The 72,089-nt window shown below is 40.6% G+C and overlaps 1 long non-coding RNA gene across 2 annotated transcripts; it reads right to left on the minus strand.

Moving 5' to 3' along the window:
- Positions 1-5,099: 5,099 nt before the first annotated feature.
- Positions 5,100-46,296, minus strand: LOC120406765. Of its 2 annotated transcripts, none has more exons than XR_005599567.1 (3): positions 46,067-46,296; positions 45,041-45,143; positions 5,100-5,822 (listed from the first exon to the last, which is right to left on the minus strand). It is a non-coding gene; the product is annotated as an uncharacterized LOC120406765 (long non-coding RNA). The 2 variants fall into 2 exon arrangements; XR_005599566.1 differs by having other exon boundaries at positions 45,752-46,296.
- Positions 46,297-72,089: the final 25,793 nt, after the last annotated feature.

The following is a 72,089-nucleotide window of genomic DNA, read 5'->3' on the forward strand; positions in this document are numbered from 1 at the left end:
ATAAATCAATTTGAATATAAATATTGTACTTACATTTCAGTGTATAGTATATAGAGCAGTATAAACAAGTCATTGTCTGTATGAAATTTTAGTTGTACTGACTTCGCTAGTGCTTTTTTTGTAGCCTGTTGTAAAAGTAGGCAAATATCTAGAAGAGTTTATGTACCCCTTGGAAGACCTCTGCGTAACCCCCAGGGTTATGCATATCTCTGGTTGAGAACTGGTTTAGAGGATCAATTTCTCAGTTTGCAATTGTCTCCATACCATAATGTTATCTGTATTCCCATAATTTCACACCTTTTTTTTCAAAGTCCCACAAACCTGGTGCGACCCTTTTTTCTCTCTGCCATCTCTGACAGCAGCATGGAGCCTGCACAGCTATTCACTATTTTCATGAGTGTTGCAAACATAGGGTGCATGATCTTGCAGCATTTGTAGAGATGCAAAAAGAACCGTAGGAGTGAGGAACATGATGATTTTTTGGAGGACAGGTTATTGTGGAACATAGCAAGAACAAATTCAAGGTTGTTCCTGGTGTTCACAGAGCAGCTGCAGATGGTGGAGCACTGCTGGTGGGATCACATCATAATGCAGGTTTGGGATGACAAGCACTGCCTGCAGAACTTTTGGATACGCAAGGCCACATTCCTGCATCTGTGCATTGAGATGACCCGAGCCCGCCAGCACAGGGATACTAAAATAAGAGCTGCACTGACAGTGGAGAAGTAAATGGAAATCACACTGTGGACATTTGCATTGCCAGATTGCTACCAGTCAGTCAGGAATCATTTTGGATTCAGGCAATGCACTTTGGGGGCCATTATGATGCAAGTGTGCAGGGGAATTAAACATCTCCTGCTATGAAGAACTGAGATTCTAGGTGATGTGCAGGATATAGTGTAGATAGATTTGCAGTAGTGGGGTTCCTGAACTGTGGTTGAGCAACAAACTGCATGCACATACCCTTTACAGCACCAGATCAACTTGCCACTGACTACAACAACAGAAAGGGCTACTTTTCTATGCTTATGCAAGCATTGGTGGATCACCGGGGATGCTTCACCAACATCAATGTGGTTTGGTCAGAAAAAGTGCATGATGCTCACATCTTCAAAAACACAGTACTCTTCAGAAAGATACACACAGGGGCTTTCTTTCTTGAATGGCTGATTACCACTGGGAATGTTAAAATGGTAATAGTGATCCTGGGGGACCTAGCCTACCCTGGTTTCCCTGGCTCACAAAACCATACACTGGCCACCTCAACAGCACCAAGGAAAGATTAATCTACCATCTCAGCAGGTGCATAATGACATATAATATGCTTTTGGTCATTTGAAGGGATGCTGGTGTTGTTTACTCACAAGATTGGACTTTAGTGAGAAAAGTATCCCAGTGTTTATAGCTGCCTGCTGTTTCCTGCATAATATATGTGAAGCAAATAGGAAAGGTTTCCTCGGTGGCAGAGGTGGAAAGGATGGGTCTGCTGAATTTGAACAGCCAGATAAAAGGGTGATTAGAATAACTCAACACAGAGCTTTATGGCTGGAGGAGGCTTTAAAAGACCATTTTAGCAGTAAGCCAAAGTAGTGTTATCACAGGGTCCACTCCCTGTGCCTCATTGAGGCCAAATCTGGGGATTTGTTCTTTCTATTTCTGATAACCCCCTCGCTGCACACCCTGACACTGTTCTCTCACCCTTTGTGATTCAGGGTGCCCTGCCTTCATGGCTCAGCACCCAAACCAGGTCACTGTTTGTTTTCCCCTTCCGGGTTATCAAAATTTCTTCCCCCAGGATGGCAGTCTTCCTATCACTGCCCAAACCAGCGCCACTCCCCAGTGTCAGGGAGGGGAACCCATGCCCACCCTCTACTCCAGGTTCCAGCTCAGGAACCAGCTAATTATCGGCCAAGGTCTGCATCCTCTTAAACCTTGCTACTTTTCCCTGAGTCTTTTCCAGGGGTGCCACTTAGGAGGTACAGGGGGGTTCCTGCCCTCTCCCACCCCAAGTTTTATACAGGAGAGATGTTTGTGGTGCATGTCCTAGCCCCAGGTGGAGGTCTTAACTGCAGTACAGCTTGATTGTGGAATGTGAGCTCTGCAGAGGAGGGGTGCTGCTCCCAGATATTGCCCCAGGGGCAGAGAGTCAGTATTCTGTTTATAAACAGATGCAAGGTGATTAAGATTAAAGGGCTGGTAATTAAATTAAGGGTCTGAAAGTCATTGGATGATCCTGTAAAAAGGGAAACTCTTTGGGCGAGAGGGGGCGGGTTTTGAAGAGAGAATGCAGGGGACTCAGAAGAAAGACAGCCAAGCCCTCTGTACCAAAGTTACATTCAGAAAAGAGGGCGATGTGAGGAGGATAGGTGAAAAGAAGGGACCAAAACCAAAGGAAGGGATAGCAGTGGTATAGAGAGGTTCCCACTCTACCCGTGGTACTTTGTGGCCCCATCACTGTAGTATCTAAGCACTTCACAATGTCTAACCTATTTCTCCTCACAGGCCCTCTGTGATGTAGAGCAGTGCTGTTATCCCCATTGTGCAGATGTGGGACTGAGGCACAAAGAGACTCAGGGCCAGATTTTTTAGGATATTTAGGCACCTAGTACCATTTTCAAAAGTGCTTAGGAGCTTTGTAAACCCCACACGATGCCTAGCTGCATCTGGGGTCCCTAAGGCACTTGGCCTGAAGTCATACCTGGGAAGTAGAATCCAGGTCTCTGAGGGCTAGCTCCCTATCCACTGGACCAGCCTAGCCCTCTGCTGCATGCTGAAGGGGGAAAAAAAAGAGACCTCTGATAAATGGGAGCAAAACCAAGAAGGCCAGTTCTCTGAGACTCCAGCAAATGGTCCTAGGTGAGTGGGGAGGATGTCATGGTTGACTGCATGAAAAGCAGCCCGGAGGTCAGGAAGGATGAAGAAAGACAGATAACAAGATGAGAGGAGATCACTTAACCCCAAAAGGTGGCAGGTTCTTCCCCATGCTGGGTTGTAGAGCAATGGCTGCTGTGCAATTTTACATTTTATCTGAAAACCATTTTGTTTAGTCATTTATTTGTTCTGAGTTTGAGAAAAGGAAGGAATGAGAAAGTCTCACATGAGAATCGGATGTGTTTATGCCTCAAAATCTTAGGGTTTCAGCTGTATTCAGGCTAATTCCATAACAAAGAACAGAAATTGCATCCATAGAGTCCATAAAATTGATTTGTATTATTCACTGGGCACAGCACTGTTCGGAATATGCCAGAAAATGCAGTCCCTGAGCATAACGTGTGGAGCACTGGATAAGATGGCTCGGATATTTAAGTATGAAGTTCATAGTTATTGAACACGTGTTAATATCTACGAGTGGAAGTACCGACAGCAATAGAAATTTTACCTAATTAAGGACTAGAAGATTTGACCTTCCAACTTTTTTTTTTTTAAAGAGGAAAAGCTTCTCAGATCTCCTGTTCCTGTTTATTTTCCTTTCCTGCCTGCAATGCCCCTGATATACCTCAGAAGACTCAATCCGTTTTTCAACTTTAAAATGTGGAATTTTCTTGGTGTTTGGTTTTAAATATGCTCCTGGGAGAACTGCAACTCAATCACTGTAGTGTTGTGTTTAAGAGCCTCCTGTAAAGTAACTAGCTTTTAAACAGAGGTGAATATAGTGTTGCAAACTCTCATGATTTTGTCATGAATCTCATGACAACTATTGTTTTCTTTAAAGCCACAGCTCCTGGGTATGTGGATATGTGATGATTTCAATGTTCATTCTTAAAGAAAATAAGTTTCTAGCCCTTGTGGCTGAGGAGAACATTTCAAAATGTGACCCCAGAGGCTCAAAAAGCTGAAGGAAAATAAAAAGAACACCAAATCTATTATTTTTACATAATCTCATGATTTTAAGCCAAACAAATGATTTTTGGTGAGCTTGACTCATGATTTTTTGAACATTTGGGTTTGGCAATATTGTGAAAGTGATTTGAAAGTGTCAGTTTCACTCCTGTTTCCAGTCTATTACTACTTGTACTATGGTAACACCCCTAGAGCCCCTGTCAGCTGCAGTATAAACTCAGGGAGCCTTGCACTAGTAGGATGTTTCCAAAAGTTAAATGATCTATTCCAAGCTTGGGGAACTGCAAAAAGTAAGTAGCATAAATAATAGAAAATAATGTAGATTTTTAAACAATTGTTTCAATTGTTGTATTCAAGAGTTTGTAAGAAAGTAAGAATACACATTAAAATTTTAAACCTAATGGATGTCTCTTAAGTGACTTGACACAAGATGTCAGAACACTGTCAGTATTAGAGTTGAGAAGGTCTAATATTTATTATTTTTCTTTCTTTATATAGGAATTAGATACAGTGCTCCTGTCAGCTAATTTCTAAGCTATCATCTGCAAAAACAAAACAAACAAACTCTAGAGTTTTCAGGTACCTAAGTAAGTAGCCCCTGGAATCATGGTTAAAGTCCCCCTGCCAAAATCTGAAATGGGTCCCTTGGCCTTTTCTTTCACATTCTCCACCTAGTTTCCCTCATTTCCCTCTCTACTGCCCAGAGAGCGGCCACAGGCTCCCTCACTGCAGCCCATTTTTACTGCCAGCCTTGCTTTATTCTAGCACCACCTGTTCCTTCCCAGCTGGGTTCCATCATTATTCAGGGGTTATTTAGGCCAGCTAATCCCCTCAGCTGTGGCCTATGTAGTTAACTGGCTTCTCCTCAGCCTCATTAACCCCTTCTATGATGGTTTGCGGCGAACACCCCATCACAAGTGTGTGTTGTTGCAGTGTGCTCTACCTGACCTTACTCTTTTGTGGCCTGGTAGGAATTGTGTGGTGATTGCTGTACATGTAGGAATATAACATTGTCAATGAACCTATTAATTTTGTTTATGAATGATCCTATAGGCTGTGTGACACTGTGAGTAACAGGTAATTGGTTGCTTTCAGAACTGCTGAGCACTCAAGCAGCATATGTTGTGAACTAATAAAGATGAATTATGTTCCAAATAGAATTTTATTGTATAACAAAAAAAAAGGGGGCGGGGGGGAAGCCCTGTGCAATTTTAAAACAAATGTATTAAAGACTTCATAAAATTAATTTATAACGAGAACAGAACTTGTGAAGGGGAAAGAACCTGCATGTCTATTTCAGATACACATACACCAACTGTGGCTTCCATATGTCCGTGTATATGAAGCTGTAATATTCTTTAATGTCCCCCCGGGTGGAGTGGTAGAGGTAGTACAGCAACCCTTGATGTCAAATAAGAACATTTTAGGGGGCACAGGGAGGTCCCAATATTGAGCTCTCAATGAGCTGCGGCAGATAGGTGAGGAGGAGGGTATGTCCTGGTGCATCACCTTCTCCCTTTCTTGCTGGGACTCAAGGGCCTTTCTACTCTCCACTCTTTCCTTCTCTAGGCTGTCTGCAATGTTCATCCTGTCTGCATGTTCATCTTCCAGGCCCTTTGCTCAGGCTCCTTAGAAGTGTCTAGGGTGGCAGCTTCTTGTGAAAGCAGCAGGTCTGCAGTTTGGCCCCAGATCGATTTTTGGCCTTCCTGGCCTTCTGGTATGCTCCTTGGCTTTCACACAGCATTGCTGCTGGTTCCTGTCATAGCTCTTTCTCCTGCATCCCCTGAGCAATCTGCTTATAGATGCCAATGTTGCTATGGCTGGTTTGGTGCTGTGCCTGCACAGGCTTCTCTCCCAACAGACCCAGGGGATCCAATATCTTTTGTGTACCTCAGGCAGGAATGCGTCTGGAGCATGTAGCTGGCATGGTCAGCTGGGCAGTTGCACTCAACAATGAAGAACTGCTAGGTGTGATTTCCAAGCTGCAAAATTAGGAAAAGGCATTTAAAAAATTCACAGAGCTTTAAAGGAAAAGGAAGGCTTCCAGTCTACATGACACCTGGGGAGTGAAGTTCACAATGGTGGCAGGGCAATCAGTATGGGACATTTTGGGACATCTGCTGGAGGACATCATAAGAACATCATAAGTAATGCAGTATTTACGCTTGCACTGTGTTGACCTAAGTACATTGACTGTGGCCACTCAGGTTGGTGGTTTTACTATGTTGGCATAAGGGGCCGCTTATATAAGCGGGAGACAAATTTAAGTGTAGACACATGCACAGTTATGTTGATGTAAGCTGCCTTGAATTGACCTAACTTTGTAGTGTAGATTAGGACTTGGTTTTGATCAGAGACAGAGATGGAAGCATAAAGCAATGGAGACCATTCAGTGCCAACATTCATGTGTGAGTGTGTGTGTAGGTCCAATATTTGCAGGTATCAATTCACCTAGAAAGTTTATTCTGCTCAAATCTTCTGGTAAATACACTGAAAGATCATGAGACACTTAGATATTATATTAGTGAAGGCCATATAAGTACCATAAATAGATAGATATTTCAAGTGCTTCCTTTGAAAGGGATTTAAGCTAAAGCATTTCTTGACCAAAGTGCTCACATATAAATTGCAGTTTGTCCAAATGGCTCACTCATCAAGATTCAAACATTTTTAAAAACCCATTGTGTAACTAATATGCAACTCCACGTAACTTGAAAGGCCTTGTGGCCTCTGCAGAAAAATGAGAATTGTGTAATATAAACCCTTCCCCAGAATCTCCTCTCTCCTTACTTTGTTGTCTACAGTCAACCCCGAGACCAGTGCCAGCTGTGCTGTTTTCTTAACACAAGCTGCAGTTGCAGCTGTTTCTAGCTGATACAAGACAATATCACTTCTTTCCAGAAACTCTGTCCATTGTTCTTATCTAGGAAGATACTTATCAGGGAAGATGATACTAGCTCTTTCAGGTCCAGTATTCTGAATCCTTAAATATTTGAGTTCTCACACTGGATAAGGTAATAATTGGAGATATACAAATCTCCTAGAAGTGGAAGGGACCTTGAAAGGTCATTGAGTCCAGCCCCCTGCCTTCACTAGCAGGACCAATTTTTGCCCCAGATCCCTATGTGGCCCCCTCAAGGTATTGAGCTCACAACCCTGGGTTTAGCAGGCCAATGCTCAAACCACTGAGCTATCCCTTCCTCCCCTTGTCTGTCAATGAGCTAGTTTATGGAGAAGGGGAATGTCTACAGGCTCTAACCTTTAAGTATCTTGTTTCTCTGTGGAAAAGATTCCCTTCTCCAGAAATTCAATATGAATAGGTAGTCACAGGCTTGCTGACATCAAGTGTTTGGGGTCCATCTAGAATCTGTTACTGCGGGGGGAGAAGAGGATGATTTTCAATGAAAAGTAAACTAATTGCTCCATTTGGAATTAGACAGGTGGCAACCATAATGGGCATGACAATGTGTAATAATCTAAACCTGGAAGAAAATTAAATTCTTCAGCCATCAGCTGTGAAGGGCATCTGTATTACCTGCCTATATGCATGACTGGAATGTAAAAGTGTCCATTGCAGAAAGTTATGGTGGCATATTTTCTTGAAGGAATTCTTTGGAGAAGTTTGGATTCCAAATCAAAAGAGGATTTTGAATATATAATCTGTATATCCCACTCATTTGAACACTCACTGAGAAATAGTTAGATTAGACGGTCATTAGATTTTGTAGCCCACCAATGCAGATTGTAAAAACCAACAGAATAAGCAGTTATTCAATATCACCGATTTCCCCTATTCACCTAAATTAGCCACTTCACCAGTCAGAGCCCACAGATCTCTAGCCTTAATCTGACCTCTTTTGGGACAAATATTTTAATTTCCCTATACAGTTTATAAGAATATCCATGTGCATTAATATATTATATATAGTTTTGGCCTTAAACTCTGTGAATCTATGAAGAATATGTTGAACACTCCTCGATTAGATATCAAGAGTTGGTTATTGCCTTTGGTGATGCTGCTGGCATTATGGTGCTTTACTTTTTAAAATTATTCTAAGGGCACACAGAGCACTAAAAAGGTGTTATTTCCATTATGTTACAAATTTTTAGATGTGATTAACAGTATATGATTTTCAATATGACTGACTCTTTAAATTGTCTGAAGCTAATACATTTGTTTCCCCATATGTTTCCGAACTTACCCTAGGGAAATACTCATTGCTTTTTACATTTTATTCTGTATTTCCTCTGTGTACTTCCTCTTTGCTTGGTCACTTTCTGTGACATCAGCCACTGGGCTAATATAGCCATGTACAAAGTTTTCCCTACAACTTATGCGAGAAGTGCTTTTTGGTCATCCTTAGGCAGCAGTTGATAATACACAAAATAACTCCCGTACTTCCTCCATGATATGTACAACATGCACTTAATCAGCTACCCTGAGACCACGGTATCCAATTCAACTGAAAATTCGAGTATCCTGCATGGAACAGTGAGCAATAAATGCCTACTTTCTCTCATTTGTTTGAATATTGCAACTTTCATTGTTCAGAGAGATGTTTCTTTAGAATTAATTTTATCTAAATTTCTAATTCTGCCTGTAATCTCAATATACAAAATATTGCTATGGACAGGAAACAATGATCTCCTAATTTGTCAGACTAGGAAGCTATTGCATGGGATCCAGGTGACTTAAGCTTTAGATTGTTCCATGTTCTCCCCTGATCAGTTCTTTCTACTGGAGTCTTCCATGGGCCTCTGCCTTCCTTGAGCTCCTTCCTTCTATTCTCCTGACAGCCAGCCCCTAACTGCTGGGTTTTCCCCCTCAGTTGCCAAGTTGTAGTTCAGTCCAAAAATGTCTGCCTCCTCTTGGGCATAGTCTTTACACACCTTCCTGAATCTGGCCTTACCAGCTTCCTCCTGACCCATGCATCACAGCTTTAGTTTTAGACTTCTTAGCCTCTCTCAGACTTTCCAATTCCTCATGCTACCTCAAGCTTATCTGCTCTCCCCCCAGACAGCACTCACCTGCTGGGCTTTCCTCCTTTTAAGTCTGATACCTGAATAGGTGAGATTGGATGGGGCTAACAAAAAAAGTGAAAGGCCTGAGGTCTCTTGGCCCTTACACGGGGAGGCTGCCCTGTTACACATATGCTTTTCATTTTGGTTTTTGCATTCACATGAACGAAGTTTGGTTCACATGAATGTTCACCGATGTCAAATTTTAGCACACCTCTACGCCAACATAACATGACCTGATATAACACGAATTTGGATATAACACGGTAAAGCAGTGCTCCAGGGGGCCGGGCTGTGTGCTCCAGCGGATCAAAGCAAGTTCAGTATAACGTGGTTTCACCTATAACACGGTAAGATTTTTTGGCTCCTGAGGACAGCGTTATATCAGGGTAGAGGTATATATTACCCAAAATTTGTTTGTTCCAGGAGAACATGTGTGACAGGAGAAAGATAAAGTCATTTCCAGAGGTTAAGCCATTAAGATGGGGAAGAGAAATAATGCCTTGTAACTTAAATGACAACTCTCAAAATGAAAATATTGATATGTGAATAGTGCATACTTGAAACAATATTTCCTACAAAGAGTTAAACAAACAGTTGTAGTCTTGTTCTCACAAATTCTTTATCTGACCGTTTGAAATCATCAGTAAATTAATAAAAATCATGATCTAGTCACAGTCAAAGAATAGAGGTAAATTTACCAACTAAATTGATTGCAATGAGTCTTCAACAAGCTTTACTGAAGTCGCTATAGTATCTATGCTCCTTTTCTATTTCTATCTTGCTTTTTCAATATGAACATTACTATATTCAGGTTTGCACTGATAAATGTATGTGTATAAAATGCACAACTTGAGCTACATGGACATGCTAACATTACTCTGCACCAGACAGTGGCCCATCCTGTGACTGAGGTGGGGAAATAGCAGTCAGAATGTGTGTGTGCAGAATGAAAGGCACCCCTTTATTCTCCTGCATTGGCTATTCATACTATGGGTAGCTATATGAGGAGGTGTGGGGTAGCCACTACTTTCTTCACCCCCCCCTCCCCCGTACATATTGGTGGGAGGGCAGCGAATAGAAAGAGCCTTTGCTTCACCCTCCAATGCACTCTGATGCCAGGTAATGTATGCTGTGCTCTGGATGGGATGTACAGGCATAGGAAAAAACAGGATGCAAATATCTCTGCTCCTGGGGATTGGAACAATATGATGCCTCTTGCTCAAGCCTCATGGTAAAGCCACAATGAAGCCCTCTGAGAAACTGAGCTTTTTTATTATTATTATGGCCTGAATTTTGAGTGTTTTAATTCAAAATCTTAAGATAATATTTAATATCTGATAGGGTAAATCTATAGGTCAAGATATTTAAAAGGGGCTAGTGATGTTGGGTGCCCTGATTTTTGGATGCCCAATTTGAGATAGATTGTAGGGAGCCTAAATGACAGAGGACAGGTGCTTACCACTTTCTGAAAATCAGACCTGGCTAATTTTACTCAGTTTTGGCCTCCCGAAATTTAGGAACTTAGCTCCAGATTTTAAAATGCTTAAAAATGCATAGAGAGACCTATTTGGACTTTAAAAAGTGTCTAGGCATCTAATTTACATGGTGCATAGGCTTCTAGTGTGATTTTCAGAAGTACCTATCTGCATCCATAGGAGCCTAAATACATTTAAAAATCTGGCCCTCAGAATCACTAGTGGCTTTTGAAAATGTTGCCCATAGTTAACAGCTAACCATCTCTATCTATGCACATCCAGAATAATGTCATTTATTCTTCCATTTTATAGTGAAGTTCTTGAGAAAGAGTTATAGGAATTATGCATCCAACTCAAAGAACTTGCATTAAAAAAAATTGGTTTGGTCCTTTTTTTTTTTTTAACACGTAGTAATCTCTGCAGCATTAGACACCTGCCTGTACTCTTTTAGTATGAATAATGTGATTATGCTAATTAGTTACACAGAGAGAACCCACAATGTTGTATAACAATTTGTCTCACTTGTTATATTCAAAAGGTTAACTTCTGAAGACTTGTCATGGGTACAGTAGTTAGCTCTCCTTTGTTAACGTAGTCTACACTTAACCAATTAGTGCAATGTCTTTACCTGTGCAATATATCAGAGAGATCTCTTAAATATATTATAAATTGGAAATGGATGCTAATTTCGAGAAGGTGTTTGCACTAATGAGTTAAAGAAGATGGGTTTATAAAGAGATTTGAGTTAATTATGTCAGCTCAAAGTTCAAGTAAATACCTCCTGTTTTTTAATTGTAATTAACCTCTATACAGGTTTTGCTTGCCCTCAGTGTCCTTGTTCAGGAGATCATTAAGTTATGTTAATGCCTTTGTGTTTAATCCCTTTAATAGAGCAGCTTTCCTTTCCTGAACAGTTATAACCTGGGATACCAAGCCACAGAAGGAAATGCCACAGCATACTGAAGTTGGTGCATAAGCAAAAAAATTTTAAATAATTCAAACTGCACTATTTTTACCATCATTCTTTAAGCTCATAACTTAATGCTAGGGATGTGCTAAGGTCATCACTTTTGCGCCTTGTAAGAGTACAATTTCTGAAGTTGAGCAGCAGGGCAAAATAATATTTTTAATGCTATATCAGTGTTTGTTTGTTTGTTTTTGTGTTTTTTTGTTTTTAAAAAACAACAGGGCAACTCCTCAGATGACATAAACTGGTGTCGCCCCACTGACTTCAGTGGAACGATTCTGATTTATGCCAGCTGAAGATCTACCTCTAAACCCCCAGCACATAATCAAGCAAGAATATATATTCTCATATATGTATGTAAAGACTAAAGCAAACTCCACACAAACTAAATGAAAGCAGAGTTTTGACACCTGAAAGGAAGGACTGCCAAAGATTCCATAAAGTACCCAAGGGACTTCACTTTTGCAATTGATTTTAAGTGAGAGGCTCTCCCAGGCTATGCTAATGGGTGGCTGTCAATATAAAGCTTAAGATAGACTGGACAAAGAAAGAAAGAAAAGAGCAAACCAAACTGCAGAGATGCGGACCTTACATTTAGCATTATTTCCTGAATTTGAAGTGCATGTGGGTTTCATTTCTCCCATAGCTAGGGACACTGCAATGAAGGATACAAACACAACCAAACCCAAATTTAGGTGTATGCCATGTGATCAAAACATTTCATGAGAAGCGGCTGGCTGTGCACAGGAGTAGCATAGCAGAAGATGTGCTCCCCTCATGTGCCTGGGAGCTCCAAAAGCACTGCTGATAAGGCTCCTTACTGTGCCCAGTGCAGAACTGCCACAACAGAGCCTTAATAATGATATTGAATAAGACTAGTGTCAGAATTCATTGTGCAAGGAAACCCCGCAGGACCAAACATATAGAAACAGAAGACAGGAAGTATTGTTAGACATTGTATGGCTCCCTTTAATTTACACAGAAATCTGAAATGGTGCTTTATTTATGTTTGCATCTGTCTCTTTCCTTCTTTGGTCCTCTTTGGGAAGGGAGGGGATGATATTTTATGTAAATTAAACATAACCAACTACCAGCCAGTTTCATACCAGTGCAAGTGCAAAGCCTGGCACAGAATGAAGGGAATGAAGTGTGACGCTGGCAGACCAGTTGCCAGCTCATCCCAAAGTCTCCATGTTTCAACTAAATGCTGTCAAAAACATAGCTGTGTTCACTATGACTGTATGTGTTAGTATGGTTAATAAAACAGGTCTCTGAATTATAACAATGTTTTGTCTTTATTGAATACTTGTGTGTTAGTTCATGCTTTAATCTCACAGCATCTATCTATATTGCAAAGTAATATTTGACTGGTTGTATTGTGATCCTCTGTGACCGCATTGGCAGGTTCAGCAGACTGCAGCTCCCACTGGCTGTGATTCACCGTCCCAGGCCAATGGGGGCGGCAAGAAGTGCCGTGGGATGTGCTGGCTGCGGCTTTGTGGGAGCCACAATTGGCCGAACCTGCCGACGCAGCAGGTAAACAAACTGGCCCGGCCCGCCAGGGTGCTTACTGCTTACCATGGCGAGCTGAGTGCCAGAGGTGGCCGAACCCTGGCTTACAGCATCTTAATTTGACTGCAGAAAACCTGTGATTTGCAGCTATACCAAAAAATAAATAAATAAATAAATAAAAAGGTATGCGTGGGGGAGATTTCTTCTATTCACCCACAAAAGCTCATGCTGCAAAACGTCTGTTCGTCTATAAGGTGCCACAGGATTCTTTGCTGCTCTTACAAATTTTCTGTCTTTAATTTTTATTTGAACTATATTGAAGTCCCTTATGTTTTCCCCGGTGCAAAGATTCCCATTGTTATGTCCAGTGTGTAGAGTGCCCTACAGAATAAATTAAAAAACACAGATGTGGCCAGTCTGATATTAATAATCTAACATCTAATAAGTGTCCATCAAGGTTATATAATGATATGGTGCAATATGCTGAAATGAGCTACAGCAGTTATGAGTGAAGCACAGACTTTCTGTTGCTCTAGCTTTTCTGGCAGTTCTGAATGATTGTTAATCTTTACAAGTTTAGTATCAACAACACTTTTGCTTGGTTGCTGCCACTTAGCATTACATCAAATAATCAGCCAATACTTTGACAGATAATGGTACAGTTACATTTCCTACATAGAAATCTCAAATTTGAGTCACTTACTATGCAACCTTTCCTTTGTCAAAATTTTACCATCACCCACCATCTCAGTATCTAGAGTCAATTCTGTTTTACAATCCTTTCAGCAAGGTACAATTTGAGAGGCAATTCTAGTTAAGTGTTTCATGACAGATGCTATTCCAGGAAGAGGTCACCTGTATCTAACCACTGTAATTTTCATCCTGCAATGGCACTGGTTCAAAAGATTTCAGAAAAGAAGGAGCTCAGTGCTTTAGTTCTGATCTCATTTACTTAGTCCAGTATATTACAGTGTAAATCAACTGACTTCAGTGAGCTACTTTCCAAATTATACTGGTGGAAGTGAGACCCGTATCGGGTACTAAGTGTCCTGTGAGTAGAGCTGAGTGGCATTTTTTGACAAAGACGTTCACTGAATTCATGTAGATTACACCAAACTCTTTTGGTCAGAAAATCAAGTTTGAACAAATTCCCCTAAAAAAACTCCAAAAATTCACCTTGACATTTTTTAATTGAAACATTTTGATGTTTTGTTTACACTTTTATTTTTTTTAAAGGAAATTTTGAAAGTTCAAAATTGAAACAATTTAGTTCAACACAATGGTTTCTTTTAAACTTTTTGATTTACTAAAGATTTGGGTTTGATTTGATGTGAATTTTTTTTTTCAGAATTACCAGGAAGTAGAAAAATCCATTATTCACCCCTGGACTAGTACTATTATTTATTTGTACTGAGTTAGCACCTAAGATCCCCAGTATGTATCAGGACCCCATTGTGCTAAGCATTGTACAAACACACAACAAAAATATGGCACCTGTCCCAAAGTGTTCATAGTCTAAGTAGCCTTTTTCCCATTTTTTTGGATCTGATTGTGATCTCTCTAATGGCTACCCACTTGTGTGGCTTCACTGATTTCAACTTAGTTACTTTTAAATTACATCAGTGTGCGATCAGACTCAGGCCCTCTTATACTCCCTGAAAAAAACTTTCCTTTTCTATCCTGACATGCACAGAAATTCTTCACTTCTATCTCCCAAAGCTGCTCCACACACACATGCTGCTTTTCCACACCTTTACTCTTATCTCTAAGTGCTATTCATCAGCACAGAGGCAGATTACAGTTTTCTGGGGCCCTAGGCCACAGCAAGTAGGGGTCCCTCCCTCCACCCCCGCTACGCTCCTGCCAGGGAAATGGGATCAGGGCATGCAGGCTTGGCCCGCCCTGCACCCCCACCCGGCACTCCAGTCGGGGAGCAGAGTTAGGGCATGGGGGCATGCCCCTCTCCACCCACCCAGTGCTCCTGCAAGGAACTGGGGGAAGACCCCATTCCCTGACCCCACTTCCCAGCAGGTCTGCCAGGTGGGTGGGCAGGCAGAGTGGGTGCCCATTTTTCTAGGGCCCCCCAATTGGCAGGGCCTCTGGCCATGGGCCCTGTTGGCCCAGCGGCTAATCTGCCACTGCATCAGCATCATCACTTTTGCTAGTGAGAGACTGCAATTTGTTTTAGCACTATGACAAGGTTAAAAGAAATAAACTAAATTTGTAAAGACTTCATTTGAGCACACTATAAAACTCCATATTTAGGCCAGGGGGGTGTGTTTTGCAACAAAATCGTAGTATAATTATAACTGAGTGACAATGTTACTCTTTTGTGCTTTCATTATATTTGGGAAATAATTCTATACTTTTTTTTAAACGTTATGTCATTTTCAAATTTTTAAAGTACATTTTAATGATCAAAATTTACAAAAAACAATGTTACTGAAAATATATTGTCTTAACATATGGACAATTAGCAAGTTTTGAACAAATTCTGGAGGGAAAAAACTCTGAATTTTCCATTGGAAGACTAGACTGATTTTGTTTAATATATACAGCAAACATTCTGGTTGTGTGCATATATATATAATCTGTGTGTGGGGTGAGACGGAGGATAAAGTCATAGGGCCACACAACATTAGTTGGTTTAAATCAGCATAGCTCCATAGAAGTAAATGGAACTGCACCAGCTCATACCAACTGAGGATCTGTCCTATTCTATGCATTAAAACTGGTCAATTACACTTCAGAAAGGTAAACTGATTGCTTGAAACAATTCAAAATAGACTTATAAAACATCTAGATGATCATGACTGACAGAAATTAACCATGTCACTAACAAGGTTTATACAGAAAAAAAAAATCATCCCTCCACAATCTATTATAATTCTTTGAGCATATCAACTAACATATAAAAGGAGACTGATGCAATTTATTACCTTGTGAAGTCACTGAGAAATAATGTAGCTGGATTTTTTTAAAAGGGCTGTATAATTTTGTGATCATTTATAAGATGCAGTAAAACAAGCTAAAATATCTAATCAATTCCAATTCTTCAACATGTAAACTGTTCACTGCAAAGAGCAAAAGGGATGTTTTCTCACATATGGAATTACACTGGCTTTTCTTTTAAGTATAGTTTCCACCTGGAGGTAAGATATAAGACTGGAAGCCTTTTTTTCAAAAAGTCTGCGCTCTCATTTAGACACCAAAATAAGTGACTGACTTTGCAAAATTGCTCAGCACATTGGGTCACAATGGAAACTGAGATCTTGAAAATCTGTCCCCAGATGATCTAAAGGGCTGAACCATATGGTAAATCCTAAGTAAATAAATGCTGATAGTTGATTAATGTAGATAGACATACATTCATTCTGTTTCTATTCTGCAGCTTTACAACTATGCAAACTAGATAACATTGAAAATTCCGTTCATAGGCTTAAATTTAAGCTTAGTGTCATGTTAAACCACGGGGAACGTACACTCTCTCTCATGTTGTAAACTACCATGACAAATAAAATTGAAATCATGGAGTGTTATATATCATAATGTAAGTGTGACAACTCAGAATCTGACAGCTAGGTTATGATGCCTAGTTATTCACACATAGCTTAGTTTCTTGAATGACTGCCTCTGCAGTTTTACTACAGCCAAAAGTATACACAGGAGTGCACAGAGAGAGCTAAAATGGCATTTATAGAATAGAATGGCAGTGAAAATTTCAGTCCTGTAAATTCCAGAAATTATTTAATCAAAATAAATAAAAATATTACTCTCTAATCTTATATATTGCTATCTCCTTCAAGAGTAGATATTCTTATTCTTAAAAACACTGCAACCATACATTTTTATAGTATCGACAATACTGTGAATCCTGTGTCAGAGTACAGGGGGAATTACAAAAAAAATCATTGTGCAGTTTCAGTGGACCAAAGTAAATAAAACTCAGGGAGTACAGAGTAGGTGGTGGTTGTGTGGGAAGAATAAATGGTGGACTGGTATATGGGCAACAAGCTGCATAAAGGGAATCTATTCTGTGTCCTCCTGTGCTGCTCCTGTAGTGCAGCCAGCCTGGACACCATGCTGTAACTGGCTGTTGCCACTACTGCTACACTCTTGCTCCATTGAAGGCAGCCACAGAGCATGAAGCAGGAAGTAATGCTGCCTTAGTTGGCATTCCTTTTCATAAGCAGTCTTAAAGTTTGGAGTGAAGTTTTGAGGGGGGGCTATATGGACTAGTGCAGCTCCTCCTCACTACCTTTGGCCTAACCACTTTCCTTCTGGAACCAAAGAGAAACTTACTCTTCAGAAAAGGAGAAAGGAGGTGTGAATTAGCCACTTTATTCATCCTCTAGAGGAGCCTGCCATAGTTCTTTCATTAGATTTGCTCCCCAACACATTGGTTAAAATCATGGACCATTTAAGTCAAAGGGAGTTTTGTCATTGCCTTAATGCAGGCAGAATTTCATACACCATACAGCTAGAAGGAGAATGCAGATGGTTTGGAGTTCTGCCCAGAGACCCTTTTAAAACTAGTATTTTTCTCTTATTAGCCACTGCTGCTGGTGGCATGGCTTTTCATTTTAGGAAGGAGGGACATGTAAACTAATATATTAGAATTCATTTACACAAGAGAGAGAAATCTTTTTTAAGGCCAGTTTTATCCATTCTCATAATTCATCTCTTTGAACAGAGAACCCATTTTCATCTTCTCACTGGAGTTCCTTCCCTGAAGCATTTCAGTGAGAGTGGAACTACATGTGTAAGAAACGAAACACAAAAGAAAAAAAAATGTAATACAAACTATCCTTAAAGATTCCAGCACAAAAGAGGGGAGCTTGGAAAGAAATGGGGGGGGGAGCAGATTAAGTTTTTACAGACATCAAATCACAACTTCATGTCACAAGGCTACCTCCCCCACAACCAACCAAAATCCAGTTTTTTTATAAATTCAAGAGACTCAGCACAAAAGGGTAGATTAGAAAATAAGGGGCAAGATTATGTTCTTAGTTATTCCAGTGCAGCCCTATTCATTTTCAATGAACTTTTGCAACTGGAATTGGAAGTTCCCACTATGTTCTGCGGAATGCTTCTACAACTGCCTTTCACATGTGAATGTGAAGAGTGGCATTAGGAGGTGTCCATGGGATAGGTTTTCATGAATCCACTAATCCTGAATATCTATGCCTGCTATTCCTGCTCATAAACTGGAGTAGTAGCTATGTGGTGGCTGTGCTACAGCCTATGTCTTGATCTAAGGTTGGGGAATAATTTTTTTCTTCCCAATATGATACTTCACTTTCACCTAATAAATCTTATTGAAATTAGAGGACTACTCATCTACCTAATATTAAAGACATACTGAACCACTATGCTGGATCAGGGCCAGAGTGCTCAGCATCTTGCATAATTGAGCCCTAGATGGGAATAAGCCACATTTTATAAGGGGAAAAATTCTTTTTGAAAACAAACAAACAAACAGAATTTTATAAACCTTGTGAAAATCTCTACCCATTCAGCTGCCCACATTATGTGAAAATATGGGTTAAATAAGTTATTTTTCCTGCCACAATATAACCATAGTTTTTGATGTATAAGTTGAATAGAGAGGGATGAGATCATCTCCTAGAATCCTTCTGCAATTTTGATTAGCATTCTTCAAAGAGGGTCCTCTAACAATTTTCTCTTCTCGTCACCCTCTTTAGTGTATTACTATTGTTAATCAAAATAATGCCATTTGCACTGGGTAGGGAGAGTACACAAAGATGATTTGAGCTTTAAAAAAAGTCTTATGGTAAGATATTTGAGGAGCTCAATCTGCTTAGTTTACTGAAAGGAAGATCAAGAGGTGATTTGATTACTGTGTAAAAGTACCTTCACAAGGAGAAAGTACCAGGTACTAAAGGACTCTGTAATTTAGTGGAGGAAGGCATAACAAGAACCAATGTCTGAAAGTTAACACCAGACCAATTCAAATTAGAAACAAGGCATACATTTTTAACAGTGAGGGGGAAGAACCATTGGAACATAAGTAACTGGTGGATTCTCTATCTCTTGACATCTCTTGATGTCTTCAAATAAGACTGATATCTTTCTGAAATATCTGCTTTAATCAGACATAAGTTATCAGGTTCTGTACTCAGATAATTGAGTGAAATTCTTTGGCCTGGGTTATACAGTAGATCAAACTAGAATGGTCTTAAAAATCTATGAATCTATGAAAATGGCTAAAAGGATAACATTTATTTGCAGAACAGGTTGTTTGTAAAATATACAAAACTAGAAAAAATAACCAAAACCACCTTCAAAAATAACAATAGTAAGATCAATCGCTATAGGAACCAACACTATTACATCAGTCCCAATTTTGGGGTCTTTTTCTTACATAGGCTCCTATTAACCCCTACCCCCATCTCGATTTTTCACATTTGCTATCTGGTCACCCTAGCTGATGTCACAGTTTTTTGAGCATTACTGAGTTTTGTTTTTTTTCCAGACATCATTAAAGTTCTGTGAAAAGTGATCACTAGAAAGGGATTTGGTTCAAGGAGAGGACAAGAAATGGAAAAGGCAAGTTTGGTAAGTTCTTGTCAAACAGTGTGTTTTTCATATTGCCCAGATTTCATGTCAATCAATTGGCATGGTTGTGCATTGAAGCTGACTTATGAAAAGGCAACTTGTTCAGCTTTCTGTATAGAAGTAGAATGCTCAGAGCTGAGTCAAGCTCCTAAGAGAGAAAAAATAAAAAAAATAAAATTGTGAAACAGAGGATTGGATTGGGGAAGAAAATAAAGTATATGCGTTACCTCTGAACTATAGCAAAATGGTGAAACTGTCATCGCCAATATCCTCTAGAGATAACCTTTAATCATCGCTCAGGATCACCTGAACTTTGAAAATGTCAGGAAACAAGTACTATAGCCTTTTCAGAACAGAATCCAGATGACTGTAGCTATATTTTGGACAGTTTTCAGGAAGCCATGACTGTGTTTCCCAGCAAAATGCTTTTAAAATGTAGAATTGGATTTTTTTTTCAAACATAGATATGCAACAAATTCTATCCATGCAGAATTGTTAAAACTTTTTACTAGATTTATGAAATTGGAGGGGAAAAATACATAACCTGCAGTGTAAGCATTCTCAGAAAGGTTTAGCGAGTTAATATTTTAATGTTGTGCACTATTATATTATGACCGTAGTGATGACAAATTTCTGAGTGATACAATAGATTCTCTGTATTTGTGGAGCAGATCATTTTGTGATTTGAAGACATTTTTCAAAAGAGCATTTAAAGTATGATTATGTTATCATGCAGAGACATACATTCTATTCTTCTCCTGCAAAAGTATGTCACAGAATACAAATACAATATGAAATGCATTTTTGATAGCATTTTGTTTTGTTTGATTGAACTGCTGTCTGGAAACACAAGCAAATGAAACCCTTAAGATTGTTTTTGTTGTATACAAATTCATGCCTTTTTGTAATGGGAATGTGAACACAGTGTATTGTTGCTACATCAACATTGCATAGCAGTGTTCACTTAGAAAAAACAGATATTTTTAAAGGAGACAGTGGCAACACTGAAATCTTGCACTCTATTTTTTATTTGTGAATCAATACAAAGTTAACTTATTTTAAAACTTGTGTCTCAAAGGGAAAAAAACACTCCCTGCTTTAAAAACATATATATTTTAAGCTGCAGGGTGGAAAAGCAATATCTATGAAATATATTTAATGTGAAGATATGGTTGGTGGTTGGAAAAGCACTTTCTAACAAAACATATTTAATATTAAAGTCAGACAGTGACAATGATTGAATCTGAACACCAAAGTGTTTACAAATTATCTGGAAAAAATGCTGCTACCTAATTTAAAATCTATTGCTAGAACTTAGATGGCTCTAATGCTTAGGCTCTGTGTATCTGCCTAAGGAAATCATAATTAACTGCACACAACTAATAAACCTTCATGTTGTGTAGTGTAACATTTTCTTTGATATTAGTCTATCGTACATTGGTTTTCAATAGCTATGCATTAAGGGACATCTATTTACAACACTGCTTGTCACATGATCAGTAGCCAGCATAAGTGGACAAATCAGTTTTACCCTCAGTGGGCATTTTAAAATATTACAATAGAGTGGGATTTCTTAGATGTGCTAATCACTTCCATAAAAGCTCAGGAGATGTGTAACTAAAAAAATCCTTGACACTGTCTGGCTATACCAAAAGGAGAACAGGAGACATTTGACATGGGTTTAATCAGGTCACAACTTTATAATTAGATGTCTGGGACTACCCGGCACATAAAAATGTACAGTGTAGGTAACCCCATATGTATTCCATAATTAGTTGGGGGGCTTTTACCAGCTCCTCCTCTTTTTCATCCAGGTCGGGACCTTCATTGTCGGGACCGTACCATCTATCCCCATTTGGAGGGTTAAGGTGGGCTATAAGAATGGGGGGTTGGCTCCCTGCTTTACCAATCATAGGAGTCCCCAACAGCCCCCCATTCATTCCTTTAAGAAACACCTCTTTTAAGTCCTTTTCCAAGCCACTTATCCAGTAACTGAATACATGTCCTGTGGAGTACCTGCACTGGATATCCACCACAAAAGGAGCCAGCAATTAGCTTGGCTGCCTCCTGCCCAAATCCAGTTGGGTTCCCAGACATCTCTTACTGCCCCCTTTTTATATTGGCCAAAACAAATGGGTTCCAAAGCTTTGCAGGGGAATCCCATCCTCCTTGAATAATTTGGTGTCCCAGGATGTCCAAATTACTGAGCCTTTTATGACCCCAAAGGATTTGGTCACCTCCCTCTTAGAATCTGTTGAGCCTTGTCCACCCAAGTGGCACACCATGGCTCCCAGCCAGACCCTGCCTTAATACATGTCGGACAACACAGATCTGCATCAAGTCCCTTCTTGTTCTGGGCAGTAACTGAACCCCTTTTCACGTTCCCAAATTGCATTTTCCAAGGTGTGCCACATCATGTCGGTGACTGCTGATGGGCCCCTATGGCACACAGCAGTGGCACCAGCTGTTCCAATAACATGCTTCTCTTTCCATGCCAACACAAACATGCCCCATCATTAGACTCCCATTAGGGTTGTCAACCCTAGGATGTGCACCTGTGTTCATACGAAAAACAATCCTGTGCCTACAGATCCACACAACTGCCTCCATGGCCAATCTTCCAACATCTGGAATGGAATCACAGGCACATTAATATTGACTCAACACTCGAGGTTGCACACACGTATTGCATTCTTCTGAATGCCAATGCCCAATTGTCAGAATTGCCTATGCCCCTGTACCCAGCATTACCACTGCTGTTGTGGCCCCTGATTGCCAATGACTGAGAACCAAATTCCATGGGGCAGAACCAAGCTCAAAGCCTTTCTGGAAAATAGCAAATGCTCCCCAGCCCTCTTGATCAGTTGTTGACCATCACAAGTTTAATATCCCTGCTTGCCCCTGCCGGTGTACATCACACAGTTCCAAGCCCCTCATCCTGCCCTCACCTCGACAGTGCCCCTACATAATTCAGACATTAGCTCGCTGATCTTGAAAGCACCAAAATTGCTTTTAAGAATTCTGCTTTGAGCAAGGCCGCTTAGATCCCTGTTAACTGTGATGTGCCCGCATGACAGCTGTATGGGGCTACTTGAATACAACCACCCTGACAACAACCTTTGAGTTAAGACTGCTGTGTGGATATGCATAACCCTTTAGCTTCAGTCTGCTCCATGCAAAAGGGATGTTGCCCCTTTTAAACTTTGCATTCCTAGGGGATAAGTCAGTGACCACGCTGACCCTTTTGCAGCAGTTTTCATTCCCACCCCCGCCCACAGTAATAAAGAACTATTCCCTTCATTCAGCCAGCCAAATATTCCCCCCACACCTCCCCAAAAAAGGTGCAGGGCGGTCAATCTCCCGAAGGCATGGCTTGATGGTTCAACTGGTTAATAGTACAGAGGTTTGCACAAATTTACATGACCAGATAGGCAGATTATCAGCAGTGACATCAGGCCTGTTCTATCTATTAAGTAGTTAATGTTTGTAGATGTAAAGCACTATATAAATGCTAATTATTATTATTATTTCATTTATTATCCTTTGGCAATGAGGCTCTTTTTCAGCTGCACACAATTGGACAATTTCAAACCTAAATGATTTTCCTGAAACCTTGAGAACAGCAAGTCCTAAATGTATTTTAAAAATTCTTTCCTCCATTGTATTATCACTTTATAACATCTAACATGCTGCACTTTCATAGAATTAGTTCTAAAGAAGCTACTGAATACAATGCTGTACCTTATTGATCACATTAACATCCTTATTTTACCTTAAATTAAAGCATTGCTATTACAAAGATACTGTACATGGTATATTATATATGGAAATAAATGTTATAAAATTAACAAACAAGTAAAGAGGCAAAGGATAAAAAAATCACATGTAAGTACTTCTAAACTGTGATCAATCACATCTGAACCTTCTCTCTGAAGAGAATGAAGATCTGCCAACTGAGTAATCTGTTAGGTATAAATATATTTAAAATTAATTACAATACACATATAAAATTCATTTTTTTAGCTAAAAAGGTTTACTTCCTTTACAAACACTCTGTTCAGAATAAGACTAAACTGTTTTGAACAATTTTGACCACTGTGTTTTGCTAAATGAAAATATTAGCTATTAAAAAAAAAAGGTAGACATGATAATACTCCAGTCTGAGTAATTCTGTATTTGAAAAGCTCCACACAAAAACTGCAGTAGGTAGAAATGTAAGCTGAGACTGAAGTTGTCTCCTGTGTTTGACATACTGATCATGTCATGTTAAATGGTGACAGGTGGGATCTATGCTGTAGAAAGTACATCTTATTATCATATACATAACCCTGTCTGGTAAGTTACCAGCCCTTTTAAACATCTAGTGAAAAGAAAATTCTAAAAAAAAAACCAACAACAACCCACCTTGTAGGTTATCTTTTGTATTATCCTAAAACCCCAGAAACCAAGTCACGGGCTAGGACTCCATTGTGCAAAGCTCTGCACAATTGAAATGGTTCTCTTTCATTGCAAAGATCATTGAACAAAATAACCCATGCTAGTATAAAATGAGCTAAAGATTATCAAAATTTGATAATCATATTCATCTCCCACTGCTGTAAATTTCTGTAACATTTCAACAAAAATAATTTGTAAATAAAATGTAGAATAAACTCTTTGGGGTCTGATTCTCAATTACACCAAGGCCTCTTTACATTACTGCTAGCAGTAAAATTTCAAAGTGAGCATAAATATGACTCCTATACACTGCCAGTGGGGTTTAATGTAATGAATATCATAATGGTCCTGTATTTTTACATTTGTTTTTTTTTTTACTCCTATCTGCATCCTTCATTCTCTGATTTTTTTTTCCAATGGCAGACCAACAAATCATTTCCAAATATCCATATATCTGCACTTGTTAGTTATAAAATGCTACAAAGTACTGCTTCATTTTTATGATGTAAAATAAAAATATATATATCATTGCATTTCTAGTGATAAAAAGAAAACTGTGTCCTCTGTCCTACACATACTTCTTGCTAGTGTATTGGTAACTGTTGTAAGAAGTCCCATTGCCTATAGACGACTTACTCTTACCTATTATTTAAGCACATGCCTGAAAGTGTAGTAATGAGATATATTCTAAGACATAACTTTGGCATATCGTCCATTAAACCTATTAGATATTTGAAATTAACAAAAATTAAACAAAACTTAAAACCAAATGTCACAGTCTGAGTACTTCAATGTAATCTAGTTTTACAGATTCATCACATTTCCCAGAAGGTAGATTTTTCCATTAATCTTTAAATCAACTATTTTTTATATTTTTTTCAGCTATTAGTTATCAGGTGTCCTGTCACTATTACAATAACAATGTCATGCAATGAAATCACTCTTTCCTCCATTAAGTGTGCATTGTGTTATCTGATTCTCCTTTCAGTAAAGGATCTTAAATTGCAACTGCAACACCACAATTCAGTGACATTGGAGCATTGACTTGGGAACTGTGACATGACAGGAGTTTTCTTGGTATTTTTTTAAAAAAATGAGAAATACAAATGTTAAATCTAGCTCAGTTTCTGTGAGCTGTGAGAGATGGAGAAAATCAGTCTGCAGAGAGGTGGCTTGTGACTCATGACTATGTTTCATTGACTCAAACATACATAATTGTTCCAGTTACACCTCTACCCCAATATAACGCTGTCCTTGGGAGCAGGGGCGGCTCCAGGCACCAGCGCTCCAAGCGCGTGCCTGGGGCGGCAAGCTGCGGAGGGCGCTCTGCTGGCGCCGCGAGGGCGGCAGGTAGGCTGCCTTTGGCGGCTTGCCTGCGGAGGGTCCGCTGGTCCCAAGACCAGCGGACCCTCCGTGCTTGGGGCAACAAAATGTCTAGAGCCGCCCCTGCTCGGGAGCCAAAAAATCTTACCGCATTATAGGTGAAACCATGTTATATCGAAATTGCTTTGATTTGGTGGAGTGCGCAGCCCCTCCCCCCCGAGCACGGCTTTACTGCGTTATATCTGAATTCATGTTATATCAGGTCACGTTATATCGGGGTAGAGGTGTATATCTCAACAATAGCTTTTTTGAGGCTATGGGTTTCTATCTACTTATTTTATTTATTTATTTCAACTTATGAAGTGACTATCCAAAGCGCTAGGAGCTGCAGATGTTTGAAAAGGACAGAGTTTTTACACTTTTAAATCTTTTTTTGTATGGACTTAGTCTTATTGTGCTTCTCTGTGTCATAAAAAGGAAGCCTGGAAGGTATTGTTTTGTTTCAGACTTTCCTCTTCTCTGTGTGACAAGTCTGCTTTTGCTAGAGGTTTCAGAGATGCTTAATGTGAGTCCCCACCTAATTCAGCAAAGCATTTGCCCATGTGCTTTAAGCATGTCCTTAAGGCTCAATAGAGTCAAAGGAACTTAAGCACTTCACTGAATATGAATGCTGAATCAGGATCTAACACTTTAACTATCTATCTAGTATGGCCTGGACCTATCTCATTGTTTTTTGTTTTTTTTTAAATACAGGATATTTTGATTTTTGGGGAGGGGTGGTAAATTGAAAGTATATGTACATGGTGAAAGAATAGAGTGTTGAGAGATTAGCAAATAATTACAAGATAAAAGAGAAGTTCTAAAAAGTAAAATGATAGAAAGTCTAAGAACACTGCATATAGGGATCCAAGGGCAAAACTTGGCCCTACAATTTTATAGAAGTTCTATGGAAATGTTTCAAAAGGCTAAACCCTGCAAACAGATAACTATGAACATTATGAAGTTACATGCTCTGTTCTAGTTTTACATATTATTTAGTCAAGAGAATGAGGAACAATCTGTGTTCAATTCCCTATGATACTTAACAGAGTCAGATAAAATTATCTTGAGTTTTTAGGGAAAGAGTTGTGCTCAAAATCAGTGGTTCACAAGCATTTTATACCCATGTTTAAAATAAGGAATAATAAAAAAGCAAAAAAAAAATTAAGGAGATAATTAAGGAGATAATAGCATCTATATATTTAAATCCTCTCCAAAGTGTGTTTAGTAGCAGCAGCCAAAAAATAATTTATACTATCTAGGCTGATGGAGAGTGAAATTGTTCCCATTACAGTTTGCAATGATAAAAAATCCTTAGGGCTCTATTCCTTGTTATAAATGTTATGTGTGCCTAGCTTAATTTTATCTTAATGGTCTGTGTTTCAGGATGGTCTAACAGTCTTCAGAGATATTCAAAAGAACACGACCACGTTCTGGCTCCTTGATGAAGTTTGGCTGACCATGTACTACTTGATTGCTCAATTAAAATATGGGCAGTGGGAATTACTTTACGCTAGCCACATAAAAGAACTGTGCAAATTTTAAATCAGAAGTACATAGCATGTGTTCTTCAACAAAGCAGGAGTCTCATTCAAGACTAGTCCATAGAAGCTTTCTGTTTTCATGGCCTATGTTTGATAGGGCAGGGGTATCCAACATTTTCTTTTAAATGTGGACTGTGTTGTAATATAAAGATGGTTGACTGGACCTTCTGACTTTTCATATGCACTGCCCTTCTCAGCTTTTGGGTTCTTTTCTGTCTTCCAGATTGGCTGGCTGTTTCAGTCTTAGTTGTTGTGGTTTTGTTTTTGTTTTTTTGGGGGTGGGGGGGAAAGGTTGAGGAGGGGCTGTGGGCTGGAAACATTTTCTGCCTTGGCTGACAAAGCGGCTAAGGCTGCTACTGCTTCCCAGTGATATGAGGATATTACGAGACTGACAACTATGGCAATTTCTGACTTCCATGGAAAAAAAGCACTAGGAAAATATTCAATGTATTTCAAAAGCTGAAATAGGATGAAACCATCATCATGTGACAAGTCAAGTTTTATTGGACCACCTTTGTAAACCATCAGTGGTCCCGGTATCACAGTTTGGATACCTCTATAATAGGGAATACTGATGGAAGGGGACAAAATTCCAGAGGCCTGGTTCTTGCCTGTATGTGTGCATACACAATTTTCTGCACATAAAGTATTTCTTTATGCAACCATGTATGCATTCAAATGATAAATGCAAATAGGATTGTCTTTATACATTCTGAGTTGCATGTGCAAATGATTATTTTGTTTGTCTTTGACCAAATTTATAGTCCTCCAAATTTTGTGTTTGAGTGACAGTGCAATGCCCAGGGCATGGGCAGTCAGTCCTAATGATCAGAGCAGATGGTCAAAACTCAAGGCAATATCAGATACCAGGCCAAAGATCAGAGCCAGAGACAGGTGCCAGGCCAGGGGTCAGACTGGAGACATGTCAGGGGTAAGACAGAGGTGCATGGGCCTGGCATAGGCAGGACAGCAGAAACTGGGAGTAGACAGGGGTCTGGGGTGGAAGGACAGGAACTGAGAGCAGGCAGGAATGCAGGGCTCAGGAATAGGGTTGCCAGCTTTCTTGTTGCACAAAAAAAGCTGAACACCCCAGCCCTGAGAGGGGGCTAATTTAGCTACCGCTAATCAGGAAAGAGATCTTGGAGTCATCATGGATAGTTCTCTGAAGACGTCCACACAGTATGGAGCAGTAATCAAAAAAGCAAACAGGATATTAGGAATCATTTAAAAAGGGATAGAGAATAAGATGGAGAATATCTTATTGCCCTTATATAAATCCATGGTACTCCCACATCTTGAAAACTGTGTACAGATGTGGTCTCCTCATCTCAAAAAAGATATACTGGCACTAGAAAAGGTTCAGAGAAGGGCAACTAAAGGATTAGGGGTTTGGAATGGGTCCCATATGAGGAAAGATTAAAGAGGCTAGGACTTTTCAGCTTGGAAGAGGAGACTAAGGGGGGATAGGAGAGAGGTATATAAAATAATGAATGGTGTGGAAAAAGTGAATAAGAAAAAGTTATTTACTTGTTCCCATAATATAAGAACAAGGGGCCACCAAATGGAATTAATGGGCAGCAGGTTTAAAACAAATAAAAGGAAGTTCTTCTTCACACAGCACACAGTCAACCTCTGGAACTCCTTGCCTGAGGAGGCTGTGAAGGCTAGGACTATAACAGGGTTTAAAAGAGAACTAGATAAATTCATATAAGTTAAGTCCATTAATGGCTATTAGCCAGGGTGGGTAAGGATGGTGTCCTTAGCCTCTGTTTGTCAGAGGGTGGAGATGGATGGCAGGAGAGAGATCACTTGATCACCTGTTAGGTTCACTCCCTCTGGGGCACCTGGCATTGGCCACTGTCAGCAAACAGGATACTGGGCTGGATAGACCTTGGTCTGACCTAGTATGGCCCCACCCCTCTCTCACTACATTCCCCCTACCTCAGTGGCTCCCCCACCCTCACTCACTTTCACTGGACTGGGGCAGGGAGTTGGTATGTGGGAGGGGGTGAGGGCTCTAACTGGGGATGTAGGCTCTAGAGTGGGGCCAGAAATGCAGGGTTCAGGGTGCAGGATGGGGCTTTGGGCTGGGGCAGGGAGTTGGGTGCAGGCGGGAGTAAGGGCTCCAGCTGAGGGTGCAGACTCGGGGGGGGGTGAGGGGTTTGGAGTGCATGAAGGGGCTCCAGGCTGGGGGGTGAGGCCGAAGGATTCAGTGTGTGGAAGGGGGCTGCAGGTTGAGGCAGGGGGTTGGGGAGCAGGTGGGTGTGAAGGCTGGGGGTGGGGCCGGGATGAGGGATTCAGGGTGTGGGAGGGAGCTCTGTACTGGTGCAGGGGGTTGAGGTGCAGGAGGGGGTACGGGATCTGGGCTGGGTGTGTGGGCTCTGGGCTGGAATCAAGGATGAGGGGCTTGAGGTGAAGGAGTGGGGGCTCAGGTCTGGAGCAGGGTGTTGGGGCTCAGGGTTGGGGTGCGGGCTTACCTCGGGCAGCTCCCAGTCAGCAGCACAGCATAGGGGCTAAGGCAGGCTGCCTGCCTGTCCTTGCACTGCGCAGTCAGCAGGTCCAGATTCTATGTAGGGGGGCCAGGGCTCCCCACCTAGGAGCCGAACCTGCTGGCCATTTCCGGGTTGCAGTGTGGTGTCAGAACAGCTAGGGACTAGCCTGCCTTAGCTCTGCAGCACAACTGATGGAACTTTTAACAGCCCGGTTGGCAGTGCTGACCAGAGCTGCCGTGACCCAGTCCCTTCCATTCTGTGACTCAGTTCTGGGTCGCAACCCACAGTTTGAAAACCACTGCTCTAGGGTGCAGTCCCAGTGCCTGATGAGAGGAGTGGAGGCTTCCCTCCCCTCATCCTTGTTCCTTTGTAGTTAAGGAGTGTGGAAGGGCTGGGATCTGGTGCTCTCTAGTCCTTATCCAGCCTGAGATCAGTTGATGTGGGGATCCTGATTTGTCCAGAGGACCAATGGAAGAGCTGAACAAGTAGGCATTCTCCATCAGCTGCTAAACTACCTTTCCTCTTTGTACTTCATTTTTACGGCCGTAGTTTGATGCTAAAATTCCGAGAATGCCAAGGGGCTTCTGCCTCTCATATTCCCGCCCCTGCTACACAATGCAACATTAGGTGTCCCCCTCCCACTTCCACCCCAAAAAGTTTCCTCATCATCCAGGAGAGATCTGGTGTTCCTAAAGTCCATGTTAATGTCCACAGTGCAAAATTTGCAGAAGTCCAGTGTGGATCTTGAGATTTGTAAGGTTCAGCTGACATCCTATTTAGGTTGCAGATGCTTGGGGGCTTGGTGTATCTCCTAGGGCAGTGGTGCTTGGCTCAAAGGACTTATGCAGCCTGGATCTCCTCTCATTTGAGCTCTTAACACTCACAAGAGTAAGGGCAGCAGGGGAATTAATCTTGAAAATTTTGAAAGAGCAACTGGATAGTCTATAGCTTTGATTACTTATGGGAACCAACACTTTGGGATGTGGTCCAATACTGGGAACCTGCACTGGCCCGCCACTGGCTAAGTAGTTAAGGTGATTTAAGCCCTTTTTGGCAGTTTAAATTTCATAGCATTGTTGCCTATATTAAGTATTGTCCTGTATCTTTCTCTGTGCATATGGGTTAATTTATGATGACCACCCACTCACAAGTTATGCTCCCCTATCCTCATCCTCCTTCTCCCCCGCCCCCAAATGGTTCATTTGGCTCTGGAGAAAAGCAACACCAATAGTTTACATCTAATCCCATTTTCTTTAACCAATATTAGACAATCAACAAAAACACATGCTGAATTGGAGACATGCAAGCACACATTGTATGCTGGAATTATTCTCCCTCATGCCTTATGCTCTTTCTAACTTAGAATTCCTTTGAAGGATAACAATGACATGTACCTTTATTCTGAATATTTCAAAAAAATTAAAATTTAGTAAAGCTGCTAAGTGAAGCAACGTATTTATGTAGTGATAGAGGCTCAAGGGACCCTTTTTTTTTCTTAAAATAATTTGATTTTTTCTTCCTGTAACCTGTAAATAAAACTGAACAGTAATAATGATGGAATCATGAACTCTCTATTGGGGTTTCTAAAGAAAGAGTAGTAACAGATGTCTGAATTGCCTGGGCTCCATACCCAGCTGAACCACCCCATACGTAACAAAGTGACAGATTCCATTCAGATCTCTGTTACTACTCTTTCTAGCACATATCTATCTACACGTTCCCAGCTACAGCGTAGACATACAACCAATGAATTGGGTCCCTTTAGGTATCACTGCTTTGTGCCAATTACGTGTTGTAAATCAGTCAAAGTGGGTCCAAGATTTGAGCCCTTGTGTTTCAGAAAAGGAGTCATTAAACTACAATGGTTTCCTTTTGTGTTACCCATGCAGATGCCCCAGCTTCAGTCTATGTGATGTAATACTTGGTCCCTGTCTATATTAGAGATGTTTACATCAGTGTAAATCATGCAAATTCCTAATGTAGATGACCTGCAGAGATGTAAAGTGAAGTTTATGCATTCGTGAGTCTTACTCTGGTAACTTACTGAATTAAGTTGCATTAGTGTGACTTTTAAGCCAGCTGTATATTTCGTGCAGCACATCTATGGATACGTCTACACTACGGGACTATTCCGAATTTGCATAAACCGGTTTTCTAAAACAGATTTTATAAAATCGAGTGCGCGCGGCCACACTAAACACATTAAATCGGTGGTGTGCGTCCATGGTCCGAGGCTAGCGTCGATTTCTGGAGCGTTGCACTGTGGGTAGCTATCCCGTAGCTATCCCATAGTTCCCGCAGCCTCCCCCGCCCCTTGGCATTTCCGGGTTGAGATCCCAGTGCCTGATGGGGCAAAAATCATTGTCGCGGGTGGTTCTGGGTAAATGTCGTCAGTCACTCCTTCCTCTGGGAAAGCAACGGCAGACAAGCATTTCGCGCCTTTTTTCCCTGGATTGCCCTGGCAGATGCCATAGCATGGCAATCATGGAGCCTGTTTTGCCTTTTGTGACTGTCACCGTATGTGTACTAGATGCCGCTGACAGAGGCGATTCAGCAACGCTACACAGCAGCATGCTTTTGCTTTTGCATGACAGCAGAGATGGTTATCAGCCTTACTGTACCATCTACCAATCCATAAATTGGTAATAAGATGATCATGGCTACCAGTTCTTTTGCACTGTTCCATTTGCTGCTGTCATAAGTGCCCCTGGCTGCTCTTAGCCAGGGGCGCAAAAGCCAAAATTGGGAATGACTCCCTGAGTCAATCCCTCCTTTTTGGTATCTAAAAATAGAATCAGTCCTGCCTAGAATATGGGCAAGTGTACTAGAGAACCACTGTATCAGAGAACCAGAGAGCACAGCTGCTCTGTGTCAGATCCTGCAGAAATTATGAGCTGTATGCTATTCACAGGGGGTGCTCCTGCAACAACCCCACCTGTTCATTTCATTCTTCCCCCAGCCTTCATGGGCTACCGTAGCATTGTCCCCCCACTTGTGTGATGAAGTAATAAAGAATGCAGGAATAAGACACAGTGACTTGTTAGTGAAGGCAGCCTCCAGCTGCTATGATAGTCCAGACAGGACAGTAAGGAGTGTGTAGGAGAGGAGCCCAGCATCCCTCTGCTAGTTCAGGGGCACTTGAATCTTTTCTTTACACATGAAGGGTGGGGGCTGATGGAGCTCAGCCCCCTGTTGCTATGACGATGATGGATATCAGCCATACTGCACCATCTACCAGGAAAAATTAGGATCAGGTGCCCTTGATCGACCTGACCGATGCTAGTACGCATGGTTACCAGTCCTTTTGCACTGCCCCATGTGCCAATAGGCTGATGATGACGATGGGTATCAGTCTTATTGTACCATCAGCCACCCATGGCGGGGGGGGGAGCAAGGATGTTGGTGTTGAGTGCTGCACCATCCCGTCTATCTGCAGCATTCAGTAAAGATAGGGTGACATGTAAAAGAGTCAAGACAGGATTGTTTTCCCTTTCACTTCTGGGGGTGGGTGGGTGCGTAAATTGCCTAGCTATGCCCTGACCCACCGCAGACACTGTTTTTGACCCTGGAAGCATTTGGAGCTCAGCCAAGAATGCAAATGCTTTTCAGAGACTGCAGGAACTGTGGGATAGCTTGAGTCCTCCAGTCCATGAGCGTCCATTTGATTCTTTGGCTTTCCGTTACGCTTGCCACGCAGCAGTGCGCTGAGTCCCTGCTATGGCATCTGTCTGGAGATATTTAAAAAATGATTTTGAATTTCGTCTTCTGTAACGGAGCGCTGATAGAACAGTTTTGCCTGCCCTTACAGCGATCACGTCCGCATCGTCCATGCTGGAGCTCTTTTTTTATTTTGATTTCGGACTGCATCGCCACCCGTGCTGATCGGAGCTCCACGCTGGGCAAACAGGAAATATTCAAAAGTTCACGGGGCTTTTCCTGTCTACCTGGCCACTGCATCCGAGTTCAGATTGCTGTCCAGAGCGGTCAGTGGTGCACTGTGGGATACCGCCCGGAGGCCAATACCGTCGATCAGCGGCCATACTAACCCTAATCCGATATGGTAATACCGATACTAGCGCTACTCCTCTCGTTAGGGAGGAGTACAGAAACCGGTTTAAAGAGCCATTAAAATCGATATAAGGTGCCTCCTAGTGTGGACGGTTGTGGCGTTAAATCGGTTTTACGCTCCTAAAACCGGTTTAAACGCGTAGTGTAGACCAGGCTTATGTTAGGAGTTTACTCTAGTGTTGGTGAAAACGTATCTAATGCTGACAGGGCCTTGGCTTTATGGTATGTATAGCAACCTTCTGAAAAAAAGCTGTGACTTTGACAGATGTTTCTTGAAAGTGCAACTATTTGCACATGACAAGTACTGCTGGTGCTTTTGCTGTATTATTGAAAGAACAACATGCCTATCGCAAATGGAAACACAGTAGAAAAGAATATTCTTAGCCTGTATCCACTCCAAAAGTCTAAGCCCTCCCTCACAGTTAAGAAGTTGGAACAGATACAGAGTATATAACATGAAAATTATAACATGATCCAAAGGCTTTAAGCTAAAACTAGACAAATTCAGATGGGAAATAAGGTGTAAATAGTTAATTAACCATTGGAACAATTTACCAATGATCATGGTGGATTCTCCTTTACTGGAATATTTTTTTTCTAAAATATATTCTCCAGGAATTTACAGGATGTCAGAATAGATAATCACAGTGGTCTCCACACCTTGGAATCTGACTCAATATTACTCACTAATATTGTCAGACAACACTGGCTTTGGGGGGTTTACTGACAGTGATTTTTTTTTAAATCAATCCCTCAGAACCTTCGGTCACTAACACAATAAACAATCACACATGTTAACTTTTAGGATAACCTAAGAAGGCAATCTTTCTGTTGGGATAAATACCATGCTGAGCCTACTTATGGGAATGCCAGAGGTATTTCCTGCTATCCCTTTATTACTTCTGGTACCTCAATGGTTTCATATATGTAACTCTTTTGCTATAGTACTAAACTCTGTCTAATACCACATAAAACAGTCTTCCAGAGCTGCCGATATTGTCAGAGAATCTGAAATTCTTAGAGTCACTGAGAGAAAAAAGTTGGTGATCTAGGGACTGATCCAAAGTCCTCCGAAGTCTATGAGAATTCTCCAAATCTCAGTGAGGACCATACTGAAAGCAGCCGCTCTGGCAAAGTGACTAGTGAGCCCTTATTATAGGCCAATGACGATTTTAAATATTAATATCCTATGAGACATGAATGACAGAAACTATTGCTACATTCCACTGAAACTGGGGATTCAATTGACACAGTAGGTTTTTTTTAGCATAGGTAGTTCATGAATTATCTGACCAAAGAATCTCATGATTATGGTCACCATCATGACTCTCCCCTTCTCAGACACACCTTGACTACAAACTGATTTTAGTGGCTGCCCTCTCTAGAGCTGTTAGAAGTAGAACAAGTGTCTATACCTATAAATTCTGAAAGCTTGTAGTCCCAGTTAGAGCTATGCAGGAACCAGAATTTTCATTCTGTGAAAAGTTACAAGATTTGAAATTTTGTTTTCATTCTGATTCAGAATGAAGGCCAACAACATTATTTTTTTTCTGCATAACAGACTGGGATGAACAGAGTGGAGAAACTGGACTGTTCCACTCCATTGTTGGCTTTTTTAAAATAAATTACAAAAATTTTCAAAACAAAAAATCAAAATGTTTTGATAGTCAAAATATTTCAACTTCATCAAAATGCTTTTTTCTTTTTAAAATTGAAATTTCAATATCTACACATTCCTCCTGAAAGTTTTGATTTTGACAAAATATCATTTTCCAACAAAGAAATGTTCCATCAGAAAATGTTTGACCAGCCATAATCCAAATTTTGAAATGGGAAAAAATAGTAAACTCTCAGGGTCTTATCAAAAGCTTGTTCAGGCCATAGGTCATCAGAATATTGAATTTTTCATTTCTAGAATCAAAATGACCAAGGCAATTATCAGAAGGACCTGATTTTAAGGTGTGGGTGTCATCTAGTTATTAGAATGTTTGTTCAATAGAGTCATACATCTAATTTAATGTTATGTTTTATCCCTTGGCTGTGATTCTGTCTCCCAAACAAATTCTAACAGACTGTTGTTAGCAATTCCTGCTTCTACATTCAAGAGGAGCTAAATGGGCTAAATAAAGTAAAAATAGAGAAAATATATAACTAAAAAAAAAGAAAAGATGAAGAAGATGCTGAAATGAGACTCAAACTTTTCAGATTGTGCAGCTATTGGACCTTTAGATAATTAACACTTAATGAAGATAAACATTAAACTATCATTAAATAAGTTATATATCACCTACAACTTCTTGACTATGATTTAATAACTTGTTCAGTCCCATAAACACTTGTGGGGGAGGGGGGTGCAATATAAATGGTTCAAGACCAGTAAACTATAAAAAAACCTGATCCTAGAAACAATGATCAGATAGGAACATTTACCGAACCTGACTCCTGTGTTCACCACCTTCCTGTTCCTCATCACATTACCTCTCACCGGCTTCATTCACCTGCACTGAGCCACCACAGACCTCAATTCTGCCATTTATCTGCATATAGCATCATCCACCATGATCATGACTTAAGATGGGTGTATATATGCAATGGGGGAAGGGGAGTGTCAAAGAAAAAAGAAGAGTAATTGTGCATCAGGAACTAGCAAACCCAAAGTGGGCAGAGAGAAGTGGAAAAGAGGTGGCAGATACAGCTGGACATTCCTTACACCACAGTGACACCCTTGCAAAATTTTGAGCCCTTGTGCCAAAGCACGAGTGCACTGGATCTTCTCAATACATTTGTAGTATGATTAAAAAAATGGGCAAACTAAATTATTTTCCTTGTTCACAGAAATGACCAAACCATTACAACTAAAAACTTTCCAAAATATCAGTTTCAGGCAGATACCTGGCATGGAAGATTTCAGACCAAACAGCTTGTCAAAGTTACAAACAAGTGAAAAGAGCATCTTATAGTGGAAAGCATTGGGCAGCTTTACCTACAGGTATCGCTACCATCACCGCTTTATATCTTCAAGGAGATTTGAAATAAAGATTGTAACTATTTATAAACAAAGATTATTAATATTGTTCTCTCTTAGATGTATTATTTACTAGTTATTATGTTAATAAATGAGAATGTTGGTTTCTTATCTTTCTTTTCCATGTGTAAATGTCTGATTAAAACTGTTATTGCTACAAAGTGATGGCTTGTTCCATGTAGCTAGAGAGTTACTGGGACAGAAGATTTTTCCCTTATTATCTTGTTTAGTCTTCCAGAATCCACATGTGGAGTGGATACCAAGGTCTGTAGAGCCTAGTCCACCCTTATTTTGGAGGGGATTTAGAGAAGATGATCAGAGAAGAGGTAGATCTTCAACTCTTCTTCCCCTCCCAGTGCAGCAGCCAATGTATCTTAGCCACTACAGAGGGGGAAATAATCAGCTACCAATGGGTCTTTCTAACAAGGGTGTCAAGCTGTCTAGAGTGGCTCAGGAGCATGGGTACCAACCTCAGGACAGACTGTTAAGAAGAAGAGCACAAACCCTGGATTGGTTGTGGTTTCTATACTTAGATGTCACCGATCAAGTATCAACTCCTCAAGCACTATAACAGCCTAACCATGTTATAGTGAGTCCTATAGGTACTCCACTCTTTCTTGCCAACTCTTTCTTGCCAGACAGTCCTCTTAGGAACTCCACTCTTTCTTGCCAACCAGGTAAGTCTGCCTTTGTGATAGATGGTGTCAAGGTTTCCTCCCCCACTCTGAACTTTAGGGTACAGATGTGGGGACCTGCATGGACCCTTCTAAGCTTAATTCCTAGCTTAGATCTGGTAACGCTGCCACCAGCCAGAAATCAGTGTCTGGCACACTTTCTGTCCCCCCAAAACCTTCCCTGGGGAACACAGATCAAAACCCCTTAATTCTTAACACAAGGAGAAATTAACCATTCCCGCCTCCTTTCCCCCACCAACTCCTGGTGAGTCCAGACCCAATTCCCTGGATCTTAAAACAAAGAAAATTCAATCAGGTTCCTAAAAAAGAAAGCTTTTAATTAAAGAAAAAGAAAGGTAAATATCATCTCTGTAAAATCAGGATGGAAAATACTTTACAGGGTACTTAGCTTATATAGCCCAGAGAAACCTCCTCTAGCCTCAGGTTCAAAGTTACAGCAAACAGAGGTAAAATCCTCTCAGCAAAAAGGAACATTTACAGGTTGAGAAAACAAACATAAGACTAACACGCCTTGCCTGTGCGACTTACAAGTTTGAAACATAAGACTGATTCAGAAAGATTTGGAGAGCCTGGATTGATGTCTGGTCCCTCTCAGTCCCGAGAATGAACAACAAAAACAAAGAGCACAAAGACTTCCCTCCACCAAGATTTGAAAGTATCTTGTCCCCTCATTGGTCTTCTGGTCAGGTGTCAGCCAGATTTACTGAGCTTCTTAATCCTTTACAGGTAAAAGAGACATTAACCCTTAACTATCCGTTTATGACAGATGATCTCTTAAATAAAAAAATCGCAACAATATTCAGGTTACACCCACTCCCAAAGGGCTAATCATTTACCCCAAGTCAATTGTATCTCAGATCCCACATCAAAGAAGCTTGTAGCCAATCCTATAATAAATGATCTAAAGATTTATTTACTAAGAAAAATAAATGAGAGTTATTTTCAAGATTAAAGCAAGTGAACACACAGTGATTTACAGCGATAGGTTCCAAAAGGTGATATAGAGCTTGCATATTACAGCAGCTTCTATGTTCTCTTGGGCTAACTCAGGCTAAAGCAGCTGGGGATCCCTTGCTTATTCTTAGAAATCTTGTCCTCCTAAAGTCTAAGCAGCGCAGAGACCCAGTTTCTTCTGGTAAAAGTTTTTTGTGACCTTCCTCCAGAGTTCAAGCTGATGGGATAAGTCCTCAGAATCATAGGACTGGAAGGGACCTCAGGAGGTCATCTAGTCTAGTCCTCTGCACTCATGGAAGGATCACGTATTGTCTACACCATCCCTGACTGACATGCACTTCTCTTCCTGGGTTTGGGGTCGGTGAGAAATGAATAAAGTATTTCTCCTGTTTCACAATAGCTCATTTGATTTCAACAGGCCTTCTTGTATGCAGGACCTAACACCTTCTGTAGGAAGCCAACCTTGACATTAATTAATGCTTCTTTCCTGTTTGAGTTACACATTTACAGAGGTTTACAATGCGAATACTTAATGTAATCTTATAGCACGGGGTATAGATGTTAATTGAGATTAATACATGCAGCATCCTACAAACATTTCATAAAGTCTTAACACCTTTTTATAAACCTAATGCCTGTTTTAATAATACTAACACCCAGGTGAACCAGATTGGTTTCCAGATATGCATTTGTCAGTGTTCAGTTGCGGCCTAAGGGCCTTGCAATGAGCTGGCACCTGTTCTGCCAGTGTCACAAAGAGTTTGCCAGGGAAGGAAAGGCACACCTACACTGCTCCTCAACCAGGACAAAAAGTGAAGTTTCAGTCTTGACTGCAGTTATCAACACTTATTATAAACACTTAATTTTACTCTTAATAACATATTTAATCATTGCTATTAAAGGATGCAAATTAGCTCATTGAACAGCTATTTGGACCTATTTTCCTTGGAGAAAGAAAATGAAATTACACTAGAATGCATTTGGCCCCATTTACCCAACATTTTATACCATATTTGTTTGAAGGAAGAAATATCAATAAATCCAGTCACTAACACCAAGCAGATATTACTTGGCTTTTATAAATGGTATTAAGTTTGTTGCTACTAATAGTGCTCTTAGTAGCAATCTTTTGTATGGGTTCCTGATATTTGTGGAGTCCTTGATAAATTAATTTGGGGAAATAGTGGTGTAAATTCATTCTGCTCTAATAATAATTTGATCCCATTATAATTTGTGCAGTTCTATAGTGTATGAATAAAGACCCGGGTCCTGATTCTGGGTCTTCTAACTTTTATTAATTTTACACAATGTAACATCATTGCTTTTTTGGAATTACATGTGATTTACACCAGTGTGAGATCAAAATTAAGTCTGAACAATATATACAATACCAGCCTACCAAGTGCATTCTGCTAGACTCATATGTGTGCTTTGATTAAACGAGGTTATTATTTAAGGAGAATGATTCATTTAGGATATTCACAATTATGGGCCTGAGTAAGAATTGATCTGTTTGTTTTTTTTTAAAAAATTGGATAATAATATACCTTCTCTGTAGACATTATAATTATAAATGGAGTTGAACCCAGCCCTGGCAGGGACACAGGTGTCCCTCCAAAAGTGGTGAAATTTAAATTCCTGTGCATGCCCCTGGAAAGGTATAGCTACACTTGCAAACTCCTTCTACTGTGGGCAAGGCCTATGTACGACTTAAGAGGAGAGTCTGATAACCAAATCAGCTGGTGCACCACAGTGTGTCAGTCAGTGTTTGTTGGCAGGCCAACAGCAAGAAGATATGGCTGACAAGTATGTTCCAAATGGAGGTGCTTTCTGCTCTGTCTTGGAGCTTCTGGAAGGGGCAGAAAGTTGGATGTTGCCCCCCTTCACCCATCATGTCCTTCACAGAAAACATGGGTCTAGTTCTGGACACATGTCCAGCATCACACTATATACACATATATACACACACAAGCCCACCTGAGACATTTTAATATAAAACTATTGTGAAGTTTAGATTTGTAGACAGCTCATTCCAATTAAATTCTGTGGATTTCAGAAGGCCATATCTCTTTTGTAAAAAGCACCATAGATGTGACCCTGTTTGACCATAATCACTTATTTTTGCATTTCTCTAAATGGCATAGCATTATTATTTATGATGGACAGAAGACCAGTGGTGGCAAGATCTTTTTTAAATAAGTAAGACCACATGAATCATCTTGTAAGACTATGCCTTTGTGCAACCTTTGACCCTGAAAGTGGACTTTGAGAAAAATCTAGCTTTTTGAACTGGCAAGGGTTTGATCCAAGCAAATATTCATGTCTATTAATAATAATAATAATGATTCAGCAAAAAAGTGACTTCTGCTTTACACATAGTTTACCTAACAACTTAGTTACTGGATAAGTACAAGAATGGATACTGATGTATTTTTAACAATTTTATTAACTGATAACAGCATTACAATAGTAATTGGGAAAAAAAAATAAATGATAGGTATGCCCTTTAGAAAACAAAAACAGACTCATCGTACAGTCAGACATACTACATTATCCCAGTGTTCATTAGACTGCAGGAGAATCATTCTAATGACTAGATGTGCTGGCATTCTTGCTTCTAGTTTCTGACTGATCATTTTTATGATGAAAAATCTAGCATGTATACAGTGGAGAGCAATCTACTCTTATTAGCCTGCTATCAAGTCTTTCTTCATATTGCTATATATATAAAGCCTGTCTGTGCAGGATATTATTACAGTTAGTACATGGAGAAATAATCACTTGGTGCAAATCGAAACACTAACAATGCTGTACAGAACTAAGTCATTATGGAGATTTTCCTAACTTTCAGAAAATGAAGCTATCAAACTATCTGTTCCCTCAGATTCAAACTGTACATTGCATGGCACACAGTGATGAAGTTAAGGAAGTTATATTTGCCTATACCTCATAAACAGAAAAAGCAGTAAGCTAATTTGAATTAATGAACACCTCCCCCCCTTGAATATTATCCCAAAATCAAAGCTGAATTTGAAGAAAATTTGAGGTTTAATTAATTTTTTTGGCATTTAGTTAACTTTTCCCCTGCATCATTTTCTATTTATTCACCCCTTGTTTTTCAAGTGTGGGGGACACAGCTTGAAACTGAGATGGAAGACCTGAAATATGTACCTCTTAAAAGATTAAATTTACATACCCTAGTTCAAACTACATGTGCTATGAATAATCTCTAATATTAGTTTAAAGTTCACTTTTTCTTCAAATATTTTCTGTCAGCAAACTCATTTGCTAGAATATGGTTATTTATTTTTATTACAGTAGCACCTAGGTCCAGCCATAGCCAAAATCAAGCGGAGGCCACAAAAATGATTAGGGGGGTTGAGCATATGACTCATGAGGAGAGGCTGAGGAAACTGGGATTATTTAGTCTGCAGAAGAGAAGAATGAGGGAGGATTTGACAGCTGCTTTCAACTACCTGAAAGGGGGTTCCAAAGAGGATGCATCTAGACTGTTCTCTGTGGTACCAGATGACAGAACAAGGAGTAATGATCTCAAGTTGCAGTGGGGAAGGTTTAGGTTGGATATTAGGAAAAACTTTTTCACTAGGAGGGTGGTGAAGCACTGGAATGGGTTACCTAGGGAGGTGGTGGAATCTCCTCCCTTAGAGGTTTTTAAGGTCAGGTTTGACAAAGCCCTGGCTGGGATGATTTAGTTGGGGTCCTGCTTTGAGCAGGGGGTTGGACTAGATGACCTCCTGAGGTCCCTTCCAACCTTGGTATTCTATGATTTAAGGTTTCATTAGATGTCTGTGGCATATCTGCGAAGTGAGCCCAAATTGTCACTCTGCCAATCCAGTGCCACAGCCACATGGCTGTTCTTTGAGAACTAATGATAATCTGGCATCAATAAAGGTATTAACACCTAATCAAGGGGGACACCTGTGGTCTATTAGCTAGCAGATGTTTACTGAATTGGAACCTTAATGGTTCAGTCAATACAGTGGCATAAGAACATTTCTTCTACAAATCCAATAGGAGCAGATGTATTAAAACAGAAATGTGAGTGCATAATAATTAACTAATTCAGTGTGACTAGCAACACTTATCTGTTCCCAGGACAATGGATAAAAAGCTGTGGCAAATAGTCAAGCTCTTCATGAGCTTGAATGAGATACAATAGCTAACAATTATTGTTCAGCTAAATGTGATCTCTCCTGATGAGAATACTTCAGAGTAGTATGTATGTAGTATGTGCAGGAGTATACCCAAGAGTAGTACAGTCGAACCCATTTATCTCGACCTCGGTTAACTTGCCAATCGTATTAAGTCGACGTTTTAGAAGTGGAACCGCCAAACTCCCTCTTTGTCTTATCGGTTTCTCATCGGTTATGTCGATTCTTTAATCTCGCCGAACCCTAATATCTCGAGCACAGAAGAGCGCCGAATTTGCCACTTACCGGTAAACTACTAACTCCGGCGGCGGCCCTGCCCGGCTCCTGCCGCATCCCTCCCCGGCCACGCGACTCCTGCCCTGGCCCCGCGTCCCCAGCCACGCGACTCCTGCCCTGGCCCCGCGTCCCCGGCTGCCCGGCTCCCCGCGTCCCCGACCCCCCGGCTCCCCAGCCCCAGCCGCCCAGCTCCCTGTGTCCCCAGCCGCCCACTCACCGGCCGCCCAGCCCTGCGTCCCCAGCTGCTGGCCCCCCGGCCCCGGCTCCCCGCGTCCCCGACCCACCGTGTCCCCAGCCGCCCGCTCCCCGCGTCCCCGCTTCGCCGCCCGCCCGTCCGCCCGGCCCCGCTTCGCCGGTCCCCGCCCGGCCCCGCTTCCCCGGTCCCCGCCCGCCCGGCCCCGCATACCCGGTCCCCGCTTCGCCTGCCGCCCGCCCGCCCGCCCCGCTTCCCCGGCCGCCCGCTCCCCGGCTCCCCAGCCCCGCGTCCCCAGCCCCGCGGTTCCCCGCGTACCCGCCCGCCCGGCCCCGCTTCCCCGGTCCCCGCTTCGCCGCCCGCCCGTCCGCCCGGCCCCGCTTCCCCGGTCCCCGCCCGCCCGGCCGGCCCCGCTTCACCGCCCGCCCGCGGCCCGCTTCGCGGTCCCCGCCGCCGCCCGCCCGCCCGGCCCGCTTACCCGGTCCCGCCGCGCCCGCCCGCCCGGCCCCGCTTACCCGGTCCCCGCTTCGCCTGCCGCCCGCCCGGCCCCGCTTACCCGGTCCCCGCTTCGCCTGCCGCCCGCCCGGCCCCGCTTCGCCTTATCTCGATCATCGGTTATCTCGACGCTTTTTGGCAAACCCCTAGACCGGCGACATAACAGGGTTCAACTGTATACCCAAGAGGAGTATACCCAGAGTAGTATGTGCAAGAGTATACCCAAAGGGAGGAGGGATAGCTCAGTGGTTTGAGCATTGGCCTGCTAAACCCAGGGTTGTGAGTTCAATCCTTGAGGAGGCCACTTAGGGAATCTGGGGCAAAAATTGGTCCTGCTAGTTAAGGCAGGGGGCTGGACGTGATGACCTTTGAAGGTCCCTTCCAGTTCTAGGAGATTGGTATATCTCCAGTTATTATTATTTTATAGCAGTCTGATTGCAATGTATTTTTGACAGTCCAAACTACTGAGTGATCTATGTTTTAGAACTTTGTAGAAAATGTGCTTGTTGGAATGATGGAGTACACACCACACCAGGAGTGTGATTATAGAACATTTTAATCACTTAAAGTCTCAGAACTAGCCCTAAAGCTAACATTTAGGTACCACTGACATTCGCAAACCCCTGTCCATCTGCTACCTAACTTCCCTAAACATCTAAATTTCTGTTGGTAAGCATGCACACAGCTGCCTAACTCCCTGCACCACTGAGCTGCTCAGTGCCTAACTCACACCTAAGTTCTGATGGGATTCTCAAATTGGCATTCTCCTGCACATCTCACCTGTGGGACCAGACTTGGTAGCTGTACTCAAAACATGTCTAATCCTCACAAAAATATAGTCAAGGTAACCCTTTCTAACCAATAGCCCATTGGTTAAAGCACTCAGTAACAATACAGGAGACCCAGGTTTAAATCACCATTGTGCTTAATTGGGAGAAGAACCTTGAACACATCTCTGTACTTCGAGGAAGATTTTGAGATAATCAGTGATTGGGAGGAATTCACAGAAAGAAAACTCTTAACATATGGTCTCCTCTTGAGTACCTGAGGTATTAACCTTCTGGAATCCAGGCTAGCACAAGAGCTTTAAACTAGGAGATGACAGGAGACAGTTGGGAGAGACTCATGTAATCTCCATGCCTAGCTTCAATACTCAAGAGGAAGAAAGTCCATTACATGAAGAAATAGTGAGATAATGGAACACCACAAGGTAAGAGTATGGACAGTAAGACAAAAGAAAGTGCAACCGTTGATTGGAATAGTAATCAGGTAGGTGTTACAGTTAGTGAAAAGACTACACATAATCCAACTAGAAAACAGGGTAAGGTCTGAAGGAAACAATGGAAGGGTAAATACCAGGGAAAGTAAGAGCTATTTAAGCAAAAGGACGATGCTTGCCAAATTATAACCATTTGTGCTATGAACATGGAAAATTAGAAATTAGAAAAAAGGTTGCTAACCATTAGAGAGGTGAGGTTTGGAATAGCCTCCCAAAAGAAGTAGTAGGGCAAACAATGTAATTAATTTTAAGAGAGCTGGACAAATTTGAGAGTGATTGTACAATGGGGTTGCTTGTGATTGTAGGGATCACTTCTTATTTATGTCTTACGTTCCTAAAAGCTTATGCTTCAGGATTTCAACAGGCAAGGGTCAGGAAGGGATTCCTGCCAATCATGTTCTGGGACAGTTTTTAAATCTCATTCCCCTGAAGCCTCAGAGATGGCCACAGCCAGCAATTATGCTTGGCTGTCTTGTTCTTGCTCCCATGCTCAGGGTCAAAATTATCATTATAGGTGAGATCAGGAAAGAATTTTCCCCTAGGTCAGATTGACAGTGAGTTGGGGGTGGCAGGGGAACTGACTTCCTCTGAAGCATGTGCATGTGTCTCATTTGCCAGTACTGTTTTCAAATGCCTCTCACTTAATCATTTACCTGCCATTGTAGAAGCCTGTGACAATAGTTTAATCTTCTGTGGTCTGTAATACTTTGGACTCATTTCAGTTGCTGTGTTTAACATGCAGGTGCTGGTGGTGGCCTGCAATATACAAGGAGGGCAGACTAGATTTGGTGGTTCATTCTGGACTTAAATACCAAGATCTCCCAAGTGAGTGACTTAACTGTGATTGGACGATTGTCTATAATGGTGGGGAGGGAAAAAACTGTTCTACCTTCTATAAATAATTAAATATGGGGAGAGAAAATAACTTTAGCCCAGGAATTAGGAAACCACTATCACCCTGTTTTTTCCCCACAAGAGTGGGCTGACCTAGCTTAGGCATCTCCCACCTGTAAGAAACCACCTGCCTCTACTCTGGTTTCACAGCTGCAAAATCTCTCATGGGGTTGGGTGCCTAAATTGATCTCCTTAGACTTTCCTACTGGCTAGCTTCCACTCCCTACTCAGGCTCACAAAAGCCAACACACTTTCTTGATACCTATAGAAAGGTTGACTCACTGGTGGAACACCACCTTGCACCTGGGTAAGGTATAGCTAGCTCTCCTCCTCTCTAGCACCTCCTGCTGACAGTTGCTCTGTTCCTGCAATGATCTACCTCTTCTTGTGACTTGGGCCTCTGGCCAGATCACATTTTAGTCCCACACATTCTAAGGTAACAAAGTCCAGCAACAGCTCAGTGTCCTTACTAAATGCCTTCAGCCCTCTGTGTCTCTTAATCCTCACACATTCTTCTCTCAGGGCTCTCCATAATTCTTATTTCCTTCTCCAGGCTTCATGCCCTGGCTGATAGGTGAACCCAGTCCCACGATCTATGTTGAGCCCCACTGTAGGGCCTCAGGACAGGTTCACTCTGCTAAACTCCTTGCTGTCACTTCCCTGGACTACTTCCTGATTGTGGTCTTTTCTCACTACCTCTCTAAGTTTACCCTGTTTTTAGAGCCAGGATGCTTCCTCAGAATCCCCCAGTAAATCCCAAACCACAAGAGGAAATTTAAACCCACATCTGCCCTCCTTAAGCTTGACCTTTCACCCCTCTGTTCCTCACTTGACATCTCCCAGAACTCTCCCCCAGAATTCTAGAACCTGCTCTATTATCAGAGTTCACCACCAGAGCTTCCTCCACCTCAATGGCTAACTTCTGGCTTCTTGACAGACTTTACTATTTAGTAGAGGATTCCTCCTTGACCTTCCTGATCCTTCCACTTGCTAATCCCAAAGAACAGCTATAGAATTTCTCTCCCCACAATGGCTTTCTGATCCAGGCTTCCTGCCTTTATAGAAACCATCTAGTTCCTTTCCCAGCTGGGACTCATCCTTAATTGGGGTTGCCCATGTTCCAGGTGCAGCCAAATGAGTAAATTAGCCTCTCAGACCCACAGTACCTCTTTTAAAGACAGGGTGAAGTATATACCACATTACAGCACCTAACTATCCCCTTGCATTTGATGGGGAATTTAGGCCCCCTAATTCAGGGTTGTAAATGCCACTAAGTGGCACAGTATTTAAAAGCTGGGCATTGCACTGCCTAACTCCTCCTTTTGAATCAAGTCCTTAGAGGTCAATTTGGAGGAAGGTGTCCCAGTAATGCTCTGGGATGCAGAACATATTACTTCCACAGCATTAAGGAATTTTCAGGTAATCACTATAGGAATGTCAGATTAGGAAGTATGACAGAGATAGAAGAATCCCAGAAGCTTGTGTACTTTGATTTTTAGTATTGCTAGGGCTTCTTCTTGGGAGGCCACTGCCAAGGATGCATTCCTTTCAGAGTCCACAGGTGGAAGCACAGACAAAGTAAAACAAGGTATAAACTTGAGATGAGCAAAGGGGCAAAATTTTGTTTTGGATAAAATTTAAAGAAATGGCAGTTTTCAAACATCGTATTTCCCATTATACAGATTTCATCTACCCAATTTTTGGGTATCTGTGGATTTTGAATCTATCCAAATAGCATGTGTCTAATGAACATTTGAATACAAATTCTATTGAACATACTGCTTCACACTGCATTTATAATTTCAAGGAGTAGCCCATAAATCCATCTGATTTATTGTATTTGACAGATGCTGTATCATCTGGGAGCAAAGGTACAAAAATATCTCCATGGAAGAGCTCAGGATATACACCTGTCTTTTGTCTGACATAATGTGTTCTGATCTGCACATTCTTTACCCTTGAGGCTGTGAAGAGATACAAATATGGAAAGGCAGACATTCCTTCAACACTTCTGGTGTTGCTGGTGGCTAGAAGACACTTGTTATCTCACCAGCATATATGTCGCCTTTATTGTAGGGACTTGCCTTGTTGTTGATTTATGTTTTTGGAGTTTTATTCGCATGTGTACCCATTTCAAGGTGAGAGAAATATGTTGTAGTTCTTAATTGCTTCCTTGTACACACCATTTTAATCCTATTTCATTACATCCACTAATGAGCAATTTTAGCATTATGTGTTTTGTGTTTTTTGTTAAGTTGCCCTTGAAGAATATGAGTGATGGAACAGTTTACTCAGGACTGAAGAATAGCATTTCTCCCAAGTTTCTGCACTCCAATATTTTTTTGCTTACATTATTAATGCAGTGCATTAACATGCAGTGTATTATAATCTTAGACATCCACAAACTTCTTACCTCATTTCTGGGTCTTGTGTTTTGTAGTGTGTACAAAGCAGTGGCTGACTGAAATATAGCCCCTTTCGGGAATATTTTGGGATAATCAAGTTCCAAAAGTTACTAATATCAGATAATTCACAATATCTATATAGGGATCCTTGATTAAATAAAGCTTTTCCACCTGCTTCCTATTTAACTCTTGTTAAATTCCTCCTTCAAACTGTTTCAGAAACTACTCAACAAAATAGTGTTTAGTTTTGTTTTTTTACAAAGGGAATATTGAACACACCCATTGTTTAACTGTGACATATATATAATCTATCTTTTCTCATTGCCCTTTATGCTATTTGATTTACTGGCAATGGATCTGTTAGCTAACAAAGCTTCAGTTGTTTACTTTATGGTTGGAAAGTCTGAAATGGGAGTATCTGGATACAGAAATTATTTCAGCATGTTGATACAGTGGAGAGGGCCTTGAAACAAATCCCAAAATCCAAATCTCCTTCCACCAGATCTCAGGGGGAGGTTGAAAAACCTGATATGAATTTCACAAAGGGCCTCTTTCTACACATGTCGAACCAAACCTTGAGATCCAAACACCCCAAATATTGGAAAATGATGATGCAGAAATGGATACAAACCCTGTCACTTGAGCCAATCTTTAAAATACAATAAGCAAAACTTGGAAGCAGATGAGAACAAAATCTATTAGCTATCAATGATTGTGAGATCATTGTTTCTTCATAGAACCAGTCTTAATACAGAAATGCATTCTTCTTTATGAAGTATACATTATACCATTAAAATGAAATAACAAGGATGATTTTACAAAACAAGCCATTTGTTCAAGGAGGTTAGCTGTGAAAAAACATAGGATTTTTGTTTTTAAAAATTCTGTAGTAAAGCAAAGGAGGAAAGTTAAACATATTTAATACAAAAAATGAGAGAGTAGTTCATTGACAGATGGAAATTAGCTTCCCCCTTCCCCTGACTTTTGTCCAGGCGTCTCTCTGACTCCACAGCGCACCATAAATCCTACAAAAATTATATAAGGGCTTGTCTATATGGTGCAGTATTCTGCATCAGAGAGGTGTTGATTCTAGTATGCAATAGCATTGTCATGCACAAACTGGCTCATGTGGAGCACACACTAAAAGCATTAATGTAGTCCTGTTTCAAAAGATACAATGTTAATGTGCATAGGGAATTTTTACTGTATGCCAGCAGAGTCCATTTGCATTGATTAGTGTGTGACACACTATTGCACACCAGAATTTACACACCTCTTGTGAAGATGAGCCTTGGGAAATCAGCTGTAAAACAAACAACACATTTGTGCTGAAGACGTGCATCTGATATTAATTCTTTAAGACTTATAGAGAGAGAATTCTATGACATCTGAAGATGCATTTGTGCAGAGAGCAGTAAAACATGCAATACTCAAATGTCAGGAAGTGAACTGGAATGTTCTTTCTGGTCAACTCTGGACTGTTCAGATTTTATTCTGAAACAAGAATAAGAAGGTATGTTAATATTCTTTGTTCCAAGTCTCCAGCTATATCCAGCGGCGTATTATCGCCTAGGCCAACAAGGCCTAGGCCTAGGGCGGCAAATTTGCTAACGACCCCTCCCAACTCCGACCCTCCCCAAATCCCTGGCCTACTTCCTCCCCCAGGCTTGCCACGCAAAAGCGCTGGGAGGGAGGGAGAAGCGAATGGCGGTGCGCTTGGAGGAGGCAGAGCAGAGGTGAGCTGGGGCCCGCGGGTGCGGGGAGTAACCTGGGGGGGCCGGGAACTGCTCCCCGCCCCAGCTCACCTCGGCTCCTCCGCTGCTATCCCCTGAGCATGCCACAACTCCCCTTCTGCCCGCTCCCTCTCAGGCTCACTGCGCAAAAGCGCTGGGAGGGAGGGAGAAGCGAGTAGTGGAGTGATTGGAGGAGATGGAGCAAAGGTGACCTGGGGCCGGCGGGCGCAGGGAGTGACTCTTGCGGGGGGGAGCTGCCATCCCCTGAGTGCGCCACAACTCCTCTTCTCCCCCCTCCCTCTCAGGCTTACCACAGGGGAGCAGAGGTGAGCTGGGGGGCTGGGAGGCAGCAATTTTTTGAGGGCTTAGGGGTGCCAAATTTGTTAATCTTCCACTGGCTATATCAGATAAATCCAGTTAGTATCTGGAGGAGACACTTGTAAGAAATATAAAGGGAGCTGTAAGAAATACTATTAGTGATTCAGTACATTTTGCCTTTACTTCTCACAGAGCTGGCTGATTTGGATATAAACCTGCCACTAGACTGTTCACAAAATTCAAAACTATGTAAAATGCTGGCGCCATTGAAGTCTATGGAAGTTTTGTGGTTAAATTCAATGAAGTAAAAACTTCATCCTGGGTTGTTATTTGGCTTGTTCATATCCACTTACTTGTTTCAGAACATTCATGGAAGCAAAGTTTCCATGTGAGTATTTGAACAAAGCAAACATCTATTCCCTAAACAAGCTTAGTTTAATTGCAAAACAAAGTTTGTTTAATGGCAAAACTGAAAGCAGAATTAATTTTAGGTCATCCTATCAGTGTACCATGTGATTTAGATGGCAAGCCACAATATTTGAACTCTAAATTTTGTATAGCAAATAATCAACTCAATATTCATTATGATGAATATGTTAAGTAAATTGTTCATTAACAGTTTTTGAACAACAAACAAACTTGTAAACATTTTGATCTGTATGATCAATCTGAACAGAAAAAAAAGTATTAAAAAAAGTATCTCCTGTGATAGCTATGAATAGTAATAATTGGTGCTGAATCAGTGTCCCAAAATGGCATTACTGTCCAATGTAGGCACTCTAGCAATTGACAGGTAATGCTTATTAGTGAGTCAGAACAATCTTATCCCATTGTTTTCGTAAGTCTTCAGAATTAATTCAGACTCTTTTTAAGAAAGCAGGTTGATCCCTCTTTTACAATCATTTTGCAGGTCTAGTGTCAAAAAAGATAAAACTTGCAAATTGAGACCTGACTTAGTTAAAGCATTTGCTATAAATATTATTTCATGTAAGAACTTGACTTAAAACTGCCTTAGGGAATCTTTTGCCATTTTGATACTATTATCCAAGGGACAGATCACTCCTTTCAGAGAGAAACCAGCAAGAGGCAGCCAGAGGAAATACCTGGGTGATGAGCTTTGCGAACTTTGCAAACTTACTTATGAAACATCCTCTCAAAATGCAAGGTAATGAATATTGAAAGCAATCATTTGAACTACTTGTATATCTTGCTGGATTCTAAATTAACTGTAACCACTAAGGACATCAGTGTGGACAGCTTGATGAAAACCATGGCTCATTGTGCAGTGGTGATGGTTATTATTATGATTACTTATATGTATCACAATAGTGACTAGCTGCCCCAACTGAAATCAGGGCCCCATTGTTCTTGATGCTAAGTATAGACATACTAAGGGACACTCCTTACTCCAAAAAGCTTACAGAGTAAAAGGCAGGCAAAGGGTGGTGGGGAAAAAGAAAGACACAGCGTGAGGTATTTTTGTCCAGCATCACAAAGCAGTGGTGGAGCTGTAATCAGTCCCAAAGTCTCCTGATTCCCCAAACATTGTTGTAGCCACTAGACAATGCTGGCAAACAAATGATGGGACGCAGAAAGAGTGGGCTATAAGTAAAGCTAAAATTATAATTCCAGTATATAAATCAATACTATGTCCTTGTCTGGAATACTGTGTTCAGTTCTAGTCATCCCATCTCAAAAAAAAAAAAAAAAAAGGAGAGAGAGAGAGAAAAGATAATGGGGTTCATCATAATAATAAGAAATGAAATATATAGTCTAATAATTTTTTTTTAATCTCAGAAAGAATCCTGTCCTTCTTAGGGCATGTGTACACTTTGGGCATGTCTACATTACCCTCTGGATCGACGAGCAGTGATTGATCCAGTGGGGGTCGATTTATTGCATCTAGTCTAGACGTGATAAATCAATCGCCGAGCACTCTCCCATTGACTCCTGTACTCCACCGGGGTTAGAGGCACAGGCGGAGTCGATGGGAGAGCGTTAGCTGTTTACTTACCACAGTGAAAACACCATGGTAAGTAGATCTAAGTACGTAGACTTCAGCTACGTTATTCACATACCTGAAGTTGCGTAACTTAGATTGATCCCCACCCCCAGTGTAGACCATGCCTATGAGTGCTACATTTGTGGTGCTGCAGGTATGCTGTTGTAGCACTGTAGTGTAGACATTTACTACAGCAACAAAAGTGGTTTTACGTCATTGTATAAATCCATCCCCTCAAGAGGTGGTAGCTAGGTTGACAGTACACCCTAGCTGTACTTATAGTGGGTGTTAGGTTGACCTAACTATGTTGCACAGGGTGCAACATTGTTCACAGTCCTGAGAACTACAGCTTGGTCAATCTAAGTTTTAGGTGTAGACCAGGCCTTAGACTGACACCAGGATGACAGTAATGGCTGGATTGTGCAAAGGTCCAAGTGCTTCCTGAAAGACACTCCACACTTTCCACTTACCCTGAAGTCAATGAAGGCAGATGGTCCTTGGCCCCCTGTAATATCACTTCCTAAAAAAAGCCAAATTTTAGCTTTGGATAGGCCTGAAATGGGAGTTGTATATTAGCTTTAGAAGACAGAACTTGCCCCAAAATGTTCATTCATTCACATTATCATCATCATGGCAACTCCCAAAAGGACAAACCCTCCTTGAAGATCCAGCACAACCAGACCAATCTCTGGCTAGCTCCATAACAATAATTTTGGCTTATTAATTATTCACAAAACTGTAAAATCCCAACTGAGACTAGAAATTCAAATGCAAACATATTTGTTAACCAAAAGTGAAAATGTGGCACTTGTGGAAAACCACCTGTCAAAATAGAGTGTCTATTTAAGCCAGCTGTGTAACAAATCTATTGTGGCATTATGGATCCCAGCTTTATTTATTTTTCCACTAAACAATAGTTGCTCTAACATTTATATTACAAATGGGAAACTCTTCTAGAAAGATATTGCCCTGTAAATTCATCAATATTTTCTCATATAAGCGCTATCCTAAAAAAAGAAATTGGCATTCTTGACAGAGTGCTTTAGAAGTGGCAGGGGGGTGGGCAAAAGGCCAAAATGTAGCTCTCAGCACAGGAATCTATTTACAATGTCCCCATTTGTGAAAAGTGTACATCTGTATTAAAATTTTGCAGATTCCCCCTCCCATTTGCTCTTGGCTCCTTGCTCCTCATTTTGGCCATGTTGCTCTACCCAAACCACTTGTCTGGATGCCCACTGTGTGTCTTTCTCCATTGTTGCCCCTGACCCTTCTTTCAGGCTGGCCCATCAGCCTGGAGATTCCTCCCTGGCACCAACTATAATGGCTAAGTCTGCAAGTTTGTCACAGAGGTCATGGGAGTGATGGATTCTGTGACTTTCCATGACCTCCAGGACTTCTGCAGTGGCTGGTGTGCCTGGCTACTGAGCCTCCTTCCCACCCCCGCAGCAGTTTGGGTGTGGGAGGGGGCAGAGGGTTGTGGCATGGGAGGAGGTGAGGAAGGCTCTGGGTAGCCCTTACCTGGTTGGCTCCCCGGAAGCAGCAACATCCCCCTTGCTTAGCTGCTAGGCAGAGGTGTGGCCAGGCAGCTCTGTGGGTGGCCTCCACCCAGAGTGCTGGCTTCGCAGATCCCATTGGCCGGGAACCACAGCCAATGGGAGCTGCAGGGGCGGTGCCTTTAGGTGGAGGCAGCATGCAGAGCTTCAATGGCCATGCCTCTGCCTAGCAGCTGAGCGAGGGGGATGTTGCCACTTCCGGGAAGCCTCCCAAGTAAGCACCGCCCAGAGCCTGCCTCACTCCATCCTGTGCTCCAACCCCCTGTCCCCTCCCACACCCAAGCTCTGCTGCTGCTGGAGGGGGAGCTACCCCCCACAACACAAGCAGCCATGCTGCCCTCCCCCAGCACCTGCTGTGTCTCCAGGCAGGGTTCCCAGGCAGCCCAGAGCCTGCCTCACCCCATCCTGTGCTCCAACCCCCTGTCCCCTCCCACACCCAAGCTCTGCTGCTGCTGGAGGGAGAGCCACTCCCCCCCCATCAGCCAAGCTGCCCTCCCCCAGCACCTGCAGGATCCCTGGGCAGCCCCCTTCGTATTTTATTCACTGGGGGTTTTTTAAGTAAAAGTCATGAACAGGTCACAGGCTGTGCATTTTTGTTTACTGCCCGTGACCTGTCCATGACTTTTAATAAAAATATCCGTGACTAAAACATAGTCTTAATCATGTCCTTTATGTCCTTTCTCCAAATCCCACTTCTTTGAGCACTATAGCTCTAATTCCATGGGAACAATTTATATTAACTGACAGAAACAATAACTAACAGGACACACATATTAGCCTTGTATTTAACCACATAATCATCCCCATCACCCTGTCCCTTTCTCAACCTTTTTTATTAGTTCTTGTTGTTCTGGTGTCTTATGATCTTGCAAGCACAGGTGCACATGAATAACATTATGCACAAGTATAGATCCACTGAATTCCATATTTAAGCAGCATCATGGACTCAATGGTACCCCACGTCCATAAAGCAGTGTTTCTAATTCTTGCAATTTTATCATAAGTCACATGATAGTGTATGTTTTACTTAAAGCCCAACCTCCTACAGACAATTGATTATATGCGAATCCTAGGTTTTACTTTTAAAAGAGAGTTAAAAAACTTTAAGTTTCCAGGCCTTAGCATTGCAGAGCAAAGCTTGCCCCAAGTGCAGCCTGAATCCCTGCAAACCAAAAGGGTAATGAAAGAAATCAAATTAGGGTGTTTCTTTTTTTTTTTACATTTCATTATTTTTAAGCCAGTCTGAATATTTTTGGTTGCCTGATTCATGATTTTTGAACATTTGGAAGTTGAGCCTGACCTTGTTACAAACACTTACAATGTATATTTACAGTGACACGCACTGACTCAACTTTTGTTAGAAAGTAAATGGCTTTCCCATCCTTGAGTATAGTCCTCACTCACTTCAGTTATCAAATTACATTGCTAGAAATACAAATTACCTTTTTTACAATTATATTAAATGTAACATTTTTCAGTCAGAAGGTTTTTGATGTTGAACTGTGTAAAAAGAAGACAGTGAAAACTATAGGATTAGTATTGTATGTGTCTCCAGAAGATTTTTCTTCATGAAAGAGCAGCAGAGTTGTTCTATCTTAGTGTCTGTGATCTATTTTATATGGTTTGCTATTATTTTAATTTAGGGCTGTCGACTAATTGCAGTTAACTCACATGATTAACTCAAAATATTAATTGTGATTTTTAAAAAAATCATGATTAATCACAAATTTAATCTCACTGTTAAATAATAGAAAAGTAATTAAAATTTATTAAGTATTTTGGATTTTTTGGGGGTTATTTAAGCCTATTTTTAATACTTTCCTTATCTTGTTTTAAAAGATGCTTTGCACAATAAATACTGTTTCTTAATCAGTGGTGTTTGGATCTAAATTATCCCATTTCTCTGTCTTTAGTTGGTCAAAAGGAAAATGTTTGTATTGGAAAATGCAGTTAGAAAACGGTTGTGTTGTGGGGGCAAGAGACAGTATCAAGCTATTTTTTCTTTTGAAAATATTCATGACCTCTTTTTTTCTGCATTTCAAAGTGCTCATGTTCCACCTCCCAATCTTTCCACTCTCAGTTCTTCAGTACTTGAGCTGCCACCAAATACAATTTCCTGTTGCTTTCTGGTGAGAGTGGTAAGTAAGTATAATATTGTAATTATGATAAGATTTGTCAAGAATATCAGACTCACTTATGCCCAAGAAGTTTATAATTATCCTCCTTTACACAAAAATCGTATAATGATCACATTTTATTCAGTGACTGTTTTACCAACTCTCATTGTCCCCTTTGTAGAGCCTATGGACCCTCATATAATAATTCAGATCTTAAAAGGCTTGCAAGGCTCTCCCTCCTTGACCCTTTATTGACTCTCATTGATCCTGGACTGAAAGGATTAATGTGATACCCCACAAACTCTCCCTTAATGTGTGCTGACTGTGTACTGATATACATATCTCAATTAATTCCAGTGCAATTCTAACTTCTACAATATTCCTTTACTTAATTATCACTAAAATAGCTCTTTGACACTTAGCAGAATTTATTGAAATTATTAAAAAACATTATGCTTATTCAGCCTCTGTCTTCAATCAAGTGTAAAGACTGTGTCATAAGAGAATGAAAATGACCTAATTAAAAAATAAAAATCTGTTTTATATAAACCATTTTATGAATGGCTTGTAATTCCGGCAAATAATAAAACTTGTGTATATTTGCTTTGAATATTGACCATGAAATTAAATCATAATGTGTTTGCCATATCCTACCATATTGGAAATATTTTAGATATCGGGAATGGATATGAACTCAAGAGAGATTCACTAATGGAGTTAATTAATGTATATTTTAGGAACAGTTGTTTCTAACCATACCTGAAAAAATGTAAAGGATTACATTTCATTTCAATTAATTTACTGAAGCTATTCAGTAAAAGTAGATTAAAATGTTGAAAAGTTACTATAACTTACACTGCTTTCAAACTACAAGAAGTGATCAGGAAAAACAAACAATAAAAAAAAAAACCCAAACCCCAAAACCCCTGTCCATGTCAATGCATCCAATGAAGTGGGTATTCACCCACGAAAGCTCATGCTCCAATATGTCTGTTAGTCTATAAGGTGCCACAGGACTCTTTGCTGCTTTTACAGATCCAGACTAACACGGCTATCCCTCTGATACTTGTCCATGTCAGAACATTAAAATTCCAATTGTCCTTGTTTATTTTTAGAGAGGATAAAGACTTGACACATCTTAATTATTATCTGAAATACTGTGTTGTGTTGTCAAGGTCTAGAAAAGGGATTAGAAAATCCTTCCTTTAATTATAAGGGATGAAATTGCCACCACCATATTTGCATTGCATGTAACTGAGATATATTGTAATATTATATATGATATAGATTACATGTTTCGTGATGTATAACCCCTCAGTCTTGCAATGGGATAAAACAGAGACAGATAGCTGATGAGATATTAACATTTTTCAAGACCATTATCTCACACCTGTATATAATTGGAACATTACATTACTTCTCTCTAGATGTCTGACCATGGCTATGCCTATTAACAGTAAACAATCAATTCCAGACATCTTATAATACATTTGAAGATTATGAAGTCCAGGTTTTCAAAAGTAGGAGCTTAAGTTCTTGCTTTAAATATAGTTATCTTTCCAAGCCAGAAAGTGAAGGTGGGGGGCAGTATGACAGATTAAAGTAGAGGACCATGTGGGTGCTTGCAAAGGGAGGAGGTTGCATACATTGCAACATCTGCTTTAAATAACCTCCCTCCAGTTTAGTTACTTTTGAACCCCTTAAGTTTAACAATCTGTCCCACCATATATTTCAGGGATCAGCAACCTTTGGCACGCGGCTTGCCAGAGTAAGCCCCCTGGCAGGCTGGGCTGGTTTGTTTACTGGCCGCATCCACAGGGTCGGCTGATCGCAGCTCCCACTGGCCGCAGTTCACCGTCCCAGGCCAATGGGGGCTGTGGGAAGCGGCATGGGCCAAGGGATGTGCTGGCCGCCATTTCCCACCTCCCCTATTGGCCCAAAGTGGCGAACCGCAGCCAGCGGAAGATGCAATTGGCTGAACCTGCAAATGCAACAGGTAAACAAACCAGCCTGGCCCACCAGGGGGCTTACCCTGGCAAGCCTCATGCCAAAGGTTGCCTATCTCTGGTATATTTAGTTTGAACATTCTGGTTATCTTTCCCAGACATGAGGAAGACATCTGTGAAGCTCAAAACTTGTCCTTTCCATGAATAGAAGTTGGTCCAATAAAATATATTACCTCACTGACATTCTCTCTCTCATATCCTGGGACCAGCTCAACTACAACAATATTGCAAACAAGATTGAAGATCAAAAAGTCTCAAAAAAACCTGCTGAAATAAGAACCCAATTGGTAGGAATTGCATAACATCTATCAAGGTACTTTTATAGTTGGCATCACCATAATATCTTAGTACATTACAATCATCCAGAAATATATCCCCTACAAGGTAGGGAAGAACTATCTCCATTTCACAAATCAGGAATTGAGGAATAAGGTAGGATGAAGTGACTTGCCCAAGGTGTCACAGGAGGCCTGTGGCTGAACCACGATCTTCAGAGCCCCACTATAGATATTTTGCTGCTAAACCATTCTTCCTTCCAGGACAAAAATTAGGAAGCAATAAATCACACAGAAAATATCTGAAATAAGTAATTTTAATAATAAGGAGGTCTGGAAAGAGGCAGGTGTTTGCCCACATGCATCATTAATAAGCAACTTGAATCAAAACAAATCCAACAACTTCATTATGTGATATTTTTCTCATTAGCTCCAAGTGACAGCAGCAATGAAACCTGCAGTTTGTTTAGAAAAGGTGTCACTAGAAGGGAGGAGGTGTATACATTGGAACATCTGCTTTAAATAACCCACCTCTAATTTTATCACTTATAGGTAAATTTGCAAAGTACAGAATTGTGTGGGTTGTAACTGTGTGAATCCTAACAGAATCAGTGGGAATTGTGCAGCTGAAACACTGCAGAGCAGTTTGAAGTTAGATGGTAGTCATCCCGCTTCCCAGACTGCATGGTTCAACTTTTAAAAAACTGTCGATGCTTAGCTGTTGCTCATCCACTTTACAATGTGTGGAGCTTTAAGAACTGTAGGTAGTTACAGCACCAATAAGATCTGCAGTGTTCTGTGTGGTAAAGTTAAAAAAACTTGTCAGTTGAAGCTGGAGATGGTGTTAGCAACTTGTCAAAACCTGTCAGAAGCATCAATATTTATGGAGGCTATTTAGGGCTTATGCATGTCCGTTAGAGGCTATTCAAGTCCAGGTATTACCCATCAGAGACAGCAAGATGCTGGGAAAACCATTTAGGGCCTGATCCCTTCCTTTGCTAACTGCCCAGTGGCTGGAACCCAATCACCACTGGAGCCCAAAACAGTAACTGGTAAAGAACTTGGATGAAGCAGCCATCTCATTTGTCCAATTTGTGGAGTCCAGTGACAGCATACTTCTGTCCTTCACACTCAATCAGAAGCGGGGAAGGAGGGGAGAAATTCAGTAGGCAACCCTAAGAACGGAGAGTCTGGGAAAGAAATGCAAGGCTTAACCACTTATAGCAGTGCACTTTCTGAAACTGATTGGGTTAGGTAACTCTTCTCAACCTTGGCCCATTACAAAATCTAATATAATGAAAATCCTTCTGATATCACAAATTCTGCAATATAGTTTCATTTCATGAAAAGTAGGAACAAAGAATAGCTGAGACAAACTTTCTAAATGGAAATATCTTTGTTAATTAGGAAATGTGAAAGGAAGACACATAGTTTTGATTTTAGTTGAATATATATGACAGATTTCCCCCCCCCCCTTGGGAAATTACTACTTGAAGGAAGAAGCTGGGACACAGGATTCAGTGAAATAGATCATTAGTTATTAGAGCACACTGACAAGCCACTTGTATGCTAACAGTAGCTGATGGATGAACTTGAAAAGCAGAACTACAGTAGGTGAACAATCTGCAACAAACAATTTACATAGGTGCAGATTCTCTCACCTGTACTCTCAGTGTGTAAACCCAGTTCTACTGCTAAGCATGGAAAATATTAGAGCCACTGTTAAAGTGAAAAGGGAAAAAGGCTGTTAGTATCTGTTTACATAGGAGAAATAAGGGTACAAATAAGAAAGGGATGTGTATGTTAAATAAACCTAAGAGTAGTGATCTGTGCGAAATTATGAGCACAAAAACATTTCTGAAAATTATATTGCTTTGCTCAGGGTGGTCTCAGTTGGATACATAATTGTGCATGCAAATTTCCTATTTCCAAATACACCATTCACTTAAATTAATCTTATTTAAACATTTCTATTTCCTATGCACTTTTTAAGCACTTAAAATGCATTCCTTGCAAAATCAGGTTCTGAAGCCTGTATTAAGTAATCCTTCTTACCTTCAGAACATATTTGAGCAAAATTTATTTTTAAAAAGTCAAAAAGTAGATCTGATTGAAATAAATAGTGCTGCTTACAAAGCAAGTTACTACTCAATATGAGTAAGGGGAGCAGTATCCATCCCTCAGTGTATTCAGCCATTTCTCTTGTTTCTGAATTGTCCAAGAATAGATTAGCCAGGTACTCAGGTGATGTAAATTGGCACAAATCCATTTAAGCCATTAAGCCAGGGATTGGCAACTTTTGGCATGTGGCTCGCCAAGGTAAGCCCCTGGCAGGCTGGGCCGGTTTGTTTACCTGCCGTGTCTGCAGGTTCGGCCAATCGCGGCTCCCAATGGCTGCGGTTTGCTGCTCCAGGCCAATTGGGGTGGCGGCCAGCACATCCCTCTGCCCATGCTGCTTCCCACAGCCCCCATTGGCCTGGGACGGTGAACCGTGGCCAGTGGGAGACGCGATTGGCTGAACCTGTGGACACGGCAGGTAAACAAACCGGCCCAGCCTGCCAGGGTGCTTATCCTGGCAAGCCGCGTTCCAAAGGTTGCTGATCCCTGCAACAAGCTATGCTTATTTACACCTATTGAAAAATCTAAAATGTTTCCATTAATATACACTATTTGAAATGTTTTGATGAATATTTTCTACAAACACATAGCCTGTGGATTGCTCATGAAACTGTTAGCTGTGAGTATTGCTTTGAGCGTGCAGTATACACAGTTCAAAATTCTTGTTGTTCTAATTGGGAATATAGGCCACATGGGACATTTCTATTCCCTGTTCGGATAAAAGAATCTTTTAAAATGAATAATTTTGCTTGTGATTACAACTTCAAAATTCACTATCCGGGCTAAGTTCACCTTTCATTTGAAGGGTGGGAACAAGGACCTCTATTCCAATTAGCCTTATTTTTTTTTTGTAGGGTCAGATGCTGAGTGGCTTAAGGGTGGTGCCTGCACACCAGCTGCATGCGGCAAAACTGGTTACTGTGCCAGCCTATATATGCTGGTGCAGAAGAACAATGAGAGGTGGAAGAGACAAAGGGATGTTTAGAGGGTGAACTGGAGAAGGATCATGGATTTTATGCAAAACCAGTGACATTGGTGACTCACTGAAGCAAGGGAAAGGAATTGTGTCTACCATTCTAGCCTATAGGCTGCAGTAGTAGCCACAAGGGGGCTGCACAGCAAATACAAAGATTGGCCATGAGTTGAAAAAGTTAATATCACCTCCCATCCTCTCCATGTTCCACACAGACTCTAGGCAGATGTAGTTAATTCCACCATCAATGGAGATTCTATATTATTCTGTAAAAAAAAAATATTTTCTAAGAGACACAGGTCAGGTTTACACTTAAAACTCTGCATTGATGCAGCTGCTGCAATGCATCTGCTCTGCATAGCGCTTAAGTAAAGACACTCCTACATCAACAGAGTTTGTCCAATTGGCATAGTTAATATACATTCTTGAGAAGCAAAGCTCTCCCATCAACATAGCACTGTCTACACCAGGGGTTAGGTCAGTATAACTACATTGCTCAGGGGTGTTGGTTTTGATCAGTAATATAGACCTGGCCTTAGACACTATTCATGTCTAGTCTATTTGTTGACATTGTTCACACTTTGTGTGTGTGTGTCTGTAAACTATTGCTAATTCATTTTTGCAAAATTTACTCGGCACTAAAATAACGTAGGGTCTGAATTTGGCGTACTGTTTGTATAACATTAAAGACACCGATGTGTACTATAAAGTTAAATAATCTAAAATCTCAACAAAAGTTAGTAACAGAGGAAATAAATTGCAGAGAAAAATAAAGGAAAATATTTGCAGTGATAGCTATTTGGTAAAATACTCATGTTCAGTATTTGGTAATTTACATCTCCAGAACCACTGAGTGATAAACACCGAAGGCTTCAGGATGAGTAGTTTATGCATTACAGGAGATGCATATTGCTCAGTACATGCTCCCCTGCCATGTAGTTATTGCTGTGATCCTGGAACTGTTCAATTAAAACAAAATTGAATGAACAGAGTTGCATAATAATGTTCTACAGTAGACAGCTCTGTGAGTTAGTATTGTGTAGAGTGAGGTTGCAGGATGGGATCCATTCAGAACACAGGATTAGTGCATTGTCTATTCATCCTCTCTTGTGAATAATTTTATTGCATCTGTTTTAGTAATTATAGTATGGTCATTAAATGTAATTTTTGCAAAAGGTAATAGCTTTACTCTAATGTTGGACAACAACAGATGTTTCTTATGCAAATTGAAGAATTAATATTTGAATATACTTAAAGAGAAATGAGAACAAAGTATTCATGGATTCTTTTAAATGATTAACTATGTATTTGTTGGGATATTGATCTATTTTCAAAGAAACAGTGAAAGCCAAAGTAATGGATTTGTTTAAATAACACTGAGCTGTCTAGTACAACTACATGACAACTAGAAACCAAGTGATTATATCCATGACAAAATGGTCTACTTTTGAGCTAACTGAAGTACTGTGAACTATGTCAATATATCAGATAGAGTTTCTAAATGTTTATTCTAAAAAACTGTAAGAAGATTAATTGCTTAAATTTCCAGAAACAAATTATCCATCACTAAGGCCTAGATGATCAGTTTGCGATCTTGTCTATCATAAGAGGTACTGTGAAGCAGCCTGGGAGGGAAATTATGATTCCCCACGTAATAATTTCCCTGCCAGTCTCCCTGCTGCTTTGAGGATGGAGTATACTCCCTGCCAGCATACCTACACTGCAAGATAGGCTGAAGGAGCAGAGTCAAGGCTCCACCCACTTCCCACCACCCCATCCACCCGTGAAGGATGGGGGCACATAGCAGCTGTGTAAAGCCTGTTTCTGCCTTACCCCTTACCACATTCCCTTGCCCCAGTGTTCATGTTTGACCACAGTATGAAGCAGACCAAAAGACTTTTTTATTACAAGCCATTTATAACAATGTATTTAGATTACATGGAGCTATGCAGATTTACACAGCATCTGCACGTTTAGTATTTTCTCTTTGAGGAAGAAAACTAGAGTCCAGATCAGCCTAAAAATATTGGTTTTGTTTATTCTATCTTTTTTTTCCCCGATTGTAAATCATTAAGACTTTATGTATTTATTTTGTATCAAACAGGTCTGATTACAGTAGGGATTGGTGCACTCAGATGTTTCCCATTAGAAACTTCAATTAAATACGAAAGTCTTTGTTCTTTCCTGTAGAAACTACTTGGTAAATAGAAAATATTTTGTTTAAATACATCTGATACCTACTAAACAACAATCAGTTACCTCATTTTTTTTGCTCAGCAGACAAGCTAAAAGGTCATGCTGGTTTTAACTTGCATTAAAATGGAATGGAATAACTTTATCACAGTATGGTGTAATTTAAGTTCTCTGGGGTTTTGTTGTTGAAAGAAAAGTCTTCCAGGCTAACATAAGGACAAAAGAATAATCTTTTAAATTATTGATCAGATATCTAATCTCAACCCAAAACTGCTCACCTTATTCAAATGACAACATAAACATATATTACATAGTGCATTCTATTAATCAAATTCACATTTTTTAACATTCACTAGTACTGCATGGAGGATTGGGAATGATTAAGAAAGTAATTAACTGCAATCTACTAACAATACCACTATCACTTGTCAATAGAGTATTGAATTGGGATACTCAAGCAGGGTCGGCCAAGCCTTTTGGGAGGATGAAAAGGAGGGCAGGTTAAATAGTCACATATGTGACTTTAATTTAATTAAACCAAGATTGTCTGTTGTGCGCCTTTTGTTTTAATCCCAGTTTGTAATACAAGATATAATATTGTAAATAAAAATACTTCACATACTTTTGTATCCATAGACCTCAAAGGCCTGGTAATCATTATTATCCTCATTTTAGAGGTCAGACGCTAAGAGGTTAGGAGACTTGCTCAAGACCTATACTGTGGTTGAATGGCAGTTGGGAATAGAACCCTGTTCTCTTAGCACAACTCTCAATCCAGCTAGACAGGTGCCCTAGTTGAAGCAAAGGGAAAGTGCTACTGCCACGTTATGAGAAGATAGAAAGAGTTCTGTTAACTGGACTTTTGCATCTTCCCTTTCCACAATGACTAAAGCCAGGGTGAAGTTAACAATCCTGGTGAACAGCTGTTGTGGTGGGAGATGTGTTGAAGAAGCTGTCAGACAGACTGCAAAAGGGAGGAAAGAAGCAAACTGTTTTCTCTTTATTGTATTTCCAAGGGTGGTACTAGCAGACTAGGTAAGTAGGATAAAATAAAAATTTAAAGAGGCTACTGTAAAATCACAGCACTATTTTAGTTTCTTGTGAGTTACATCCAAAAGAGATTTTGACCTTTGATGCACCTCTCTTTTATAATAGCGAATATTTTTCAAGTGACACAAGTACTTCTTCTTATGGCCCCAGTCCATTCATGTACTTCTATAGTAAATGCTCTTTTCAGTGTTCTTGTTTGCTCAAGTAAAAAGAGAATTTAATAGCATGGGGGATCAGAGGGAAAATGATGAAGGATTGGTGAAAGTAAAGTAAATCAGTTTCAGTACTGGCCTGTCATGATAGATGAATCAGGATACTCTCTCATATACACTTTTATTTTTTCCTGAAGAAATAATTCCTCTGATATAGAGGGGAAAAAAACCCTCATTGATCCCTTTCCCTGCTAGCAGAGAGTACTGGTACATTAAACTGCAATAACAGGTGAAAATTACAAACTGCATGTAAATGTTTTTAATTGCATAAGCTAGGGAGTCTTGCAGTGGGAAAACTAGAATCTAATCACTTTCTTTGCTGCGATACATTTTGAATTATTTTATGCAAGTTCATTTGGCTATATGCAAATGTGTGACATCATGGAAGGCATAACAAAAGCAAATCTACTTTTTAAAAATCTTTCAAAACTTCATTAGATAAGCAAAGAATAACTAACCAATTGAAAAAGAGAGGGGCAAGGTGGGTGAGGTAATATCTTTTATTGGACCAACTTCTGTTGGTGAAAGAGACAAGCTCCTGAGCTACGCAGAGCTCTTCATCAAATCTGAAGGCCTGAAGCTCGAAAGCTTGTCCCTTTCAGCAATGGAAGTTGAATCAGTAAAATATATTGCCTCCCTATCTTGTCCCTCTAGTGTCCTGGGACCAACATGGCTACACCAATACGGCAAACAACTGAAAAAAGGAATGTTTTAATCAAGCTTTGATTAAAAACTCAGGCCCCCATTCTGCAAACATTTAAGCATGTACATATCTTCACTTACTTCAGTACAGTAAGGTACTGATCCTTTAGAGATTTAGACACAGAGCTTAAGATCAAAAGGGAGCATTACATCATCCATTCTGACCTCTCGCATATCCCAGGACATTAAGTTTCACCCATTTATCTCTGTACTGAGCCCAATAACTTGTATTTGGCTAAAGCATATCTTCCAGAAAGGTAGCCAGTCTACAGACATCAAGAGATGGAGAATCTACCACTTCCATTGGTAGTTTGTTTCAATGGTTAATACTGTCATTTTAAAAAGTTGTAACTTGTTTCTAATTTGAATTTGTGTGGCTTTAAATTCCAGCCCTTGGTTCTTGTTCTGTCTTTTTCTGCTTTATTAAGAAATCCTTTAATAACCAATATTTTCACTCTATGAAGGTACTTATTCAAAGAATATCAGAGTTGGAAGGGACCTCAGGAGATGTAGTCCAACCCCCTGCTCAAAACAGGACTAATCCCCAGACAGATTTTTGCCCCAGATCCCTAAATGTCCCCTCAAGAGTTAAACTTGCAACCCTTGGTTTAGTAGGCCAATGCTCAAACCACTGAGCTATCCCTCCCCCTTATTCATCAGGGATCAGCAACCTTTGGCAGACCAATGGGGGCTGTGGGAAGTGATGCAGGCCAAGGGATGTGCTGGCTGCCACTTCCTGCCACCCCCATTGGCCTGGAGTGGCCAGTGGGGAGCCGGGATCAGCCGAACCTATGGACGCAGTAGGTAAACAAACCGGCCCGGCCTGCCAGGGGCCTTACCTTGGCGAGCCGCATGCCCAAGGTTGCTGATCCCTGTTATACATTGAATTTAATCTTATTTTGATGAACAAAACAGATTGAGCTCTCTTAAGTATCTCAGTGTAAGGCATTTTCTCCAATGCTTGAATCATTTTGTGGTTCTTTTCTGCACCCTCTCCACCAGAACTTTATACAGTATTACAGAATTGATCTCTCTCCATGTCATATACCAAGGTAAAATCATCTCCCTCCTCTTCCTCACTACTCACCTGTTTATACAGCCAATGATCACATTGGCCTTTTTTGCCACCGCATCACATTGAGCAGTCATAGTGTGTTGCATCTCCCTAGGACCCTAAAATCATTTTCAGAGTAACAGGTTTCCAGGATACAATCCCCCATTCTTTAGGTGTTGCTTGCATTTCTTGTACCTAAATGTACCATTCTGCCAATCTTTGTGTCACCCACAAATGTTATGAGCAGTGATTTTATACTTACTTTCAGATCATTGATAAATATTAAATTTATGAAACAGTTGAAGAGGACTGATCCCTGCAGAAACCCCATTAGAAAAACCTCCATTCAAGGTTGATTTCTCCATTGACAACTACTTTTTGGGATCTTTATTGATACTGTACAGTGCTAATTTCTTCATCAGAAAGTTGGGTGGTAAAGTGTCAGATTCCTTACAAAGTCTATTGAATTTACACAGTTATATTTCTCAGCCAAACATGTAATCTCATCAAAGAATGAAATCAGGGTGTTTGACAAGATCTATTTTCCATAACATCAGTTCACTGCTATTAGTTATATCTCTATCCTCTAGATCTGTAGGAATTGAATCCTATATCAGGATTTCCATTATTTTGTTTGGAACTCATATCAGGTGTGACAAAGTTCCTCCTCTACCTTGGTGGGTCCTGCACTTATTGGCAGATTTGCTCGCCTCACAGATTCACCCTGTCACAGGAAGGTATACCCATTACCAATTTGGGTTCTGTAGCCCCCCAGTCAAATGCAAATAACTGCTTTTCTTCTCAATGTGGGAAAGCCAAATGGTCAGAGACAGTAGGACTGTCCTCAGATTCAGGACAGTATGGCCTAAGGGCTGGAGTTGATGGGGGGGGATTGATCAATGGCCAAGGTAGGGGGACACAAGCCCTCCCTATACCATCAGGTCCCAGCCCAGAGTCCTAACAGCAGTGAGTGTATCCACCCATGGGTCAGCAGGTATCCCTCTGAAATATGCTGACTCCTTTCCCAGATCAATGTCTGGTTCCCCTGGGCTACTTCCTACCCTGTCTTCCTGCTCCGTAGACTGCAGAATTTCTGATTCCCCAGGGTAATCATCAGGCAGAGGTCCCAATGACTCCTTCCCCTCATGGGGTTCCATTGGCAGCCTGCTATTTGCCTGGCTCTCGGGATGCCTAGCCTCTGCAAACTGGGGCTCTGTGCAGCACATGTTGTCTCTCCTCCACAGTGAGCCCAGAGTAAGTTGAGCTGCTCCTTCTTATACTGTGGTTCCAGTTGGAGCAAGCCCAGCAGGAGCAAGGGAGCATAGCTTCTTCAGCCCAAAATATGAGATTATCCTATTTCTGTCCTATGTGGGACAGGCATCTCTTGTCACACCATCGAATAATTGGCATATACTATTGATGAGATTTCCTTTTACTCCTAATATACTTAAACTCCTCCTCATTGTCCATTTATGCAAATGTATTCCCTTATACCCTGTGAGAAGCCCCACTGAAGTCTTTCTAGGATTGTGGATTTAATATCTAATAAGAATTAATAAGCAATCACTGTTGTTTTAGTATCCTTTGGACTATGATTTTTTCTGTTGCTAACTTTTTTCAAAAGGGACTTGCTTTCCTTTCTAACTACACAATCATCATTCATATTCTTTATTCTGATGTGAAAACTAAATGAGCATGCAACAGGGAAAGGAACATTCTGTGAAATCTGCTTTAAGAGACTTGTCTGTATCAGATAGGAATGCCTCTCCAAAATTCAATTTAAGCAACCATGTAAATAGTCATAAAGAGAGCATGGCAGCAGTGGAATAAAATTCAATGACAAAAATAGATCGCTCAAACTGGACAGACCATAGAGTACTACCATGTCTCCCTCACATTCATCATCAGAATCTCTGTTAGTATAATGATCTTGATCTTTCGACATTGAGGAAGAGTGGTTTACCTGGAAACCATAATGAGCAAGCAGGCTGAACAGAAAGCTGGGTATTGTTAAGGTTCTTTATACCTGGTCTCATTCATACAGTACTAATTAGTTAGAACTTAATCTGATGTATAACCCCACTTAACACCTGAATAATTCCCCTACACTCTGATTTGGTGTCTGAATTAAGAGTGCATGTATTTGTTTTACTATTGTATATCTAGTTTGGGGGAATTATTTATGTCCATTTTAACTGATTATCTGATTTAAGAGTACCTATCTCAAATTGAATGCACTATAATTTGAAGGATATCCTCTCTTTGATGCAATTACTATACCATCAGTAACTGAGATTTTCATACAGCTGTTCCACAGCAAATAAACAATTTAGGCTTCACTTTATTATTTATAATTCAGTGATGTCAGGAACAATGACCATGATATTCATCTCCTGAGCAGATTTCATAGAAACACACATTTATGAAATACAGATTTCATATCTGCACTGTATAATAGCAATATGAACTCTAAAATAAACTATTCGAAAGACTATTGCATTATAATCTCAGTCCTCTTGAGAGTTATTTAATCAAAATAGCTCAGTTTAAATGCAAAACAAGAGACACATAAGACTCTCAGAGGATCAAGGAGAGACAAAGGACTAGGAATTTTTACTTAGGAAACTATTTAAAGGAAAGAGAGATTTCTGATATGTTATTTTATCAGGCTGGGATGATAAGCTAGAAACACAACTGGTCTATCAGTTGGGGCAATGATGTTCTCTGGGTATGCTAAAACATTTCTTCCCAATTCTAACTCAACCATTATATGTGCCAAATTTGAATGTGAGCTATTAGGACACTGTTATTAAACAAGCCTTTATTAAATAAAATCCTTGTTAGCCAGCAATAATGCTGTACTACTTGATGGTACATGACTATAAGCATCCAGGTCTAAACTCACTCCAGACTTCTCTCTAATTCCATTAAATATAGCAATAAAATAAACAATACGAGACAATTCCTTGCACTGCTCATCACCTATAATATTTAGCAATTCCAAACTAATACTTTGAATTAGAAATTGAATTTAAGAACAACTACAACAGTTCTTAACTTCTTTACTAAGCTCAACCATCTTTTCAGTAGTCTGGAGAAAATGTTCCCCTGCAGTATTTGCACCCAGGCATTGTAGCTATACTGGTGAATGATAGGCAGAAAGTGAAGCTGACTAGAAATTCAGTAGAAACAAAAGTTAAAATGACAAATATAATTGTCCATATTGAGTGAAGTGCAAAGAGTGATCAAATATCTGCATAATGTTGAACAAAAAGCAAAACTTAGCATTCTTCCCACTTTATAAGCCTAAGGGCTAGTAATGACACAGGGAAGTGAATGTGTGTTATATATGTCTAAGTCAATGTTTATTCAGTCCTTATGTAAGGGAAGATTTTGGTGGACCATCAAAATGCCTGGATCACTACCAATGATTGGAATACCGATTATCATGCTTATGGCCAAAAGTAGCTAAATCAGTAGGTCTTAGCAGGCTTTTGCAATGGCCTTAGCATATTTTAGCAAGAAGCCAGGAAGAGAGTGGGTCGAGGGTGACGCCAACCCTGTGTCCTTCCTAATAATATCTCTGTTGAAATTGCTCATATATGTGGTTTAGAAAAACAGGAAGCTTATCTATATCTTACCTTTGGGATGTGTTTGTCAGGGCCCTCAAGACATGCAGACTCTGCAAACATGCACCTATCTAATGAATGGTTTGAGGAAATCTCTTGCTTAAACTTTGAAATTGTTTGCTTAACAAGTTTTTTTATTGCCATGTTAATGTTACACTAACTCAAATAAACAAGGAGAGAAAGTATGGGGAAGGTGGACTCTTCAGGAACACAGTTTAGGGTCCCCAATGGCAGCTGAAAGACTGGCCAATCGGAAGGACTGTACCATTCGAAAACTGCTTCTGACTTCTAATTATTGATTTTTGGAGTATTTTACTAACCTGTTGCAGACATGTGTAAGTGCTTGAGACTAAAATAATGTGCAGCTTTAAGTGAAAGCACTCTTGTATAGTACTGTTTGTGCCAGCCACCTGTCGGTTGGATGGCCATGTCTCCATTGATTTATTTCCTGCCACCACCTCACCAAGAGTAATAGTTACCAAGAGTTTGGGTTTTAAGAACCACAGAAACACTCATGAAAACTTCGGTCAAACCAAAGGAAATCTGACAGAATAACAATTCGGTAGGGATCTAAATGTATGGCACACATTTCTTTTTAAATTAACTTCAAGTATTGTGCTTAGAATTAACAGAAAAACTGGAAGTTCTGATTTTTATCATCTTATACCATGTCACATAATTGTTCTTTGCATTTAATGTTTTACTCAAAGAACCTCCCATCACACTTTGAGCCTACTAGTCAATATTCTTCAACAGTTATACGAGCTAAGATTTACCAAAAACCAGGATGTACAGTATTAATGTATGCTCCAGACCCATGATTTGACCTGATTGATTCCAGAGGCTTGCTTTCAAGCCAGCAGGGAGCACTTCTTTACATTTCAGAAAAGAAACAAGGACTCTGTTTTTTCCAACAGTTTTCTTTTTGACAAGATCATCTGCAAAGTACCTTTAGAAAAAATACCTTGGTGCTACACATTTTGTGCTAATCTAGTTACTGAATAGGTTGGGAAAATGCCTCAACCATTGTATGACACTCAGAACCTCCATCTATAATACAGAATAGGAATGATGGATGATTGGGTGACTCACAGCTCTCCCAGCTGCCATAATTCTTTCCCAGGAGATCAGTCTGAAGAAAAGGGACTTAAATAACTAGTCCATTTGTGGCATTTCATTATTGTACTGAGAGAGGAAAAAAATGTTCCTGACTCTGTGGCCTCTTTTAAGAGTAGCAAGCTGTGATTTGAAATTTAAGTCAATTCAGATCCGTGACCCAACATGTTTATGTGAAGTAAGCCTAAGGTTTCTATGACAGTTTATTCTTTTGAGCACCATTGGAAGAGTATAGTAGTAAAACCCCTAAAGGCGTTGTGTAGAGTATGTTAAACTGCCCTTAATTTGATGTCCCTGAAGTCCATGGTGTAGGAAAACTTTGAGTTTGATGTGAAAATAACTACATTCGGATTTTGTACATATGGACTAAAATTAAATTAGGAGTAAAAATAAAGATGAGTAATAAATACGCTGTCATTATCACTGATCATTAGTAGCTTACTCTGCCACAACGCCCACAGATTCTGAAAACTGTTTTGTTTTTAACGGTATAAAAATGTCTTTAACAAATCCTCTTTTTGTGTAGCTCAGTTTGCTTTATTTGTTTAGGAGAACTTTTGTAAAAGCAATAAGGGTTGTTTATTTCAATTACCTTTGGATCAGGCTCTAATTGCACACATCCACTACAGAAGGTGAAATATAAAAGTCCTTGCCAATCCAGAAGCCAGGTCAGAAAGACAAATCTGTGAACACCCCGCATCCTTGAATAAGCTAGGGAAAATCTGTCCCTAACCTGATATCATTTCTCTCAGGTGATATTCAGACCTTTTTTTAAACAGATGAAAGGAACAACTCTCCCAAAGGGAATGGAATTGTACTTGTTTATACTAGGCCTCAATATGGACCTTCATGAATAACCTAGATTAGTTGATCATTTCTCTGAATCTAAGTCTGGTATATTTCTCCTAAATATATCAGTGTTGAAATTATTTTACTGTAATTTGCTCCCTGTAATTTGCTCAAATAATTTTGTTATTTCAAAATGCAATCCAAACAGGATCTAATATTTACTAATCTTATGTATTCTTGATTCTTTCCTATAAAAAACATGTGCATTTCAATATAGACAGACACATTCTATGGGAAAATAAACTGGTTGCTGATACAAGAACTCTGCTGAATTCATGTTAGATTAATCTTGACTTTGATAGTCTTATTAAGCTTGACCTTCTTTGTTAGTTGCAATCTCTAATGAAGCAGGATGTATGCTTATAGGTCCAATGGAACAGAGCCATATGTCTTCAATTCTTACCCTCTCCAAAGGTACTGCTCATTTAATCACCTACCCTTATTAGAACATCTTTGTAAGTAACATCAAAAATATATGTAAGAAAAATACTTTGCCTTGATTT

The sequence above is a fragment of the Mauremys reevesii genome, linkage group 5, assembly GCF_016161935.1.
Source record: "Mauremys reevesii isolate NIE-2019 linkage group 5, ASM1616193v1, whole genome shotgun sequence".
Classification (NCBI taxonomy): Eukaryota; Metazoa; Chordata; order Testudines; family Geoemydidae; genus Mauremys; species Mauremys reevesii.